This window comes from Dermochelys coriacea, chromosome 5, assembly GCF_009764565.3.
Source record: "Dermochelys coriacea isolate rDerCor1 chromosome 5, rDerCor1.pri.v4, whole genome shotgun sequence".
NCBI classification, from domain to species: domain Eukaryota; kingdom Metazoa; phylum Chordata; order Testudines; family Dermochelyidae; genus Dermochelys; species Dermochelys coriacea.
The window spans coordinates 99,324,632-99,392,013 of NC_050072.1; the positions used below are offsets into that span (position 1 = coordinate 99,324,632).

Here is a 67,382-nt window from a genome sequence, read left to right on the forward strand (position 1 = left end):
CTGGTGAATCTTGCCCATATGCTCAGGGTTTAGCTGATTGCCATATTTGGGGTCGGGAAGGAAATTTCCTCCAGGGCAGATTGGAGAGGCCCTGGAGGTTTTTCGCCTTCCTCTGTAGCATGGGGCATGGTTGTCTTGAGGGAGGCTTCTCTGCTCCTTGAAGTCTTTGAACCATGATTTAAGGACTTCAATAGCTCAGACATGGGTGAGGTTTTTCATAGGAGGGGGTGGGTGAGATTCTGTGGCCTGCGCTATGCAGGAGGTTGGACTAGATGATCAGAATGGTCCCTTCTGACCTTAGTATCTATGAATCTATTAAGCAAAAAGACTACTGTTTTCATAGTTATAAAGCCCTGATATCAGGATTTAAATGGGACAGTTCTGTGTCTCAGGTTTCAGAGTAGCAGCAGTGTTAGTCTGTATTCACAAAAAGAAAAGGAGTACTTGTGGCACCTTAGAGACTAACAAATTTATTAGAGCATAAGCTTTCGTGAGCTACAGCTCACTTCATCGGATGCATTTGGTGGAAAAGACAGAGGAGAGATTTATATACACACACACACACAGAACATGAAACAATGGGTTTATCATACACACTGTAAAGGAGAGTGATCACTTAAGATAAGCCATCACCAACAGCAGGGGGGGGAGAGGAGGAAAACCTTTCATGGTGACAAGCACGTAGGCTAATTCCAGCAGTTAACAAGAATATCAGAGGAATACCATGGGGAAACTTACTCTCCCCGTGACACCGTATTGGGAAGAATCCTCATTTTCGTCCATATGCTTTTTCATTTTTAACCATATTTTATTGTAACTTAATCAAACTTTTCTTTTTATTCTTTTAACATTTGTTGGATCATAAAATCATCATAAAATACATGCTCAAAGTGCCTTGCTTGGAAATGTGATTAATATTTGAGAATGTGATTCATATATATATATATATATATATATATAAAGTCAATGTTACCATCAGAGCTCATTCATATCGATATAAATGGTAGTGTATAGCAGTAGAATTCCAAATATTCCCTTAAAGCAACTTTTGTGGTTTTCCCTCTTCCCATTTTTGCATGTCAAAGATTCCATGTATGGTACGCTTAAGCATACTGAAATTAGCCATTGCACTGTCCACAGCATTATATGCAGTGATTAAAATGGCCCATTAAAGGACAAAAGTGCAATATGCTATTGAGTTTTCTTAACTTTTTTCTTTTAGGAAAAGGTGTTTGTGTTCTCCTAAAAAGAAAAGGAGTACTTGTGGCACCTTAGAGACTAACAAATTTATTAAGAGCATAAGCTTTCGTGAGCTACAGCTCACTTCATCGGATGCATTTGGTGGAAAAAACAGAGGAGAGATTTATATACACACACACAGAGAACATGAAACAATGGGTTTATCATACACACTGTAAGGAGAGTGATCACTTAAGATAAGCCATCACCAGCAGCAGCGGGGGGGGGAAAGGAGGAAAACCTTCCATGGTGACAAGCAGGTAGGCTAATTCCAGCAGTTAACAAGAATATCAGAGGAATAGTGGGGGGTGGGGTGGGGGGGAGAAATACCATGGGGAAATAGTTTTACTTTGTGTAATGACTCATCCATTCCCAGTCTCTATTCAAGCCTAAGTTAATTGTATCCAGTTTGCAAATTAATTCCAATTCAGCAGTCTCTCGTTGGAGTCTGTTTTTGAAGCTTTTTTGTTGAAGTATAGCCACTCTTAGGTCTGTGATCGAGTGACCAGAGAGATTGAAGTGTTCTCCAACTGGTTTTTGAATGTTATAATTCTTGACGTCTGATTTGTGTCCATTCATTCTTTTACGTAGAGACTGTCCAGTTTGGCCAATGTACATGGCAGAGGGGCATTGCTGGCACATGATGGCATATATCACATTGGTAGATGCGCAGGTGAACGAGCCTCTGATAGTGTGGCTGATGTGATTAGGCCCTATGATGGTATCCCCTGAATACATATGTGGACAGAGTTGGCAACGGGCTTTGTTGCAAGGATAGGTTCCTGGGTTAGTGGTTCTGTTGTGTGGTGTGTGGTTGCTGGTGAGTATTTGCTTCAGATTGGGGGGCTGTCTGTAAGCAAGGACTGGTCTATCTCCCAAGATCTGAGAGAGCGATGGCTCGTCCTTCAGGATAGGTTGTAGATCCTTGATGATGCGTTGGAGAGGTTTTAGTTGGGGTCTGAAGGTGATGGCTAGTGGCGTTCTGTTGTTTTCTTTGTTGGGCCTGTCCTGTAGTAGGTGACTTCTGGGTACTCTTCTGGCTCTGTCAATCTGTTTCTTCACTTCAGCAGGTGGGTATTGTAGTTGTAGGAATGCATGATAGAGATCTTGTAGGTGTTTGTCTCTGTCTGAGGGGTTGGAGCAAATGCGGTTATATCGTAGCGCTTGGCTGTAGACAATGGATCGAGTGGTATGATCTGGATGAAAGCTAGAGGCATGTAGGTAGGAATAGCGGTCAGTAGGTTTCCGATATAGGGTGGTGGTTATGTGACCATCGCTTATTAGCACCGTAGTGTCCAGGAAGTGGATCTCTTGTGTGGACTGGTCCAGGCTGAGGTTGATGGTGGGATGGAAATTGTTGAAATCATGGTGGAATTCCTCAAGAGCTTCTTTTCCATGGGTCCAGATGATGAAGATGTCATCAATGTAGCACAAGTAGAGTAGGGGCATTAGGGGACCGAGAGCTGAGGAAGCGTTGTTCTAAGTCAGCCATAAAAATGTTGGCATACTGTGGGGCCATGCGGGTACCCATAGCAGTGCCGCTGATTTGAAGGTATACATTGTCACCAAATGTGAAATAGTTATGGGTCAGGACAAAGTCACAAAGTTCTGCCACCAGGTTAGCCGTGACAGTATCGGGGATACTGTTCCTGACGGCTTGTAGTCCATCTTTGTGTGGAATGTTGGTGTAGAGCGCTTCTACATCCATAGTGGCTAGGATGGTGTTTTTAGGAAGATCACCAATGGACTGTAGTTTCCTCAGGAAATCGGTGGTGTCTCGAAGATAGCTGGGAGTGCTGGTAACGAAGGGCCTGAGGAGGGAGTCTACATAGCCAGACAATCCTGCTGTCAGGGTGCCAATGCCTGAGATGATGGGGCGTCCAGGATTTCCAGGTTTATGGATCTTGGGTAGCAGATAGAATACCCCAGGTCGGGGCTCCAGGGGTGTGTCTGTGCGGATTTGTTCTTGTGCTTTTTCAGGGAGTTTCTTGAGCAAATGCTGTAGTTTCTTTTGGTAACTCTCAGTGGGATCAGAGGGTAATGGCTTGTAGAAAGTGGTGTTGGAGAGCTGCCTAGTAGCCTCTTGTTCATACTCCGACCTATTCATGATGACGACAGCACCTCCTTTGTCAGCCTTTTTGATTATGATGTCAGAGTTGTTTCTGAGGCTGTGGATGGCACTGTGTTCTGCATGGCTGAGGTTATGGGGTAAGCGATGCTGCTTTTCCACAATTTCAGCTTGTGCACGTCGGCGGAAGCAGTCTATGTAGAAATCCAGGCTGCTGTTTCGACCTTCAGGAGGAGTCCACCCAGAATCCTTCTTTTTGTAGTGTTGGCAGGAAGGTCTCTGTGGGTTAATATGTTGGTCAGGAATTCCTCTGATATTCTTGTTAACTGCTGGAATTAGCCTACCTGCTTGTGACCATGAAAGGTTTTCCTCCTTCCCCCCCCTGCGGTTGGTGATGGCTTATCTTAAGTGATCACTCTCCTTACAGTGTGTATGATAAACCCATTGTTTCATGTTCTCTGTGTGTGTGTGTATATAAATCTCTCCTCTGTTTTTTCCACCAAATGCATCCGATGAAGTGAGCTGTAGCTCACGAAAGCTTATGCTCTAATAAATTTGTTAGTCTCTAAGGTACCACAAGTACTCCTTTTCTTTTTAGTTCTGTGTCTGTCACTTTGAGCATTGCAGGACCTTCCAGAAAGGGAATGTTTCCAATAAATGGGTCTGTACACTGTTAAATTCTTGGATACATGTTCAACTGCTGGTGGCAGGGCCAGGCTGAGGCTTTTGAAAACAGAATGTGCAGGAGCCTTATACATACTTCCATTTGTATTTTGGGGGTGGACAGTGGTGTACTTTGCACTAGTGAGTGGGTTTGGTGAGAGGTGGTTTACGGCACTATCCACTGGAGACAAGGTAGAAAGTGACTAGAGTCCAAATTCACCTTTCCAGTTAGGGTGGTGGCGGCTGTAGAACAGGAGGGTTAGGTCCCCTGCAAGGGGATGCTGAGAAGGTGTGGCCACAAATAGTTATCTTTTTGACTCTGAATACAAATCCATTCTGAATGAAGGAGCTGCTGCTGCTGAATCTTGTTCCAGTGCCACCTCTGGCTATCTAACTTGGGAAGCTATCTAAAAGATGACTGTACTTGCAATTAGCTACAAGGATGCAGTTGTGAATTCCTTATACATACGTTGCCCTTTCAAACAGAAGGCTTTCACAGAGGGAAAGAAGAGTGTGAGCACCATGCTTCTTGCATTATAATTGTGCCCTTTATTCACAAACTGTAAACCAATAAGCTAATTTATAAACGATGCAGACATTGGACCTAATCCAAAACTAACTGAAGTCTGTGAAAGTCTTTCCTTTCACGGCCTTGGGATGAGACCCATGAATAACATACTGGTAATACTTTCATCATGGTTATCTTTATTTTGGTTAAAATTCAACAGATAATTTTAAAAAATAGCTATTCCTAATTTTGTACTCATTTGTGTTCTTAAAATGGGCTTTTACATGACATCCGTATTGACTCACTGTAGTGAAAAATCTAGTTGTATCCCCAGATTTATTGGGCTACTTACCCAAAGGCTCTCAGGTCTGGTCTACTCATAGTTTTTACATAAGTAAAAGCACCTTACACGAGTCTAAGGCCTGGTCTACACAACAGCGTTAGGTCGACAGAAGGTGCCTTGTGTAAACCTGGCTGTGGAAGTGTCTTCACTTAAATTTGGCTCCCGACGACGTAAGTGCCTTTCTACACCAATTTAGTAACACCATGTCCCCAAGTGGTGTAGCGTCACAGTCGATGTAATTGGGTCAACACGGTGTCAGTTTAGACATTGCATTGTTTACATCAACTGTTTCTGGCTTTCAGGAGCCATTCCACAGTGCCCCACACTGACAATACAATTGATAAAAGTGCTCCTACTGAGGACATGCACCACCAACATCAGGACTCAAGTGTGTGCCCACACAAGTGATTTAATAACTGCAGTGGCTGTATGCTGATGTAAGATAGGTTGATATAATTTTGTAGTGTAGGCATGGCCTAACTGTGTCCACCACTTTAACTATACAAACAGTACAACTTTTGTATGTAGACAATCCTTTAGAAAAATCTTTACATAGCACCTCAAACAAACATTTAGCAAAACAGTTGTCACAGCTATTTTCCAAAATGAAGTGTTAAGTATTTACAGCAGCAGAATTCCTGTATTGCAACATTTAAATGGGCTTTTTCTATTAAGAATTGTGAAAAATAAAGCAGTTTAGTTTCAGTATTTTTCTGACCAGTTTGCATGACTTCTATTGACGAGCTACTTGATGGGGGGGAAAAAATTCATCTGCACATAACTTTGCATATTTTAGTGATCACTTGTGCACAATTCTCAAAACCTTGATACATAAGTCCTCAGTGTGTAATTAATAGTTCTCCTATGGGATTTTTGGTTTAAGGAAATCCACGTGTACTGTGCTTCATAACTGCTGAGATATGGAACTCTTATGTCTAAGCTTTGCAAAATTACAAAGCAGAGTAAAATATGTTAAAAAAAGTGATTCTTTTCTGCATTTGTGTACTTGCTGCTAAATGCGTGAAAGGCATTTCAGGATGGTCTATATAAGCACAAAATAATAAAAGTGTCAGTGAAGCAGTTATATTGATTTATCAGACCTATAAACGTGGTAATAAAGTCACATAAAGCACAAATAGCATTTTGATTCTAAAAAATATTGGTAGCTCCCATAAAACAAAGCTATACATACTAAGCAGGCTTTACAGATTGTCAGAGATCCACAGGGCAAAAGATAACTTCTGTGCAACTCACTAATACTTTGCACTGTACTATGATCCTCACCGTATATGTTTTATACAGTTAGCTGGCCAGGTTTATCAATCAAACACTGAATCAGATGGTGATTAATGTAAACACAAGCCCTCTTTATTTTGTTTCAGCAGTACATGGGTGTTCATTCAGCACAATCAGAAACAAGCAGAACAGTGCAAAAAGCAAATACCATTATTCCAAATACCCCCCTCCAAGATACACATAATTAGAATAGAAAGGAGGAACTGAACATTATTTCTGTTAGGTGTTTTCCTCAGAAACAGCTGGAAAGAGAGAACGAGGACCTACATACAACAGGAACCAGGCAGAAGGGACCATTGGCCAGTTTCAGCAAAACTGGCCCAAGGAGGTGTAAATTACATGTTGGGGAGGAAGGACAAGGTCTGTTCCCTAAGGAGAGCAGCCAGTATTGCTTCCATAATCCTCCCTTAAGTTGCACAAGACCTTCCCCACCACGACCCTGTGAGGGGATGTGCTGAATCAGAACGTTGCCCATACTGCCTAGCACTGCCTCTTGTATTGTCTGCGGCTCTGCAGACTAGCAGAGGTTGTATGACTGCTTTGCACAGCTGCAGCCTGGTCCCCTAGTGAATTTTCTAGTGTCAGTGACCTACACTAAGGTTTACATCAACACAGGTCATTGTCACTCTGGAATGAACCTAACCCACTAGCTTAGAACCTTACTGGACATGGAATGGGAACAAAGATAAAGGGGGATAGTCTTAGTGCAGATTCTCTGGGATAGGCATCCACCTCACAAAAGCCACCACCATTCCCTGGTGGCAGTCTCAGCAGACAAGCTGTTGAAGGCTCATCTTCATTAGAAAATGTTATTGTGTTTCAACATGACTGGGAACCATGGAGTTAGATGAGATGATGGTGACCATGACTTTGTGGTCAGTGTAGACTAGGACAAGCCATGTTAGGGCACTCGCCTAAGATGTAGGAGACCAAAGTTCAAGTCACTGCTCCAATGACTATTTATAACAAGTGAAACTACTTCAGCAAGAAAAAGTGAGAGCTACCCCAAGCTGCCCCATAGCCCAGTGGTCAGGGCCCTCTCCTGCACTGTGGGATACCCAAGTTCAAATCTCTTTTCCACATCAGGCACAGGAGAATTGAACCTGGGTCTTCCCCGTCCCAAGTGAGTACTCTAACCATTGAACTACAAGTTATAAGGAGGGCACCATCACCACCATCTTCTAACCCTGTCACCATCAGCATTTTGTGAATCTAGCCCTTTAAAAATATCTGAAACAAAACATTACCAAATCGATTTTTTTTTGACTTATCAACATTTTTTGAAGTTTCTGGGTTTGGGTTGACTGAAACCATATTCTTTTTATTTTTCAGAACTGCCAGGGAACTAAAAAAATCTGTTATTCACCTACTGCTAACTATAATTCTCTGGATATTTTTGATGTCTATATCAATGTCCAGTCCCCTTTTGAATCTTGTCAAATTCTTGGCGTCACTGACATCTGTGGCAATGAGTTTCACAATGTATGAAAAAGAATTACCTTCTGTCAGTTTTGAATGTCCCACATTTTAATTTCACTCAATGTCCCCTTGTTTTTTTGTTATGAGACAGCAACAAGTTTCTGATATACCTTCTCAACACTATTTATTATTTTATATTCTGGTTTCATGTTCCCTCATACCACCTTTCTATGGAAAATAATCCCACACTTTTCAGGCTCTCATCATATGAGAATTTTTCTAGGCCCTTGATCATTCTCGTTGGTCCTCCCCTCTAATTCTGCAATATCCTTTTGGAGATGGGGGTGACAGTGCTGCATATAGTATTCCAGATGAGGCTGTACCATTGATTTATATAAACACATTATAAAATTAAAAAGCTACACATCTTGTCATGCATTATTGACTACCTATAGGAACACTTAAAACTATACATGTTTTGAAGTCCTTGACTGATTATGCTGGTAATATCTTTGATTTTTGGAACTGAAATATTCTTTAAAAGAACTCCAATTTACTTTTGTCCATTTATGTTGCTTTTTGTTGTGCTTTGCTGTCCACACTACAGGCTAAATTTAAAAGCCTGTTTCCACAGAACTTTTCTTAATTCAATGAAAATATTTCTATTCATATCAGGTTTTATAAATCCATTAATCCATTGGACCCCTCCTCCGGTCCCCACAACCTATACTTGAGCATAAACTGCTTGATGGGGTTCATTTAACTCTTTCCTTACTAGCAGAAATTACACTCCAGCAATGAAAACATTCAGTACAAATGAACAAATACAGAATCTCTCTTTTCAGTCTACAATGCCTTCTGTTGGCAAAAATCACAGAATAACTATAAACATTGGCCAAGGCAACATTTTAAGTGCAGATCACCACTTGCTACACATGAATAATTCAAATAATGCTGCATAAAGCATAGGCAATATTTAGGAGCAATTTCATTAATAACTAAAAGCAGAAGTTTAACAAGTGACACAGTTAGATAGACATAAAATTTCAAATAGATTCCATTTATAATAAATAAAAAAAGTGCTGGTCTTAACATAGTGTACACTAAGCATATTGGTCCATCAAGCTAGCCTCCCAGCCCATCTTTTTTCTGAATTGCATGCTGCCATTGAACATAAATGAAAGACACAAATAACATCAAAGATTCCATCCAGAGAGTCTGGGTAGACAACTGGAAGCAGTTGGTTATATGTGCTTCAGAGGTTCTCTCGCCCATTTGTACTCTTTGGGCCAGATGTTCAGCTGAAGTTCATTGTGCTATGGCAAGTTACACCAGCTGAGGATCTGGCTTTGTCCTTAGTTCCATTTCGTATCTTCCCTTTATGCCTTGTGGCCAGCTCATATTTTGTTTGTGGTGTATTTTTTGAGGGGGGGAGGGGGGTTGTGCTTTGATTTGTCTTTATTTAGGCAATTTTGTGCAAATGAAGGGGGGGCAGAATTTCATAGAAAACCTTTGGGGGAGTAAAATTCCACAATGGGATCCTCAGTGACTTCCCCAAATTGTTCTGCTGTGTTTTGGCCCTATATCTTGCAGATTTTTAGGGATCCTCTGGCGCTGTAATGGGCAACCTGCAGGCCGCCGCTTCCCACAGCTCCCTTTGGCCGGGAATGGCGAACCGTGGCCACTGGCAGCTGCGGACGGCCGTGCAAATGTAAACAAAGGGTTTGGCGGTCCACCAGCAGATTACTCTGATGGGCCGCGTGTGGCCCACCGACCGCAGATTGCCCACCACTGACCTACGCCGATAGGAGGCTTCTCCCCTCAGGTAGGTACTCCACCTCCCCAAGAAGTAGTAGCTATGTCCACAGGAGAATTCTCCAGTTGACCGAGCGCTGTCTATGTTTGGGATTAGGTCTTCGCTCAGGGGTGTGGATTTTTCACACCCCTGAACAACATATAGTTATACTGACCTAATTGCCTAGTGTAGACCTGGCCTAGAGGAAAGGTCTCTGAGGGTATTTAAATTCAAGCGCATTTCCATTGTGTTACAAAGCAATCATGAAAAAGAGGCATTAGGCCAGCAAGAGGTAAACCGGCTGTCTAACCCCAGAAGCAAAATGCCAGAGCTAAAATGTAGGGAAATGTGCTCTTCAAGGGAAGAGTTTAATCACACAGACTTTTTCAAAAATTAAAAGGACATCTTTAAACTGGAAGCGAACCAGACTGGGATTATGCCTGCCTCTGTGCTCAAATACAGATAATAGTTCCTGACAAGCACTTGCAGGAATAAGTAAATTCTATAAATTTATACTTCTCTGGTTTTGCTATTAAAAATCTATCTCAGTTCAAAACTATATTCTACAGGAATTACAAATACTGTGAACACACAGGGAATATTTATGGATCCTCTGTTTTTAGCCACTCATTTCTCTCATAAAAAAGGAAAAGCTTTTTATACAAAGCTTCTTGATCATTTGGAAGTTATAACAGTTGGGGTGGGAGAACTTTCACTTTCTAGCCTTAAAAACTACAAATTTTCTTTACCAAACTTGGTTTATGCAGAAATCATGGGGCCCGAGTCTGATCTCTCACCAGTTTAAATCAGGAGTAATCCCACTGAAGTCCATTCAGTTAACTGGTATAAATTGCTGTGTGCAAAGAGAATCAGGCCCAGAACAGAACTAAAAACATGCAAGGTTTGAATTCCATTTGACTCTGGCAATCTGTGAGCTTCAGACAGCTGCATGGTATTCATCTGGAACCTCTGCTAGAGTAGGTATACCACACTAACTTTAATCTAGCTGTCCGTGCTTTCTCTTCCACCCACCCCCCCACTGCTCATGGATGTGAATTGTAAAGATGGACTTAAAAGCCTTTTTCCTTATACAAATGTGATCATCTTGCTAAGGTAAATTGCAATCTAACGATGCTCGTAATTATTTTGCAAATTCATAGCATTAAACAAAGAAAGTGAGGTGTCACTCTTGACAATGAGGCACTGCATTTAACCAATCCCTTCAAATTTAGATGCAGAATGATCCATAGAATGTTTTGCAGAAGGGAAATGAAATTAAACTGAACTTGAAAAAGGAACCACTTGCTTGCCTGCCACATATACTTCATTAATATTCCGATCATCACCTGAAACAATAAAGCCAAAAGATTTTTGCATAAATCTATATGTCTTATGCAACTAGTGTAAGTGACACAATACTCAGAATCAGGTGTGGAACTGATCACTTCCACAGACTGCAGCACACAGCCCCCTCGTAAACTGGGAAAGGGTTCATGTGGCATAGGCCTTCTATTAGGAAGATTTCCCTCCCCTCCCCTACATCTTAAAAGGACAAAACTGGCAGTGCTAGTCCTGTAGATCTAAAGGCTGGTCTACACTCAGTTTTTGCACTAATTAAAAAATTTGGTTATTCAAACAATTCCATTAAATTGATGCCAAAATTGAGTGTAGGCAAGCCCTTAGTACAGCCAGTCCCAAGTAAAGAGTGTGTATGTTTTCATGAGAAGTGACTTCCCATCTTTCTTTCTGAGAACAAAGGCATACTACATGAAAGGGCATTTTGGCTCTTTATAGACTGGGCAAGTGATTTGTGTTAGCAATAATACACTGTTAAACACCACTTAGCTTCCAGTGTAGACACAAATAGTCATGGTTAAAAATCTGCTAGCTGGTTGGGTTAACCTTAGCCTAGCAGATCATAGGATATTGTGTAAAACATATGTTGTGTAACCACATAACAGCAAAAATGCTGTACTTCTCAATTCTTATTTAAACATTTGTGATTTTAAAAAAAGAACAAGGAAAAGCAATCAATCTCTTTATTATGTCAGAAGATTATCTAGATAAGTATGAGATGAAAAGAATTTTTCTGTATAGTGAAGGTTGGGACATACCTAGATACAGGAACTTTTGGATAATATCCTGAAAACATAGAAAAAGCACAAATTTCAGAAAGCAGTTCCTCTCCTCCCAAAACACACCTGTATGAAACTAAAAGAAGACTGCAAAAACAAATTCACATAACACATGCTTTTTAACTGTAAAATCAAATTTTGATTTGTTTATTTGCTAGTAACTATGTACGTTTTAAATAAAGAGGCTATATCTCTTAGAAGAGCCCATATCAGAAAAATGTGGCACTATAAGTTAGATAACAGTTCAACAGGCATATTTTTGAAGTCATAACATTTCCCTCTCCCCACTCTTTTGTCTTCCCACTGATCAGCTAATAACCTTGTTTAATTCTGCCCATTAAAACCTTTGTTTTTTTCTCTTTACTAAATAAACTCAGCTAAAAGGTTATGCTAGCATTAAAAAACAAGTTTTATGTCACTGGAATCAACAGGTACAAATTCATGACACTAGACTTCAGTGGAAGAGTCCTAGGGATTAATCTGGCCTATTGTTTTTACCAGTGGTAATGGGATAATGCCAACATTCAGGAGCAACTGGTCATTAGGGACTAATGGGGCTAACCCTCATGCATATTGCCACTGAGTAGTGTGGCTGATATACTGTAGGGTGCAGTATCCTGGCTGTCACTTAGGTACTCCTGGAAGAACTGGTGCCGCTTTAGCCCCTGAATGCTACAGCATCCTGTCACCCTCCTGGATCTGCAGCTTGCTGTTTTCAGTAACTTTTGGGAGCATTTCAATAACTCAGTGCTTTGATTACCTCAAAAGTATCTGCAGCAAACAAGTCAAAAGGACTGTCTGAAGCCTTGGGGTTGATCAGCAGTGCATCAAATTCTTTGCCAACTTCAAAGTTTCCAATCACATCATCTAGTCCTAGGACTGTGAAACGAAATTAGTTAATAAACTAGCCTCTGGTCTTCTGCACATTCCACTTTCCACTTTGTACAAGTGTCTGGCAACTTGTTTGAGATCTATGTCCAGATTGAAACCTGCAGATGTTTAGACTACTATGACGAATCACTTTAAAATAGTGATATAACGTAACATCTGAATTATTAAGAGACTTTTTTTCATACAAAATGTCTTTCTTGGGATTAGAGAGAAACGATAGGCAAATGAGAATTAAATTTATAGCACCTTTTAAATTTTCATTAAATATCTTTTTGTTTTACCTTTTTTTACATCATCCTATATCTAGGTTCTACTGCGTCAAAAAGTGATTGATTATTCTAATTTCAAACACCTAGGATGAGCAATCTCTTACATTTGCAAAAGTCCTTTCATCCTGAAGAATCCAAAAGCAAAAGAATATAAAACTACATACTTATACCGAAATGCAGCCACTTATGGGGATAACATGGACATAATACTTGCCCACCTCGCAATGGGCAATGCCCCCCGCATCACCCCATTTTTTTTCTTTATTATTTTGAGCCTCAAACAGTAATATAAAATGACAGCCCTTTAGGTCTGATTTTCAGAGGTGCTAAGCATCCACATTCCTGCTGAAGTTAATGGGATTTGCTCAGCACTTCTAAAAATCAGGGCTTTTGTCATTCTAGTCTCTTTTGAAATGATCTAGGATAATTTTAAGTTTGTATGAATAATTTGTAATGAGAAATAAACTTTACAAATACTCCAAAATTGTTTTAGAAGGCATTGGGATTGCATAGGGTGTAATATCGATGCACAATTTGCTCTTTTGGGTTTTTAGATGGTTAATGGATGGCAATGGAATTTCAGTCTCTGAAGAAATTTGAGAGCTACAGACATTTCACAGCATTCTAGAGACGTTTTAAAAAAATATCAGAAATGATACAATGTTAGCTTTGTGGAATATTAGTTTTGAATGAAACTGAACACCAAAGGCATGTCTAGACAGCTACTAGACAACTGTGGCTGGCCCAGGCTAGCCAACTCAGGTTCTCAGGGCTTGGGTTGCAGGGCTGTTTAACTGCAGTGTAGGTGCCCAGGCTTCAGATTGTAGGCCAGGATCTAGGACACTGCAAAGTGGGAGGGTCCCAGAGCTTTAGCTGCAGCTGGAGCCTGGAAGTCTACGCTGCAATGAAACAGCCCTGCAGCCCGAGTCAGCTGTCATAGGCTAGCCGCGGGTTTTTCTTTGTAGTGTGGACATATCCCTCGTTCCCCTGAAATGGTATAGTGAGATTTTTCTCTAGTGTGCTTAGTGCAGTTTCTATGTTAAACACAAGAGGGTGTTAAAAGATCAGTAGTCTCAGCAGTCAAATCTAATAAGAGAGAGTAACACATGTCAACAAAAAGAAATCTATATAATCCGCAGTTTCCTAAACTGCAGAGGTCTAAGGGAGATAGGGGAATGTGTAAATAACTAATTTAGAAAAAGGAGATTCAATAAAATTAAAATAGTTTTAAAAATCAATATATGACATAAGCCAGGGGTCTCAAACACGCGGCCCCTGGAGTTATTTCCTTGGCCCATCATAGCTCCCCTCATCCCCCGCCTCCACCCCCCAAGCGTGCCACGTCCCTGCTCCTCCGCCTACCTCCCAACGTTTCCCACTGCCAAACAGCTGTTTGGCAGCACTTAGGACTTTCCAGGAAGGAGGGGGGAGGAGCGGGGACGCGGCACACTCAGGGGAGGAGGCGGAGATGAGGCAGGGCTGGGGCGGGGATAATTGGGGAAGGGGTTGGAATAGGGGCAGGGAAGTGGCAGAGTTGGGGTGGGGACTTTGGGGAAGGGGTGGGAAGAGGTGGGGCAGGGGCGAGGCCTCATGGAAGGGGTGGAGTGGGGGCAGGGCCGGGGGAAGAGGGAGGGGCTTTTGTATGAAAAGGTGTCAGTGATGAGGCCCTCAGGCCAATATACTCATCCTCATGTGGCCATCGTGGTGATTTGAGTTTGAGATCCCTGACATAAGCTCTATAATGGTGTGTCTCTTTAAAGACACCATATTGCTGGAACCTGAGAACTTCAGTTAGTGGCAAATGTAGACTAATGCAAAATGTGACTGAGGACAATGCCTCTGCTAGTTAAACAGTATTAAATCTCTCCCCGTGCTTGGATTTGCTTTCCACTGAACAGTAGAAAGTACATTAAAAACCTTATTGCAGAAAACATGAAGTGTAGGTATTCATTCAAAACATATCATTAACTGGAACACTGAATGTGCTGGCTATATTACTATAGGTTAAGGATGCTACTGAGTCTCACAAAAAACATGTTGTATATGTTGTTTATACTTTCTTGGAGCTCAAGTCTGGTTGAGAAGTGATTTGGCAAGAAGGACTGCATTCATCGAATGCATCCGATGAAGTGAGCTGTAGCTCACGAAAGCTTATGCTCTAATAAATTTGTTAGTCTCTAAGGTGCCACAAGTACTCCTTTTCTTTTTGCGAATACAGACTAACACGGCTGCTACTCTGAAACCCACCAGTTTTAGGTTCAGTGTTAGGTTTCATGCAGAAAATCTTATCCTTCTCTGCATAACAGACGTGATTGTAAAAGTAAGAGCCAAAAAAATTTGACCAAACTGAAAGCAAGGCCATTGTCAAATAACTCCATGTTGGTGCCAAAAGTTTTACAATGGAGGGATCCTAAAATCTGGCCCCACTTTAAGGATGGAGGACAGTATACTGCAAAGCTGTAATCAAAGCATCACATACTCTAGAGAAAAAAAGTTTCTTTACCTTGGCTCCCTCCAAGAGTTGCTAGTCTGAAAGCTTCTTTAAGAGTTAAGCCTGTCTCGTTCACTTTATTAATTTGACAGATATTAGATGCAGAAATCGATCTCCTGATAGCATCAAGCATGGAAGCTGAATACCCACCAGCAACATCTACAATAGATCAAAATCTTTAAAAATTAGCTTTTGGGGATAATGGTCTGGGTGGAAATTGTAGGAATTTTCATTTAATATTACATAATGGCAGACAAGATAAAAAGAAAAAGATTCATTATTATGCCATCTTCAATGAGTCTATTGCCTAATTCCTAAAGAAGGTTTAATTATCTGTGCATGAGCATCTCTGTAAGGGTAATAGAGATCACAAACAGAATAATATAGATTATCTTCCTACAATCTAGAAAATAATTCCAGACCCCACTCCAGTTCTTTTTTGACTAGTAGAACAAAACTATCTTCATTCACTTTCAAAACATTTCTCTAAAATTTTTGTTGACCTGTTCTAGATGCAAAGCAATAGAAAATCAGGTCCGCTGGTTGGGAGCATGTTAGTGCTTTAACGTGAAAATGTGACTAGCCATCTGTGCACTAAATAGGCTCTAAATAAATGATTCTACAGTAAATTACTAACCTGTGCCAAGACCAATCTTCACATTGTGCTTCTGAACATTTTGTATGTTTAAAATGCCACTGCACAACCTGGATTGGAAAGAAACAGATCCTCCATGACAAATACAGAACAAGACTTAAGGCTCATTCTTGCATTCAAGTAGTACGTAGGGGGGAGGGAGGGGTTTCCAGTGACAACAGAAAAAGAGGGCCCTAAAACAGTTCCATGGCAATGTCTCTTCAGTATACTAAGCTCTTCCCAAAATGTATGTAGTGGATGATGCCTACGCAATAGACATAAACAATTTGCATTTATAAACCTGAATTATAAAACCTTGATGATTAAAAGGATAAAGTAAAATTAAAATAAAAACTCACTATGCTACTTTTGTAGTCTTGTATTCACTGAGTGCCTCACTTACTGAAAATCAGGGCCTTAATATATTCAGGAAAGAAGATGGCAAAGAAGGCCAAAAATCAAAAGCAAAGATGAAGATATGTAAATTACAAACTGGCCACGTGTAACTTAATGCCATAAATGAATCAACTGAGCAGGAAGGGAAGGTTCCATGGGAGTTGGAAGGTGGTTGATGGGGTTACTGGGCGTCAGGTGCATTGACACAATTGCTTGGATACTTGGCATGTCACCAGGGACCGTTTTGGGGCTGAGATTGGAGAGCTGTGGTCACCAGAGACCCCATGAAGGGACAACAGTTACATTACACAAGAGGGTAGGAGCTAGAGGAGAGTAAGTGGTGGGAGAAGCAGCTGAGGAGGCTATGAGTTAAGGCAAGGAGGGGGGCTAAATTCCCTGCTTCTTTAATTTACATGTCTTCCAGCCTTTGGCATGAAAATAATACCAGTAAAATAAGACTTCTTTAGGGCCTGAGTTTGATCTTGCTTACACCAGTGTAAATCAGGAGTAAATACACTGAAGTCAACAGAAACGGTTGAGTGCTTTTGAAAAATCACATCACTTATTTAGGTGCCTAAATAAAGACTAAGAGCTTAGCTGTAGGCTTCCATTTTTAATATCTTGGCCTTCTTTCATATATAATGTGATATGTTGATGTAGAAAGTCAAGATGGTTGATCTATAAATATGAAAAATAAAAACAAAATCCATTTTATGATAAAATCTGTTTCGGGAGAACAGTTTAAACAAATCTGTTTAACAATCTGTAAACAAATTTCTTTAAACTGTTCTCCCGAAACAGATTTTATTCCAATTAATTGAGGCTATTGGGTTGCAGGGCTTGTCTAGTTCTAGGGAAATTATGCAACGCTCTAATGTAAAACCATTCCACTAAAGCAAAATGGGGCTTGCCCCAGTGTGACTTATCTTGGTAACTTGCAGTGACAGGTTTCAGAGTAGCAGCCATGTTAGTCTGTATCCGCAAAAAGAAAAGGAGGACTTGTGGCACCTTAGAGACTAACAAATTTGTTAGTCTCTAAGGTGCCACAAGTCCTCCTTTTCTTTATGCAGTGACAGTGTTCCCAGGGTAAGTCACACCTGTGCAAACCCTAATGTAAACAAGCATGGAATTAGAGCTGTGCAAGAACTGGAATTTCTGTTTCATGGGCAATTCTATGATTTTGAAATAATCAGAATACAATCAGAAAACTGAAAAATTTCCTGAAAAGTATTTTTGTTTTGAAGTCAAATGTTTAGTTTAAATGTTGATATTTTTATATTATAATATAAAATAATTTTGAAACAAAAGGTTGTTTTGAAATGAGAAATTATAATCCATTCCAATGAGAACATTGTCAGAATGCTTTGTTTTGCTTTTTTAAAATAAAATTTAATCAAAATCAACACATTTCAGGAAGCTTCAATTTTGACAAAACAGCATTTTTCAAATGAAAACTGTTCCACTGGGAAATTTTTGATCAACTGTACATAACACAAACCTCACTAATCTGGACAACACCTCAGTATGCAACATTCTCCCCTTTATCTTCCCCAAACTGCTTGGCCATGTCAGCTGGGTGCTATTCAGTCCTACAAGGAATATGTGGAGAGAGTGAGGCAACCGTAGATGGGGATTTCCTGTAAACCAGAGGTGAGAGTGGGGGTTCCCTGCTAAATCTGTAATGTGCTTCAACAAGGGCAATGTACTAAAAGGGGAGATATCCCAGTTCTTACAGTTCAATGTATGACCAAAGAGCTCTGTCAGCACACAGCAGTTCCTATTCCACATCATGCAGCAATGGAACATGAGCGAATATTCCTCACTCTAGTGCAGGGTAGTCAATAGGCAGACTGAGGGACAAATCTGGACTGCCAGATGCTTTTGAATGGACCCCCAAATATTTTTATTTACTTATAATCATGATTATTGGTGTTGTTTTATTATTTTATTTGGAGCCTGGACCTTGACTATACCTTGACCAATAAATTTGGACCTTGACCAAAAAAAGGTTGCCCATGGTCCTATAAATCATGACATCTAGTCACTACAGGTAGAAATGACGCCACTGAACTGCCTATTGTATCTCATTAGCTATTTCTTTACTTACATAAAGTTTGAATTGGGGCAATGGGCAATTGCAGCTCCTCGAAGACTAAAAAGTTTCAGCTCTTCATCAGAGAGATGACAGCCATGGGCCATCACAGTCTAGAGAGAAACAACATAACACAAAAATTATTTTTTTTTTGCCTGTGAATTTATTATTATTTTGTTTTTATTATTCACAATGCCATTTCCCATTGTCCGAGGTGAAGTGTGTATTAAGGACTTCATCCAAGAACTATTGAAGTCAGTGGAAATCTCCCATTAACATCAGTGAGCTGTGAATCAGGCCTTGAATGACTAATCACTTCCCTTGGCTTTCTCTCCTTGCTTTAGAGGAAAAATAGTGGAGCTGATTTTTGCCCTGGCTCTATAGCTGGTCACACAGGAGCCACAAGGGACTGGGCAAGAATTTCCCAGGTGCATGAGCAGTGTACGTCTGATTTAATCACCCTTATGCTGCACCCCTCACAGCCCTGAGATAGGGAATATGCTGGGATACACTGCGGACAAGAGGATAGTACTAAACACTGCAGAGATTCTAAGTTATTTTCTAGCAGCAACTTGTTTCCTGCAATCCTGGTTTATGTTTTGCACAAGTATATCGGCTCTGGAACGTTCTTAAATTAAAGTTTGGTGTGGCAATTAGGTTTTTTTTTTTTTCCTCTTTCTGTAACCTCCTACAATGTGGATTTAAAAAAAAAAACACAATTTATAACATACATATAACATTATATATATAAGATCCTATACCTATATGCTTTATGTTATTTAACATGGACATAAACCCAGTGCTTTCCAACCAGCAGTCTGACATTTCAAAATATAACAAGTATCTCTCCCTTGCCCCAAATAAATCTCAGTTATTTTTTTAAAGTATTTGGCGTCTTCTTTGGAATGATCAGATTTCTGGAGGAGCCAAAGGGCCATACTGTTCATTTCACTATTTTAGAACACAGTATGTTAGGGTGCCCAAAAGCTTAAAATTGCTTTTGTAATTTGGGTAAAGGGCTTGCAGCATTTTGGATCACAGTAGAAGTGTGTTGATGAAGTATTATCTGTCACACACTACTTTATGACTGAGGCATGCCACCTAGCCTGTGAAGGTGTCAGCATCTAGAAATATAGTAGAAGTTTTGGACAGTGATATTTTGCATAGTGAGCACTCAACGTTTACATGGGCTTCAACTCAGCAGAAAACTTAAGCATGTTCTTAACTTTAAACACTTGACTAGTTCCACTTGGGTAGTCCCATTGGAGTCATGGGCTGGATTCTCTATTCTGCGGAGTCTACCTTGCGCCATATAATTATGCCAGATGCCCCTTCCATACCTGGTGTAGGAGTAAGAGGGTCTATGGCAGAATGGAAGTCTGCTAGGCCCAATCCTGTGCTGACAAATAAGTTACAGCTGTTCCCTTAAAGCCCTAACTTGCACAAGGGCAATCTGGCTCAGGACTCCCTAAATTCAGACTCAGTCAAAAATGGGACTGGTCACGTTTAAAGTTAAGCACATGCATAAAGTTATCCGCTGAATCAGGTCTTAGAGAAGAAAAACCCTTTATCTCCAAACCTGCAAATGTGGATTTTGAAATGTTGGCATTACTTGTTAAAAAGTAAAACACAACAACATGTTGTTTTAGAAATTTATTTCTCTTTAATTATGATTAGTTTTAAAGGAACAATTTATAGAGCAAGGAGTCTTGCGTCAGAAAGCTCTGTTTGGTTCCTAGATTTTCCATAGGAATGTTCAGTGCTTTACATAACAGTACAACAGGGCAGGGATATGTACTTTAATAAGTCCTGTTTTATCATCAGTCAGCCTTGATCTGTGGTATTGGCAGGTGCATAACAGCTTATTGTCCATAGACTTTATCATTGTATGATAAGGGACGTTAATACTGCATTATAAACTAGTAATTTTATATTTATTTGTCTAATAAAAATGCTATGTAGATGTGTACACTTGGAGGAGACTTCCCAAGGCACAAAGTTCAGTGCTTCATTCCCAATGTCTTTCCAACTGCGCTTTGTGCCTTGGAAAATCTCCCCCTAACATTTTAAATGTTTGACAATTTTAAGAAACGTATGCATATTTTTGCCCCAAATTTACATATTAATATAAACCTAATAGTAACACTAAACACAACTGTATCTACTGATAAAGCAAAAGTTGACATTGCACCCTTAAAATATAGTCTGGAAAAACATCACACACTCAAGATGTGTGTGGAAAAACTGGAAATTTATATTGCCACTAGTTCAAACACACACATAGATAAATGAGTTTTCATGCAACTTATTAGGAATTTGTAAACGCCATTTGAAATATCTTGAAATTGCATGTCTACTAAGCGGGGAAAAAAGTGCAGATAGGACAGAAGCTAGTAATAAAAATTAAAAATGTGCAATTCATATTATTTTAAAATGAAGTGGCTCATACACGAGTCAATAGGCCAAACCCTCAGGCAGCAGAAAGGAGTAGGAAAACTACAGTAGCAGGGTAGCTGGAGATTTCTCTGGGGAAATCCCCAAATGCTGCATAGACAGTTCTAAACCATCTGCTCCTGTCCCTTCTCCACCCCACTTCTCTAGGGGGCCATTACAAACCAGATTGGGAGCACAAATTGTCTTTATCTTTCTCCTCTCCTAAAGAGTGCTGAGCATAGCTCTGTCACACCTGACTATTTAAAGCTATTATCCTGATCAGTAACTATCTATAATAAATCATAGTTACATTATCTTCTCTCAGATTTCATTGCATCTCCTTGGATATACTGCAATGCAACTCAGTCAAGCCTGAGGGAATAAAGTTCATCAGTATATTGTCCATATTGATAAATCTCATAACCTATACTATAGAGTGTTCCATAACACTACCTTGCTTGTAAGTAGCTTGTTTTTATCATATAAATCAGTATAATTTTTATAGGCAGGAAACATTTGCTTCACAAGTTTGATTTCTCCATCATTCTCGCTTATATGACTCTGTAAGGGGGGAAAAAACAGTAATCAGTATTTGCTTTTTTTATTTAGATTTAAACAATAAAAACTGACCATACAAATACTCTTGGTGGCCTAACAGTTAACTAGACTTGCAACTGTGATGCTGGCAGATCAGGTGTTGGCTCATGCCAAAGCCCCAAGCCTCAATGAACACTGACAAAGAGAGAGCTGGAAACCAGTCTGGCTTACTTGTGCATTAGCATTGTTAAGATAAATATTAGAGTTGTAAGAATGTGTTTGGTGTCTAGGTCTTATGAATAGTGCAGGATGCTGCATGTATTGATCTCACTCCTAACCTCTGTAGTACATCCTTTGCATTGTAAACGTCTGTAATTGTGTAACTCACCGAACAGGAAAGAAGCATTAATTAGTGTAAAGTGCTGGTCATGCAGACAAGAGGACCTTTGAAACCAAATGAGCCATTGTAAGACATCACAATGCCAAAGACTTTGTTTCAGAGTAGAAAGACTTTGTTGATTGGCCCCTGATTCCTCTTTATATGAATGCGGAAGGCAACACTTGTTCTATCAATTTGGACTCTGGGGAAAAGAGGGTGAAAATCCCTGAAAAGGAGAAACTGGATCTTTATGCTATCTGGAGTCTGAGGAGCAAAGATTCCTAAACATAAGCAAGAGATCCCCATGCTGTTTGGCATGGGTCAGCCTTTGTCAAGGTTCCTTCCCCACTCTGAACTCTAGGGTACAGATGTGGGGATCTGCATGAAAACCTCCTAAGCTTACTTTTACCAGCTTAGGTTAAAACTTCCCCAAGGTACAAACTATTTTACCCTTTGCCCTTGGACTTCCACTGCCACCACCAAACGTCTGGGTTTATTTTTGAGAAAGCGTTGTTTGGAAACATCTTTCCCCCCAAAATCCTCACCAAAACCTTGCACCCCGTGCTTGGGGAAGGTTTGATAAAAATTCTCACCAATTTGCATAGGTGACCACAGACCCAAACCCTTGGATCTTAAGAACAATGAAAAAACATTCAATTTCTTACAAGAAGAATTTTAATATAAGAAAAGGTAAAAAGAATCACCTCTGTAAAATCAGGATGGTAAATACCTTACAGGGTAATTAGATTCAAAACATAGAGAATCCCTCTAGGCAAAACCTTAAGTTACAAGAAAGACACAAAGACAAGAATATTCATTCTATTCAGCACAGTCTAATTTCTCAGCCATGTAAAGAAATCAGAATCTAAACGCATATCTAGCTAGATTACTTACTAAGTTCTAAGATTCCATTCCTGTTCTGTCCCCAGCAAAAGCATCACACAGACAGACCCTTTGTTTCTCCCTCCCTCCAGCCTTGAAAGTATCTTGTCTCCTTATTGGTCATTGTGGTCAGGTGCCAGCGAGATTATCCTAGCTTCTTAACCCTTTCCAGGTGAAAGGATTTTTCCTCTAGCCAGGATATTTATGACAGCCTTAAAGGACATATAGAGCTGCTCATTACAGAAGCTCATATTACCTTTTTAAATCTAAGGCTGGTACTCATTTTGGGTGCATTTGTTTCCTATTTTAACCTTGTAAATAACTCATTTCTTTTCTTAACTAATAAATCTTTAGTTAGTTCATTACAGGATAAGTTACAAGCATTCTTATTGGTGTGAGATCTAAGGTGCAAAATTGACCTGGGCTAAGTGACTGGTCCTTTGGGACTGGAAGTAACCTGAATATTTTTTGTCTTTGGTGTAAAAAGTGACGATCTGTCACAGAGACAAGCTTGCCTGGATGGCAAGAGAGATCAGAATGCACAAGGATACCGTCTGTGACCTCACGTTAAGGCTGTATAGTGCCTTAGGAGTTTACATTAGTTACTGGGTGGATGAAATCTAAGTATAGAACATGCAACCATTTGGGATTTCTGTCCTTTTTTGAGGGTCTGCACTGACGTTGGCACTCATGGTCATGGGCCACTCCAGACAGCATGACAACAATCACAGAACGATGGCTAGACACTTTGTGCTGCTCTACTAGAGCAAAGCAATTCTAAACCTGTGGACTCTGTCACTGGAAGGTCTCCCCACCACAGGAGAAATCCTCAGATAACACAGCACCAGCATAGCAGCTCCTACACTTCTCTTTTCCTAAACCTGGCATGCGTGGGACCAGGAAAAGGGGGTATGGCTGGGGTATCCAAACACCAGGAGCGCAAGTACGATGGTACCCTCCAGTACCCCAAGAGATTTCTATTCAGTATGGGGTACTGGAAAGATGTGGGGCTGCCAGATGGCCCCCGCCGACAGCTCTGAGCCTTCCCCCACTCCCCCAGATCTGTATAGCCCAGCTGGAGGTCATGTCTGGGGTGGGCGGGGCTGCATTCTGCTCCTTTCCCCGCTGTGCAGCAGGGAAAGGAGCAGAACGCAGCTATGGTATTCATTGTTAACAGCATAATACATATGCTAACAAACTTAAACCAAGGCTTTGTTTAAAGTTTGTTAGCATATGTATTGCTGTTTTACGTTGGTCAGGACCAAGTCAATGGCACAGGAGTTGGTCATTCGTGTCCTCCACCCACAAACAGTGCTATTAAGAAGCTGACTGAAATCAGTATGGGCACAGAACTAAAGGACTTAAGTGGCCTGGTTGACTGGATAAATGAAAGATGCACTTTTGGGCAGCAGCTCTTGTGGTTTTGCAGGCTGAGCAGCCTCTGTCCCGCCATATCTGGCTACATGCCTTTGGGATTTGTTTTCTATTCCACACGTGACACCTCCGCTGCTATTGTTTCCAGATGTGACCTTCATGTTCTGGAAAAATGTCTGATGATGAACCTGGCATTACAAGATGAATCTAATACCAAACAATAAAATAGCGAAAAGATGTAGGTCTCTGTCTAGAATAAAATACAAGGGAGTTCAATCTAATTATGCAACAAGAAAACTTAGCTAACCTGTAGTGAAATACATACATTTCCCCTTGTAACACTTGGAGCTATGTTAGACCAAATATAGGGCTGAAACACTGGGAGAATTATTATTTATAAGCCACTATCTAGAAACAATGCACTATACCTGGCTAAAAGAGAGAACTCAAAGATCAAGAAAGATTCTCCGAATAAATCTTTCTTCCTTACATTTCCTCTCCTTTTCTTCATTCATATCTTCCTTCTCTCTCTGCTCCTTCCCTTTTCTGTATCCTTGTGTGCAGTAGATGTGACAGTTTTGTGTGTATTGTATCTTTCGATTTCTAGGAATTTTTCACATCTGCAGAGCTCATTGCCTGTTGTGTTCCCATAGGTGCTCAGTGTTCGTAAACGAGGAGACTTTGTTCTCCCATGAAGATTTTATTTTTCTTGTTTTCCTTTGTCAAAAGTAAAACTCATTTGAGGTTGAAAAAATTTATGCTTTATTCTTTGTATATGGAATCATAGTATCCCCTTTTATAGTGGAGTGAGATTTGAACAAAGATCCAACAGATGGAAAATGAGTTGCATTTTACAGCTGGCCTCAGTGTGTTTAAGCATTAACCTGAATGCGTGCCAGTATGCCTTCACTAACTACGTTCAAAGGGGCAGTCACACCTGAACAGCTAAAAATTAACCTTGCCTTTTTAGGCTAAACGCAGTCATGTCACTGGCTCCATCTCTGTTGTTACATAAGAAATACCAAAACTCCAGTGGGGCATGGTGCTGGCACATAGGATCTCAGGTACGTGGTGTGATATTTTTCAGAATCACTTTTGGGAATAGTCATGTACATGAAATAGCTGGTACTTATCATTATGCTATTTCTATGCATGTATGTTCATCTTGGTATCTGAAGTTATGAATATTAGCTATGTTTACTACATGTTTGCTCCTGTGCTAATGCCCACAAGGTATTTAGCCAGCACATGAAGGGACAAGTCAAGTTGAATGACCCATTAAGGAATACTTAGCTCAAAATGGACCCTGGAAAACACCTGTCTACATTTAATGGTCTTTTCCTGTGAACGTTGTAACTACAATATGGGTGGGGGTGATGGACATGTAACTTGCCCATGTGACTCCAAACACCATCTTTCACAGTGAGAACAGATTTGCCTTCACTTGGCAGAAGCTAAAAGGTCCTGAAAACATCTCCATTTTGCCTCTTTCCTGCTCAAGCCTCTGGACTATGAAATATACTAATGGGCACATTCTAACCAAGGGACCGAGGTCCTTCCGATGATTTGGAAGCAACCAGAGACTTGACTTAAGCCAGCAGTTTATTCCATCACTGCTACAAATCTGATCCAAGAACTGTGCAATCATTTTGTGCTTAATTCCTTTAACCAGAGCCGTCCCTAGGGTTGCCAAGACAGCTCCTTTCAGCTGGCTAAATTCACAACCTCAGCAGCCGGACTTGAACTCTCAGCCTCGCTCCGGAAAGGTAAAGCAGTTGCATTTCCACTAGGCAGCTTTGCTTTCCTAGTGTCTGGTGGAGAGCAATACTTAGATAAAGGCAAGCTGGCAGAAGCTTAGTTTGGACATAAAGGAGGCACTGATAGTGTGTTAAGGGAAAGTGGGGTGATTGTCCTTCCTATCCTTCTTTCATTTAAGCAGTTTTCAATATGGGGTGCTGCTGGATCCTCAATGACACCTGGAAGTACAGGCAGCACCAGGGGCCCAAAGCATTATTTTACAACTGCATCTGTTTAACAGATGCAGTTGTAAAATTTTAGGCAGGTATGGGAGGTGTCAGAGGGGGCAGGAAGAGCGTGGGGGCCACAGGCTGGGGGTGGGAAGGAATCACATGGAGCGTCATGTGGGGAGGTCATGTGCCCCCTCCCCACATATCCCTCCCATGAGTGCAGTAATGGCAAGAAATGATTTCTACTTGCACCACTGCCCAGCACAGCAATCCCAGATGCCACAATAGCCCCTCAAGGTCACTGGTGGTTGGCAAATGTTAAAGCAGCACTTTGGACCAGTGGGATAAGGAGAGAAATGCCAGACCAACACAGACTAGATCCAGGTTCAGGGCAGCACAAAGGAGACCTTTGCCCCCACTTCCTCTGATCTGCTGTGTACTCCTCTGATGTGGCTGAGAATCTCATCCATTCTGTGCTGTCTCTGGAACATATGTTTCCAATATTTACAAATATCCCTTCTTGGAATGTTAAATAACCCAAAAGTAGTTTGAGTATAGTATGTAATTAAGACTATGTAACCAAAAAGTGTCTGCAGCTTTAACACAGTTGTAAGCTTTAAAAAGCACTTTAATTCTAAGTGGATTGCAGGAACTTAATGACACAGTAAAGTGCACTTCTCTTTTAACAATGTTAAATTAAGATGCTTTGAATACAAAGGTTCATTCTTTTCTATACTGAGATCTGCTTTATGCAGGAGAAATGAAGAGCTGTTGGTTATAGTTCTCCAGGATGATCTCACCTATGCCAGAGCTGGCACAGAGATATAGCAGCAACATTAAACAAACAATTGGTTATGGTCCCCAAAGACCATGCACCAGCTGGCATTGCTGAAGCACACAGTGGTCCAGCTATGACCCCCCTGCCCACTTTCTGTGTTGGAGAGTGCAGGGGGGCTGACAACTTCAGTGGAATTTAAAGACAGGCTCAAAGTTAAGTATCAAAATTAAGTGTTTTGCTCAACTGGGCAGTATGACAGATATGGCAATTTCCTGCAATATCTTTGGGAGATCTTATTGAATTAAGTTTATGTATCTTTGAAGTCCATTGTGTTAAATGCAAAGGTTATGTATATAAGGGCCTCAGTGATCAACAAACTACATTGAACAATGTGGCAGACAAGAATGAACTTTTGAGAAAATGCATGTGAAGTGGATTTCCTGGGAAATATCTAGGGGGAAGTTAATGAAAATCCCCACCCCTGCCTCTGGTTATGCAAAATCCCAGCCCTGTGAAGCTATGCCCTGAGGAAAGAGAGACTGTCTGCCTATTACCTGTTCACAGGGTCCCAAGCTCAAAGGCCCAAACTGTATAAAGAAGTGACTCACATATTTATAGCTGTGCTTGTTCTGAGCTAACAGCTGAAAACCCTTGGTGGGATTTGAAGGACTGACCACTGGCCAGACCCTGTGTTGGAGAAGGGGGGTGATCTTCAGTAAGCTTATCAGCAGGCGTGTATGTTCCTTTATTGTTTTAATATGTTTTCCCTGTAATGCTTTTACCTTAAGAATAAACGTGCTTGCTTAGAAAGGGCGATTGGTAACTTCTAACTGTGGGCAATTACACTGTATATAGCCTTGGAGGAGAAATCAAAGCAGGCCTCGTTAGGCAATCTGACTTGCTAGAGAATTCACAGAGTAGGCAGGGAACTGCACAGCCTGGTAAAACCCCAGTCAGGAGAGACAGACACACATGTATCCACCCGAGACAGGTGAGATGAGGATCTGGGAGTCTAGTGTGGGTGCCCTTGCTGGGCCGTGAGGAGGAATACAGCTGTAGTTGCCCTGAACTATAACAGGCAATATCAGATAAACAGTAAAGCTTTTGAAACTGATTTCTCGTGAATATTTACTGATCTGTGAGTTTTCTCCCAGTGAAAAAAGTTATTTAGACAGCTCACAAATCTTACCTGCACGTGAATATCATGAGCCTTCGCAAAGTCACCAAGTCTACTCAGCAACTCCTCAGTGCAGGAAGGTCCAAAACGAGGCGTCACTATGGGTTGTACCTTTTGATACTAAAAATATTCAAATTGCATACTTGAGATTGCAAATAAGAATCTGTATATCAGGGCCAAGAGTGCACTGACCCTCTAGCTTATATGATAATGAAAAAGGAGTGGGCTTTATTTTGTATTGTTTTCTTTTCCTACTGCATCCATTGCTCATATGAATGAATCTCTATACAGCAATATTCTGATTTTTATTAGAACTATTGTCACAGAAATAGAGAATCAAAGTTTTTTCAGTAAGTCATTTTAGTGGACTATGAAGACTTTTCTATAAGCAACCTTCCCTGAAATCACTGAGATTTTAACTGGACTGGAAGAATATATTCATGTCCATTGTCAAAAGGCAGCCATGCATTGGCCAGTAAGGGTTGAATTAGGTAATTTAATAGGCCTTTCCCATCTCTGATTTCTATGATCCAGATTGTGCCACTAAGCATATGTCTACACTACAATAAAATACCCAGCATGTGGCCACTCGGGCTCGTGAAGCTTGGGCTGTGGGGCTATAAAATAATAGTACAGACATTTGGGCTCAGGTAGTGGGGTCTCGGAGCCCGGGCTCCAGCCCAAGCCTGAATGTCTATACTGCTATTTCTAGTCAGGCAGCTTAAGCTCTGTGAGTGCAAGCCAGCTGACCCAGGCTCTTGGACTTGGTGCCACAGGTTTTTTATCACCGTGTAGACATGACTTAAGACACAGCTTGAAGTAGGGGTTGATGCAGGCTGCAGGTAGTTCCAGGAAGCACCGGATTTCCTGTGCCTTCCTCTTGTTCCAGTTTCTCCACTCTATGCAGGTGCATTGGCTACAGTCTGGCTCCTGGTTTCCATAGACAGGAAGATTACAGAGATGACCAGACATAATAAGCAAGGAAGGCATTTGTGACCTATAATATACAGGAGGTCAGACTATAATATGATCTACTGGTCCCTTCTGGCCTTAAACTCTAGGTCTCTAAGATAACTGTACTCAACAAAGTAGAATTAGCCATTAAATTTAAGCATGGCATTTTGGGTTGAAGATTGCCAACAGAATAGAAAATAGCATAACATTCAGATAACAGTCAAACTGCAGCTGGGCAAGTGCCTGGCAACTACTGTTCTCCCTGATGGCCCTCACGTGCAGCATGTCAGCCTGTCACTGTGCATGTGACACCACTAGAGAAACTGCCAGATGTTTTGGCCTGCAGTCTCTTCAACTCAGCTCCCAGCTGCAGTTTGAAAATCAGGTCACTTATTTAGGTAAGTAAATATGGATTTAGGTGCCTAACTTTAGGCATCAAGCTTGAAATCTTGGCAACAAGTGTCATACAAATGAAACCACTGAAAAAAGAAATGTAACAAGGAAAAGCTGTAACATTCCTTGACTATAGTAACAGTGCCATAAAATATATCTGCAGTTTTTCTTTAGAATCTTCTTCACACACGTGACCGAATGTACTGATCCAAAAAACTAATGTGGAAAAGGATTATTAATTGCACTGTGAAGTTGTGGCACCATACTGCCATTATCTTAAAACACAACTATTTTTTCTGAGTTAAACAAAGATTTCTCTTCATAGCATGGTTTATAAACAGTGAAATGATTTATTAGCTTATTTCTTCCTATGACCATAGAATTGTTCTTTGTAGGAAGCTAAGCAGTTTTTAAGAAAATAAAAATTATTTTTCAAAGTATAGTATTCTACAGTGCTCTGAACAAACAATATTGAATGTATGGTGTCACACTGACATTTGCCAACTCAAACCCACAGCTCCCAAACAAGTTTGTGCAGATTCAGGATTTAATTGGTCATTAAATCTATCTTTACTGATTTGTCACTAGCATTAACAATTTTATTCATTCAAACTGGATCGTTTTCTTCCAAATCTTCATTTTATTTCCATAGAAAAAAACGGAATGCAAAAGTGAATATAAAGAAAGGAGAAGTGAATTTTTGCCATTTCATACAGAGCAAATAGGGGAAAAAAGTACATGACAGTATGTGAGTTATGCTGCTGATAAAAAAAGCAACTCTACTTACTTTCTTTTCTAGTAGTTCTCTAACAAACCTGAAGGGGAAAAAAGTAACCAGTATTATAAATTAAGAAATCTAGGAAAAATATTTACCTTTAGTGTTTTATTAAGTGTTTCACATGTGAATCAATTTTATGTAGAAAGTTGAAAATGGTAAGGGCCAGTTTCTGAGCTAGTGTAAATCAGCATAGATCTATTGAAGTCAGTGGAACTACACCAATTTTCACCAGCTGAGAATCCAGCTAAATATGCAGAAGTTTTATCACTTGTAGTAATTAACCCCAGACATGTGGTAATTACTCTGTGGTCTCACTGGAAACCAAATACATGTTATACTAAAACAATGGAAAGCATTAAAAAAAAAAAAAAGACATCTTAATTTTGGCTGCACAAGAATTTAAATCAGAGCATAGAATCTATTCTATTATTTAAAATCCTATTTTTAGAACATTGCAATTTTTTATGCTTCATTTACAGTAGTTACATATATTGAGATTTAAACTGATAGACGGTTTAGCCTTCTTTCACTTAACATGCCCAGAAGGGTATCCTTTTATTTTCCAGGGAGCATTTATGTACATTTTAGAGTATGCAATATTTACACATTTGAAAACATAATGTGGATTTATTTGTTCCATTCAAAACAATAGAGTAGAGCAAACGTGTCTACAAATTTATTTATATTTATTATATATATATATATATATATATATATATATATATATATATATAAAAAAAAATCAGGTCAGGACATTAGAGATGAGCTAAAGCTGGCCCCCAGATCATACCATGTCCCCACATTTTGGAAGGTGGCAGTATTCTGAGGGCCTGTGATACAGGGAAACAGGATTCTAATGTTCCTGGGGGCTACCAATGGGTGTCAGCAGAAAAGGTCCTTGATGTCTAGAGGTTCACCAGGGACAGAGGTTCTTGCAAATCTTGGACAGTTCAGGGGTTTACACTGAAAACTGAAACCAATCAGTTTCATCTACTATAGTTTCAGGTTTAAATACAGGGTTGTTTTTTTTTAATCAAGACTTCAGACTTTCCCACCTACTTTCCTCCCAGTTCTGCCCACTTACTACTTTCTCTCCACACTTTTTGGTACAAGATAAATGCAAGGTATTTATATATCACCTCCATATATATGATCTAAACAATTCGCTGTAAGTTATTGGAATCTATGTGATAAATTATGGGACTATGTGTTAAACCACATTTATTTCATTCTTTTGACTTCCTAACCTATCTATGCTCACGAATTTACCGCTAATATTCTAAAACTTTGAGCAGTTCTCAAATCGTGACCATATCTTTAAAAAAAATTAAGTTTATTATGCCAAAAAAGTTTCCTTTTTTAATAGAAAGGAAGAGTTTTTTCCCCCCACAGTTCATGGCTGAAGTCCAGGTCACACAAAAGCAAACCTTCCAGGCTGGACACAGCTATCTTATCCATGAAAGTTGGAATTCCTCTTTTCCAAAATTATAGAGCATCCATTCTTGTTATAGTCTTGAGATACTGAATCTCAAACATGACAGGAATGTACAGAAAAGCTGTTTTAGATCATTCTGATGTTTTAAACAAGAACCAGAACTAAAGGTCCTCTCTCTCTAATGTAGCAGTTCTCAACCTGTGGCCCAATTAGCACACAGCTGTGGCACAGCTCAGCTGGGTGCTCAAGGCAAGCCCGCATGGCGGAGTCCGGGTTCCTGGCTGCCCAGCACAGTGGGGTCCAGGCTGCCCTGCCGCCCAGCGTGGCGGGGTCGGGGTCAGGTCGGGGCTGACAGCCCGCCCCACATGGCGGGAGTCCAGGGTTGAGGCTGCTAGCTGACCCCATGGGGTCGGGGGTCTGGGGCAGCCGTGGGGTTGGGGGTCTGGAGCAGCCAGCTGGCCCCACGTGGTGGGGGATCCAGGATCTGAGGCAGGTAGTCTCCCGCTCTACACAGCAGGGGTTGGGATCCAGGCTACCGTTGACCTACCACTCAGCTCAGGTAACACAGTGTGGGACACATATGCAGCTCACAATGATAAATAAGTTGAGAACCACTGCTCTAATGCCTATACTTCTGCAGTTGGTACTGAGGAAACCTGGGTGAACAGCCAAGGGAAAAAAACATTAGTACAATACTAATACCAGTTTTTAAAACCTTTTTTTAAAAAAAAAAATCTCTCTTCTTTAAATATATGCCATTAAAAAAAATCCATGAAAATTTGTAGTGGTAAAAAGATTTTACCAGCATTCACCTGGGATAACCTACGTAAGTAATGTGGGAATTCCAAACTCACTCCACAAAAAAATTTAGATTGCTGTATGTTACATTATCCTGTATTCCCAATATGGTCCTGATCCTGCAAACACTTAAGCATGTGTGTGACTACTCATATGAGTAAAATTACACATATGCTCAAATACTTGCAGGGTAGTGACTTATACATTCACAAAACGGCTCCCAGATCAGATCATCCATATACCAATCTAATTCATTATTGTATCAGGTCGTTCATGTTAAACCTCAGCCTTTTCAGAAGAGTCATTAAAAGAAGCATGTGTACTCATGAATTCATATATGTACACTGTATGGATCAGATTCTTCTCCCATTGACACTGTTGTAAACTAGGAGCAATTCCACTGTCGCAGATTTGTTGCATTAGTGGAAAACTGGTATGAGAGGAGAATCGGATGTTTGTTTTTGTTGTTTTTTTAAAGGATGAATAAAAGTTACTTCCTACACCTTAAAGTTTTAGGATTAATTCTTAACTAGCCTTCCTTCCTTTCTCACTTTTATTAAAAATACAATTTTTAAAGATAATGCTATCAGTATAATCATTTTACCTTTCTGTCTCCTTGACAGATTCATCAGTGCTTTCCTTGTATTCTGGAACAAATTCATTGCGATCCATGCAAACTTTGCCAACAAATGCTCGCTGACCAAATTTATCTGTGAAATGTATAACAGAATAAAACTCAAAATCAGTTGTTTTCCAAACAAACCACTAGCAAGATCTGCACTTAAAACCAGAGTAACAAATTCTGGCCCAGATAACTTCATTTAAGAGTGAACAGTGCCCATGTTCTTTTCTTCATCTTTAGACTGAGATTTTTTAGCCTAAAAGGAAAATATTTTGAGAAAGTAATGAGCAACAGAGATTTAAATGGAAACTCTGAACATTACCCTAGTACTTGCTACTGAAAACATTAGAAATAAGGGCTAGATCGTGCCAGTTACACATAGTCCAAAGTACAAAACTGCTGAAGGAAGAGCACTGGCAGGCAGACTGCCTCGCAGAATTCCCCAACCCACACAGGGATCATGCATGCCACCACACCCTTTTGTGGCTTTCAGCCTGCTCCTTCCTGTATGTCATCTGACTGCACAGGTCAGTTGGAGGTCACAGCCTACCTTCCTGTCCCTTTTGGGCAGTGCTTAATTTGTAATGAAAGAGAAGCTGGGGCTCAAGCAATTAGGTGCCGGGGCTCAAGCAATTTGTTTACATTCATAACTGGTGCAGCAAGCCCAGAGGTTCCAGGGCTAGGAATTGCCAGCCTAGAGGTGCCAGGGCTCAGCCTTGGCAAAAATTAAGCACTGCTTTTGGGGCACTGTGCATCCATTAGGTACTGGGGAATGACTGCAATTCTGCCTGGATTTTCCATGGGCCACACCAGGGTGGTTGAAAGAGGAGTCTTTGTCTTCCCTGCACTGCTGCACACCTCCAAAAGAGCCAGGCAGAATCTAGTCATTAGTGAATACACTGTTGCTGTCTTCATAGGCATGTGGCAATTCTCCAGAGAGGGCCATATTACTGGAAGTTAACGTACCCCGCCATCCATATTACATATCGTTTGAAGCTTATTTTATGTACATTTAGAAGAGGTATAATGTGGAACTGTCCAGCTGTGCTGTAGGCCTGTGGGTGAAGTGAAACAATGGTACCCAGAATGAGAGCGTGACATTTTTGCAGTTCCAGAAACAATGCAGCATGACTATGACTACAGTTTTTCTGTTTAAATTAAACACCAGATTAAGGTGTTAAAATAGGTCAAAGATACCAAATGACAATACAAAGATCTTTTTGGGTTTTTGCATGGGCAAGCATTGTTGTCGGGTTTTTTTTGCCAGAAATGATGAAGTTGTTTGGCATCTGCAATATGCAATTTTGCAATATACTAATACAGTGGTTCTCAAGTTATTTATTACTGGGGGCTGGGCACTCAGATCCCACCATGCAGGCTGGCCTGTAGCACACAGCTGAGCTGGGTCAGCCCACGGGTTGAGAACCTCTGTATTAGCATGAAATGTTTTCACATCGTATATTCTTAATTGTTAATTATAAGTCACAGTGATTATAATAGTTTTTTATATTTTCAGTTGATATTTTCTGACCAGATCAGTCTCATACTGAAGGTTGTGTACCCAGAGCAGTAGATTGTGCTCCCACAGTTTGTACTGCATAGTTGATAGATATAGATGTATGTGAATTACTAATGCAATGCTTCTATTTGTACGCTTTTGTACATACAATGTAGCATCTAGTCTGCTGGTAGAAGGTTTTACACTGTAATTGCTTAGGCATACAAGACTAGCCTTTGAAATATTCTAAAAAATTAGCTTTTTAGTTCAATGACACTTATGCACAGTTCAGTATTTGTATTAGAGATGACAATACACAGCTTCAATCAAAGTGCTCACTAATCAAAAATGACCATTTTGATACTGACATAAATATATAAGAATGGCCACACTGGGTCAAACTAATGGTCCATGTACCCGGTCTTTCGACAGTGTCAAATATCAGACACTTTAGAGGGAATCAATAGAACAGAGCAATTATCAAATGATCCACGTACCTTGTTATCCAGTCCCAGCATCTGGCTATCAGAGGCTTAGGAACACTGACAGCATGGGGCTGCATCTCTGACCATGATGGGTAATAGGCACTGATGTACTGTATCCTCAATTAACTTATCTAAATCTTTTTTGAATACAGTTATAGTTTTGGACTTTACAACATCCTCCAGCAATGAGTTCCACAGATTGACTGTGCATTGTGTGAAGAAGTATTTCCTTGTGTTTGTTTTAAACCTGCTACCTGTTAATTTCATTAGGTGATCCCTGGTTCCCGTATTATGTGAAGGGGTAAATAACGCTTCCTTATTCACTTTTTCCACATCATTAATGATTTTATAGACCTCTATCATGTTCCCCCTTTGTCAACTCTTTCCCAAGCTGAACAGTCCCAGTCTTTTTCATCTCTCCTCATACAGAAGCTGTTCCATATCCTTAATCATTTTTGTTGCCCTTCTTTGTAACTTTTCGATTTCTAATACATCTTTTTTTGAGATGGACTGACCAGATCTGCACACAATATTTAAGGTGTGGGCATAACATGAATTTATATAGTATCATTATGATATGTTCTGTCTTATTATCTATCCCTTTCCTAATGGTTCCTAACATTGTTAGCTTTTTTGTCTGCTGCTGCATATTGAGCAGATGTTTTCAGAGAACTATCCACAAGGATTCCAAGATCTTTCTTCAGTGGTAACAGCCAATTTTGACCCAATTATGTATGTATAGTTGTGATTATATTTTCCAATGTGCATTACTTTGCATTTATCAACATTGAATTTCATCTGCCATTTTGTTGCCCCTGTCACCCAGTGTAGAGGAGATCCCTTTGTAGTCAGCTTTGGATTTAACTATTTTGACTAATTTTGTATCATCTGCAAATTTTGCCACCTCACTGTTGACCCTTTTTTTCCAGATCATTTGTGAGCAGCACTGGTCCCGGTACAGACCCCTGGGGGACATCACCATTTACCTCTCTCCATTCTGAAAACTGACCATTTATTCCTATCCTTTTGGTTCTTATCTTTTAACTAATTTCTGACCGAGGACAAGATCATCCCTCTTATCCCTTGACAGCTTAGTTTGCTTAAGGGCCTTTGGTGAGGGACCTTGTCAAAGGCTTTCTGAATCACCTTTGCCCACGTGTTTTTGACCCTCTCAAAGAATTCTAGCAGATTTGTAGAGGGAAAATCATGCCTCACCAAAGCCATGTTGACTCTTTGCCAACAAATCATGTTTACTGATGTCTGATAATTCTGTTCTTTATTATGGTTTCAACTAATTTGCCTAGTACTGAAGTTAGGTTTACTAGCCTGTAATTGCCAGGATCACCTCTGGAGCCTTTTTCAAAAATTGGCATCACATTAGTGATCCTCCAGTCATCTGGCACAGAAGCTGATTTAAATGATAGATTATATATCACACTTAGTAGTTATGCAATTTCACATTTGAGTTCTATAGCGAGGAGGTGTGGCCTCCCTCACAGGCAGGAGTGGAGGGGACACCAAAAGCCACCTGGTGGGTGGAACTATGAGGGCCACACCCTACATGCTACAAGCAGAGCGGTGGTACAGAAAGGGGAAATATAAAAGGCCAGCCCAGCCCAGCAACTCAGTCTGGAGGGATCTGCCAAAGGAGACAGATGTGTCTTCCCCGCTGCTGGAGTCGGAAGTCAGGGAAAACTGCTACTGCCATGAGGACCAGTCTGACCTTCCAGAGAGCCCTGTCACTCCCAATGCTGACCAGCTACTATCACTACCCTTGACAGAATATCCTGAGGAGACCAAGGGGGAGAATAGAAAGCAGCCCAGGGGAGCCAGATTACCATCTGGCTATGGTGATGCCTGAAACACGGTCAGCGTGTTTCAGGTGGATTCCCCACTGACCCAGTTGCAGACCACTCTTCCACTGTTAGGACCCTGGGCTGGGATGCGGTGGAGTTGGGTGGGCCCGTGTCCCCCCTGCCACCCCACCCTTAGGGTGGCAGTACTCACCCTCCTTAGCCCACGAGGCCTGTGCTCCTCGAACGTCCCTCCTGGACCCCCAGCGATTGTGCTTGCCCCTGTACTTGAGCCCCACAGATTGTGTTTGGTGCTCACTCCTGCTGGAGCCCTGCTTAAAGGCGGGGTGAATAAACTGCTACAGCTCTGCCTGACTGCAGGCCACAGCCCAGCCTGTTTACAGCCCTGCCCTGCTTGAAGGCCAGGCCCCTTGAAAAATCAGTAATTCTCACCTTTTTTTTCTTTGCTTGAAAAAGACTCTAGCAGACTAAGGAGGAGACATGGCCTCTGTCAGAGGCAGAAGCGGAGGGGCAGCCACACCATCTTACAAGTTCCTTCAGAACTCTTGGTTAAATACCATCTGTTCACGGTGACTTGTTACTGTAAATCAATTTGTTCCAAAAAATCCTCAATTGACACCTCAGTCTGGGACAATTTCCCACACCTGAGCCATTATTTTTTAGGTGACAAATCTGAGAATCTCCTTCACATCCTCTGCAGTAAAGACTGATGCAAAGAATTCATTTAGTTTCTCCTCAAAAGCCTTGTGTTCCTTGAGTGCTCCTTTAGCACCTTGATCATCCAATAGCCCCAGTGATGGTTTGGCAGGCTTCCTGCTTCTGCTGTACTTAAAATTATTTTTGCTGTTCGTTTTTAATCTTTCGCTAGTTGCTGTTCAAATTCTTTTTTTGGCCTGTCTAATTATCTCTTTTACACTTGACTTGCCAGAGTTTATGCTCCTTTTCCTATTTCCTCAGTAGGATTTGACTTCCAATTTTTAAAGGACGCCTTTTTGCCTCTGGCTGCCTCTCTTACTCTGTTTACCCATAGTGGCATTGTTTTGGTTCTCTATTTTTTAATTTAATTAGACCCTCTATTATGGTGTTTTTAAAGTTTCTATGCAGCTTGCAGGCATTTCACTCTTGTGACTGTTCCTTTTAATTTCCATTTAACTAGCTTCCTCATTTTGGTATAGTTCCCCTTTCTGAAATTAAATGCTATCGTGGAGGGTTTCTTTGGTTTTTCCCCCCCTCCTCAAAGATGTTACATTTAATTATTGTATGGTGTATTATTGTGGCTATATTCTCCTCTGAACCAGATCCTGTGCTGCTCGTAGGACTAAATCAAGAACTGCCTCTCCCCTCGTGTGTTCCACCACTATTGCTCCAAGAAGCAGTCATAATGGGGTCTGGAAACTTTGTTTCTGCGTCATAACATGAGGTGACGTGTGCAGTCAATAGAAGGATAGTTGAAATCCCCCTTATTGAGTTTTGCATTTTTATAGCCACTTATCTCCCAAGCATTTCACCATCACCATCCTGGTCAGATGGTCTGCAGTATATTCCTACTACTATACTCTTATTATTTAAGCTTGGGATTTCTAACCATAGAGATTCTATGGTATAGTTTGATTCATATAGATCTAACTTGTATCTAATTTAGCACATCTCTATGCTTGTATAAAAAGAAAAATGGTGGTGGTGATGGTAATGGTAATGCTACCAATATACGTTGGGAATTCTACCTCTACAAGGAATTACAGTATATGAAGACACACCAGATACAAGCCCCTTAAAAGCTTAGATCAAAGAGAAAAGACTCCCCTTAAACTCTGGAAAAATGTTTTTTTTCAAGAAAATCAAAACAATGAAAAAGCCACCAGTGCTGGATAGAATTCTGACAACAGAAACCAGGAGACATGAATTGTATTGGCGGCTACTGAATGAGTTTTCTAGTTTAGATGCTACATCACCAAGACTTTGCCACAGGGGCTGCTTTCAGAAATACACAAGCAATTTGTATTTGGCCCATGTCAGAATTGAACCGCTAGTGGGAGAGAGACAGATAGAAACAGACTGAGTCTGATCAGAGAGCATCCCGTTCATCTGCTTCTATAGCCACCAGAGCAAGCACATCCTCCAGCAATTGATCCTGTTGCATTGTTTGCTTAAGAAAAACAGACAAACTCCATAAAATTGAAACAGCTGAGAGAGCAATCTAACGGAGGCAGCACTTCAAAGAGGAGATGATATGTTCTGCAGAATATCTGTAGAAGACATGCTTGCTAAGGATGCAGTTTCACTCAGTTTTCTTCCTACTTAAGTAAAATGAATCTTAAAGCAAAATCATCTAATTACACTGCAATAATCACCTTATGGCACTAAATTTATCAGCTAATGGGAGAGATGTACATAAGATCACTGTCTAATTATAAGGTGGTTCTTCTGTCTATGCTACTACAAAGATATAAAGCCCTACTTTCCTCAAACAGTAACTCAGTGAAAACAGCAGAGGGAGACAGTGCCAGTCAGGATCTAAGTCTGGATATAAGAAGTAACAGGTGAATGGTAGATGCCCTGTGCTGCTATGGAAAAAGTTTCTAAACATGGCATCTAACAAGCAGTCACTTATAAAATTCCTCTGTGAATATTTAGTTCAAAAATGCACCCAAGAGTGTAGGAGCACACCCAACCCAAACACTTCTCTTTGTTGGCGGCTTTTCCAATGGTAAAGTAGCAAAGTCCATCACTACTAGAGGTGCTGAAGAAGCCCAAGATTTGTACAGTACTCAACAGGCAGTAAACACGAGGATGCTTCTGCATGCTATATGTTCCAATATGGCTTTTGGGTCTCTTGGTGTCAAAGGGACCATAGTGATTATTAGGTCACCTGACACAGACGTTTTAGGGCTTCCAGGTCACTGCTTTCCAAAAATGGAACACATAGGTAACATGTGTATTGAACCAGGCACCATTACCAAGCATCAATTCATACTTGTGCATGCAATTTGACACACATTCACTCCTGACTTCTGCAACAGACTTCCTAGAGTATACTTCTCCGTCATCTCTATTTGGCATTGAGGGGACGAGGGGGGGAAATAGTTTTTAATGTCAAAACGAAAGGAGCTTACTGCTTTCCGAGATCTTCCAAATCAGGGCAGAGTGATGGACAAGCTGCACTTTCTGTAACGAGGAAATAGGTAGTGGTGCTGTATGACTACAGCAAGAAAGAAAAGGAGATCTACAGTGACCTGAATTGCTTGCGCCTCAACGTAGCTGCCAAAAAGGACAAGTCACTGGCCAAATTCCCACCACATGAGGACAAAAAATTATCTTGGCAAAAGAAGATTTGGATGTCTTTGCACAAAGGTAAACCAGATATTGGGTCACCAATGGAACATGGATAGAAAAAACTTAGATCATGAACTACTTTCTATATTCTTCTAAGGCCCAATGACTTTTGAGCCTGTATAAGACCTTATTTGTGCCTTTACCAGTAGGGGCTGCTGCACAGTCAACCATGTCTGGAGTCTGAACAATCCTCTCTGCGCAGAACTCTGTACTTGCCACGGCAATGAAGACTGTGGTAACCCACATACTCTCACAAGAGATCATAGTGATGAACAAGATGATGATAATGATTACTAGAAATGTCCTAAGTGCTATTACGCTTAAGTGATACCTGTACATTATTGACTAAATTGGTGTTATCTGCTATTCACCTATGATGTCACTTAAAAGTGAATAGCCAAATACAGTAGCCACAGTTCTGGTTCTGTCCTTTTGTATTTGCAGTGTGTTTTTGCAGCCATGATCACTATTAAAGCAGCTCTTGTTCAATCCCAACCCAAATGGCCCTTCCTAACCATTAAAAAACTCACGACTTCCATGGGGCAGATGGCTAAGGGCTCGTCTATACTTGAAATACTACAGCAGCACCACTATAGTGCCTCACTGTAGACACTACCTACACTGAGAGGAGAGATTCTCCCCTCCATGCAAGTAATCATCTCCTGAAGAGGCAGTAGCTAGGTTGACAGAATTCTTTCATCAATCTCACACCATCTACACTTGGGGTTAGATCAGCTTACCTACGCTACTCAGGGGTGTGGATTTTTCATGTCCCTGACTGATACAGTAAAGTCAACTTAATTGTCTAGTGTAGATCAGACCTAAGTCAGCAAAATCATCTTGGTCTGCCACTGGTCTGTTTCCATCGTCTTTGCCTATTTAGACCCCAGTTCAGGAAAGGATTTAAACATGTGCGTAAGTCCATCCCTATTCAGCATAGCACTTAATCAAAGACTAAACTTCAGGCAGCTGCTTAAGTCTCCTGAAGTCAATGGAAGGTAATCATGTGCCTAAATGTATCATGTGCTTAAATGCTGTGCTGAATAGGGATGGCCTGATCTCTGTTGAATTAGGGCCTTAGATTGTAAACTCTTAAACACGTCTTTTGCTTCTGTGTGTCTTGTACAGCACTGAAAACTGTGTTGGTGCTTATCAAGTAATAATGAAATCAAGCAAACTCTCTACAGCGTTGTCATTTTGAGCACTTACATTTTCACAGAGTAATACCATACAAATCCTATATTTGGTTTAATATATAGTTTGTCTGTGACGTAAAAGTAAATGTAGCATCTGCATCCTCAAACAAGACAGTATTTAAACATCTCTGAAAAGGTCAGCTATAACAGAGCACATGGCTTGTTACATACCCAAGTCATTTTCAATTAAAAATGAAACAAGAGAGTTCATAACTGGGTTGAAGTCTATGCCCCTTTTTTGAGGGGCACTCAAACTTAAGATTTCACAAAATAATGAATAATCAGATAAGACTGTGGGCCACACGAGTCTCTTGTTTTACTCCACTGGCTTATCTTTGATATTGCTCCTGGAAAGTTATATTAATCCTTTAATCAAGGCCAAATAGCTACACATATTGAGAAAGGGAAGTTGATATGCAAAAATGAGCGTACAACTGTGTGCTGATATTTGCATATGCAATTACCATAAATGCACATATAAACAGGGCATTTGTACAGATGACTCGCCAGTTAGGGCCTGATTCACCAAAGTTTAACATATACACAGTTTCACACTTGGTTACCAAAATTTTGTTGGCTCACATTATTTTGCTCCATTTGCATGGGATCTCTACTATATGCAAAATTAATGGTAATGGCCCCTTTCACTCATTTCACTAGGAATATGTTCATCAAGGTCACAAAAGTTCACATGCTTAATGTTCCTAGGTGTTAAGGAAAAAGAGCCAAGAGTATATTCCACAATTATTGCATGCAAACTATATCAGAACAAATTCATCATGCTGTCTAAAGTGTTCAATTCATACAAAGTCATTACTCTGATTTGTTTTGAATTGGAACTGAGGCCGAATTTTGTCCTTGTGAAAAAAGAAGACTAACACCACCACAGGATTTGCACATGTCAGTTGAACATTTGGATGCAGTAATCATATGGGCAAGTGTTATATAAAAGTATCTGCCCAAAGACATTTCAGTCGTGGGCCTTCAGAGCACAGAGAATCAATTCTACGTTTGGTTTGCACATTCACATAACATTTGCAAATGCAAACCAGTTTAGATTTTGTTTGCACGTGCAAAAGCACAGCTGTAACTTCAGAAGTCAGCCTGAGGGCACATTGAAAATGTGCTTCTGCACAATAAGCCACCTCACAGGGAAAAATATGAACACATTACAAAGACAAGGAAGTAAAATATTTATTCAGACCATTGGAATTTGTAAACTTGTATTTCAATAACTGCAGTCAGGTAAATAGTTCTCCTTTGCCCCAGCTTAGCTTTCCCCAACACTGAGCATCCTGGTGGCAGACATATGCCCTGACCAGTGCCTCCTGTGCATGGGAGCTCCTTAGCCAAGAAGCTAAGTACACCAAGAGACATAACTGACCATTCTCACTTGGTGGAGGAGGGAGTGAAGATCCCAGCAAAGCCCCTCTCCCCGCTAAGCCAAGGGACAGAATCAAGATCCTGCCTCAGCTCCCCTTCCCCAGGCCTAGTTGCAGGGGAGGGGAAAATCCTTGTGCACTCTCACTTACCCCCTTTCTCAGGATTGATGACCCCAACCATTCAAAAATCATGAGTACAGTCTAAACCCGCCCACGAGATTGAGTTAAAAATATTGACTAGCTTTAAAACAATGAGACAAACAAATATTCGGTTCTTTTTTTCTGTCTTCAGGTTTCTTAGCCTTCAGAGTTTATTCGCATCCAGTTTTCTCCAGAAGCAGAAGGGCTAGAAACTTACTTTTTAAAAATGAAAGCCAAGATTCTCACAAAAATCACTTGATTTTGGAAACTGAGGATTTAAGAAAGATTCCAAGTTATCGTAAGCCAGGCAACAACATAGTGGGAGTTGACAACATTGCTTTCTCTGTGGATTGGAGAGAAGAGCTTGGTGCAGCTCCCTCTCTCCAGACTTGAGGGGCGAGTGAAGACCTTGGCACTGACCCCCACCCCAATGCCTGAGTGGGATAGAGAGCAAACATATTGACTATTTCTCTTGCCGTTTAGGCATAGGCTCTTCCGGTATCCAAGGAGCAACAGAGACACATAAAGAGATGAGTGATGTACTAGTTGATTTGGGAGCTACAATTGTTTACTGGGACATGGGGTGGCAGTGGTGGTAATTAATGGAGCAGAGGGTAAATGGGAGTCAATGAGTGGGAGAGGGATTGAACAATTGAGCAAGGATAGCTGGATTTCAGGGAGAGAATAAATAGAGGGCAGATTCTTAACTGGTGTAAAATCAGCATAGCTGCATTGATTTGAGCAAACTCACTCTTACGTTCTTACCTATAATTTCAGCAAGTAGCAAAGAAGCAGCTGTGTGAATTGTTGCAAAGTAGCATGCTGTAGTCGTGCCATTCTTTAGTGTTCTTCTCTATAAAAAGAATTCAGTTTTGAGCTGTATGAAAAAAGCGTGTCACATTGCCAAAAATGACAGAACATGCAATCAGTGGTTTTAATCCACAAGATGGCTCTACAGAATTTTGCACTGACTTGGACTGAAAGAAGTGAGGAGCAAAAAAATACTAATTTTATAGACAATTCTTATTAATGTTTTTAAAGGGAAAACTATGGCTGATATACTTATCTGTTCAAAACTGTAACAGTTCCCTTCATCCCACAACGTGTCCTTTGGATTCATGTCCTCCCTCGATGGTGAACTGCAAGGAGACTATAAACATCTGCTTCAGGGAGTAGGCATCGCTTAAGGAAGCTGCAGTGAGGTGAGGCCTCTACTCAAGAAACCAATGTGTGATGCTGACAATACACTACCTAATCTTTCATCTTTGGGTCAGATCACAGAGAAACCTTATCCAGGTATAGTCTCCCTGAAGTAGATGTTGATAGTCTCCTTTGGCTTGGGGTTGTGCAGCAGTCACCGGCTTTACTTGTGTTGATTGCATTTTAAGTATTGGCAAAGGTGCCTGGAGCCTAGGATAGGTGATATATATGTTAATTGCTGCCTATCATGTGATAAAATGAGTTCTGATGTAAGCAACTAGGCAAAAAGACACATACACATTATGGATAATTTGAATGAATTTATACTTAGTCTTAACTGAGACGTTCACAACTATTTCATATTAATTTTATGGACTTTTACAACTGCTGAAGTAGAAACTATCTTGGTGATGCACATTATAATAAAGGGCTATCTAGATTCTTATATTGGTCCCCATCACAGTAGTATCTTACTTTTTAGCAAAGTACACATTTAATAAAGGTGACACAACATCGTCAAATGCTGTTTCACTGAGAAACACATACTGACAAAGTCCATAAAGCTGGTATTTTCAAGAAACAGACTTATGCAATAAGTTACTTTTTCATTCATATTACAATTTTAGTGGAACTACATCATAGTTATTATACTTGTACTAGATTGCTAAACTTGAACCAACTTTGCAAGCCACTAAAACTTTAAAAAACAGAAGCTAAGAATACCTTGAACTTCGCTGAGTTCACACAGCCCTAATCACACTCCTAGACATCAGAATTAGAAAGGGATAATCTTGAACAATGACAATATTCCCAATTTATTTAGTTCGTATTTTTCATAATATAAATTTTAATATACTTCCCTTTTTTTTTTAAGTTGTGCTGTCAGCTTCTGAAAGCTGATATAGTTCATTAATGCACACTTTACCTTATAATAGTATGCAGAAGACATTTGCTGTACTTACTACAACTCTGGTGTATACTTCTTCAGCAAAATCATTATCTTTGTATTTGACTTCTGTTGGAAATGTATATGTGTTTAACCATTCCAAAAGAGGTAGATCTATTCTTGATCCAGCAAATGCATACTGAGGTGCATGGATATGAGTATCAACCATTCCTGGCATGAAGAATTCACTGTTTAAAAAAAAAAATCATAGTAGTTTGGATTTTTAAATAAATTGCTCTTAAAGAATAACTTATGTTTTTGTTTCATACAACATGCTTGTGTGATGAAGTGGTCTGCAGGGTTTGAACCCCAGATCTTCAGCGTCCAAAGTACAGACATCTACTAAGGAAGTAAATCCTTTCACTGTGTGCAGCATCAGGTATTCTAGGACGCAGCCTTGTGTCACGACAACTGCCCCTCTGAGTGGATTTCCAGCACCAGAAGCCCTGGGTCATGGGCTCCGCCAGGAATTAAAAGTAAATATGATGTCAAATATTTTTTAAATCATAGAAAAATAAAATTTCCCCCTCTTGTAGTATCACAAAACTCTTATTCTCATACTCTGAAGTTATTTTCTTGGAAACTAATTTCTATGGCTATAAATATTTCTTCCAAATGTGATGAGATATCTAAAAAATGCATTTGGCAATGGAACTGAGTGAATCGTCCATAATGATGTATTTGCTGAATTTCACTTTTTTCTGTTTATGAAATGATAAACCATGAAAGTCTCAGACGTATTTGTTCAAAATTATTCACAAATTTCTTCATTAGTTTTCCTGTATGAAGTTTTTGCATTGTTAATTAAGAACATTTTATATTAAAACTTTTGAAATTTGCTCTATGTTAATTTGTTCCATAAGTCACATGCTACAGTTTCTGCCCCCTGATTGGGTGACATGTAACTAACCTACACAGCATATATTTTGAATATTACAATTGAGTATACAACTCAAAATTCACATTTACCAAATATTCAGGCATTTTTATTTCAAATTTTCTTGTTATTACTATTTTGATAATAAATATTGACAATTTGAATGTTCTGAAAGCACAAAGACAAGAATTGTAAGTATGGTTGAATCAAAATTCATTTTTGAATTTGGATGAATATTGGCAGAATTTTGTTTGTATGTGTTATTTGCTCAACTGCTCAATAGTGTGAAATGTACAAATGTGTCATATTTTGAAATCTATGCCTCAGTCTTATCAGACAGGTAGGTAACGCAAACAGACATCATGCTAACTGACAGCTGAGACAGTATTTTAAAGAGAAGTGCTACCCCAACTTATTAACTCAGCCGTGGAATTTTCCACCTGCTGCCAACAAAATGGACAACAGAATGTAAATTTACACCACTAAAAAAGATAGAGAATATTGTTTACAGTTATGCAAAAAGAATAGGTTATTTGTCAAACCTAAATAAGGCTTTACAATCAGAGTTATGAATCAGGTAGCACAATTCACAGATTGTGAAACTCCCAACTCATGGAATGAAAAAAGTATATTCACTATCCACATTTAGGGCCCAATCCAAAATGCCTTGCACAGGCAAAACCACAAAGGACAGAATGGAGTCTGGATCCATAAGTGCAAATACATATTTAATACTTCAGTCATCCAGGGAACAAATTGAAACCAAAATGACTAAATGAATTTAAATACAATACCTACTGATTACTAAGCTCTCTTATATCAGATGCTTTGAAGCCCCACTTCTTAGCTAGTTGCTCTTGCTGATCTGCTTGCTCCAAAAACACAATCTAAGGAGAAAAACAAAACAGTTAAATGTTTTAATATTGCAAATATATACACACAACATTATCACATGATGACAAAATAGTAATCATTTTACAACATCTGATTTCAAGTGCATACTTCTTTACAGCAGAAATGGGCTTGTAATAAAACCCGTTCTACCTCATTTCCCAGGTCTGACTTTGAAATGCTTACTCATGGTCCTAAGCAAACCAACCCACCTTGTACCTGTAACTTCTTATGGGAAGTGAATCCAGGCACTATATACACTCAGTAACAAGTCCACCACTATGTGATTGGCATAGTTCCAGCATCTACCTTCACACTTCATAACAGCTGGTGTACAACAATTCTGCTAGTAGTACTGGGTTTCCCAGCTTACAGCTCTATGGATCTGTTTTAGCGCCTGCACTGTTCAATCTCTATATCAGCAACACTGCAGTCACATCGTCCTGTAAATTCATCTAGGCACATTATATTGTGCTAGCAACGCAAGCATCCTCTCTGAAGGCCACACAGAAGGTTACAAAAAATGACTTCCAGACACTTGAGATGTATTTCAAAGCTTGGCAACTGAAACCCTTTGAAAAACACTCATCTCTGCCTTCCACTTGAACAACCACGAGGCCAACATGCTGTTGAAAGTGGACTTTTGTAGTCTGCCTTTATTGCATGACCACAATCCATGGTACCCTGGAGTTACCATCGATACCGAGCCATTGCCAATACCTTGACACCACCAAAAAGAAGGGTTAACGTCATTCAGAAGCTTGCTAACACATCCTGGGGATGTGATGCCTGTGTTGGGATCGTGCCAAATTGGTATGGCCATACTGAATGAATGGTTTGAGTATCACTTGGCATGATTTAAACATGGGTGAATGGCTGCAGAGGATCCTGGGAGCAGGTTCCCTTTAAGCAGAAGCAAATTTGATAAAGAACTGGCAAAGTCTGCATGTACGATCGATATTAAATCTATTGGTTGGCAAATATGGGCCCATGCAAAAGTAAATATCACATGTATAAAGTTCCAGCATGGAGCGCAGGTCAACCTCGTTATGACGACCATACAGCAAGGACACCATGCAGAGAGTCAGAGTGAATGATTGCTAAGTGTGTAAATGCGGGGTGATCTTCATTCGGTACCACCCTCCCCAGCCCCTTCTAAAACACTAATTAGGTAAACTTCGTAACAATACGCCCACGGAGCACGCTTTTAAGACATGAAACTCCTTTGAGGAAAAAGGAGTACAAGAATCAAGCAAAGTAAATTACTGTGGTTGGGATTCCTTAATTGACACTTGAAGAAGCAACGCTGCTAGACAGAGTAGTCAAAACTCTATTCCATGGACTTGAGTAGGACCGTGAACCAGAGGGGTCTCAAGACAAGCAAGGCCTTGCTTCGAGGGAATCCGAGACAGACCAGATGGCTGAGAAGAACAGACCAGGAGGGAAGAAGCCATCTATGAAATTGGTAATCACCTTCTCTGTTTGCCAAGCAGGAACTGCGTGATGCTAGCGCAGAGCCCATTTCTGTGTGTTTGTGAAAGAGAGACTTGTTAAGAGAAATGTATTGCTCTTAATGTCTAGCTCTTAATGTCTAACATAGGAGTTATGTGCTTCATATAACAACCCTTTACTGCTCGTGTAATTCCTTCTCAATAAACTGCTGTGTATTGAAGATAATTACTGTGGACCTTTTTCACTGGTATGACAGTAATCTGCTCCACCGGCAGCCCGTAAAGATCCATTTCAGGGGTAGTAGCGCCCTCTGTTGTCAACAGCATGCAGACTTCGAATGTCAGTACAAGCCCTTCTTTTGTCACCGGTGGAGTATTGCGCACCAGTTTGGTGCAACAGCTCCCCCACCATTCTCGTTAACACTGAAATCAATGCCATGCTCAGGATTGTTAGCAGCTCTCTCAAATCAACGCCAACACCATGTCTCCCAGTTATGGCAGGCATCATGCCTGCCAACATCAGGCAAGATGCTGCTGTGGTCCAGGAACACAATAAGATCCTGGCCGCTTGGGATCTGCCGATACAACAAGATCTCAATTTGCTGCTACTCTCCCAATCCAAATCCAGGAAGCCTTTCTGGATCCATGCATCACCACTACAGGCCAACCAAAAGGATGCCAGCACTCACTGGCTTGAATTGTGGGCCATTTGTGATGTCCCAAACAAAGACTTGGTTGAAGATCCAACAAAAGAAGTCGCAGGATTCTGCCTTCCCTGTAGGAAGGGGCCTGCACTAAACTGCATTCGGACAATGCAGGGAAGGTGTGGATATTTCCTCCACAAATACACAAAAATCCAAAAACCACCAAATTGTAACTGTGGTGAAGTACAAACCATGCAAACACATCACAGACAACCGCCTCTTTCACACTTACAGTGGTGGTACAAAGGGGATCCCCCTAGCTACCCCAGAAGCATTAGAATGGCTTTCAAATCTTAAAATTCAATTATAATCCCAGGCCATTGCTTTTCAAATGCCATACGAAAGAAGAGGCAGCTCTATGGTGGCCTTACTGGAACTCACATTTACAGTATCCAGCAACATAAGGGTCAAAAAAATTGCCTTTCATAAATACAAGGGAATAAGCTATAATGCTATAAGCAACTTTATACTGGCATAATTGCATCCATACTAAAGCGGTGTAAATATTAACTATTCTAATTTCTAAAACACAGTTATAGTGGTACAAAAACTGTACATTGATCAGTCCTTAGACAAGATTTAACAACCGATGTAACACACAATAAGATGGAGCAGGGAAAGGAAGGACAACAAAACAGCAAAAAACCCACCCATGGTTTAACATGGACCAGCTAGGTACCTGGATACATGGTGATTATAAGTTAGTTTTATTTAATGAAAAGATATAAATAAGGGTCTCCGTGAAGAAAATCTAAGAATTTGTAAACAATAATGATGAAGACTTTAACTGAAAGAGCTGATTATTTTTTTTCAGAATGCTGCATATTTTTGAATAGTGTGTGATTGCAGATTTTTCACTAAATTCCTCTGGAACCTTAGGACACTATAATAAAATAAATATTTAACAATAATCACAGAAGTGTAATAATCCATTGACACTTCACATAAGGCAACATCTCTCTCTCTTTTTTGAAAGTGTGTTTGGTGTGTTCAGTCAGTTGAACACCTACAGGTGTTTTATAATCCAGACCTACTGGAATTTGTGATTGAACAGTAAAGAAAATATCACAGAGATACTGAAGTAAAAATGGGTGGGGAATGACTAACGCTAGCTACTGAACAAAGTAAGTAAGAGAGAGACAAACGTGAACTACCAGATGGCAAATGCTGGAAAAAAGACTTGTTGCCATGGAACGGGAGTGGGTATTTTATTCATAGCAAACCATTACTCAAGATGTTTTGAAATGATTCAGTTCTGGAACAACAGAAAGCCTTACTGTAATCAGTCATGCAGAATTCATCCTAACAGAAATATACAGTCCCTAAAGACAGAAAAATTAAGCAACAACATAGGGCTGTGTGAAAGATTAGTCTAGAACCATGAATGAAATTAAACCAGAATAAGGGTGGGTTTTAGTACTTCCTCTGAAAATCAACCTAGGTCAATGAACATTGATAAACATGGGCTCATGCTGTTCACACCAACGTAGGTTCCCCACAAGGCGTCACATACACAGCCTTCAAGTATCTTTGCTTTTGAGTTTTGTGTGCCGGTGTATAACAACTGACACCTAATTAATAATTATTGCTGGGTCATATTTTTCATTACTCTGGAGTCAATGACATCAATGGAAAGTGGATGCAAAATACTGCCATATCAAAATGGTAATGTATTGCACTCTTCTTGCACTGGTGCAAACAATTACACTGGAAGATCAGGGCCTCTGTGTCCGAGAAAGAACTAGAGAACAACCAGGGACTTTATGATGCAAGAAAAATTTTTAAATTACTTCCTAACCATTCACACAGGTGACTGCACCATGGAAATTAATTCAAACTATGTTATTTACAAAGGAATCAGATAAAATCCCTTTTCCCACCCAACTACAGTTACATGATCTGGAACTAGTTCTCCCATATGACCAGGGTGGATTGGTTGTACCAATGACAGAATACTAAACAGGAACTGGTGCCCAGTTTCCATCTAGTGCACTGTAATAGCAAGAAATGGAATCTTCAGATTAACCCAGATACCAATGGTACTTCTGATCGGTACTGAGAAGAGATTGCCAGTACTCGTGAGTACCTTTTGTCTTTCTGAAGTTTATTAAAAATGTGGAATGAGTTTATACAATTCTGTACAATTCAAAATAGAATTGAAGTTTTCCACATCAATCACTCACCCATAATTCCTCGTAGCCTAAAGCACTTGTGACCCAACTTTTGCAGTGTGGGAAACTAAGAGAGAAAATTGCTTTACAGGTTTGTTTGTAGGTGAAGCTTTTATTTCATGGAAGCAGCAAGTTGACATCCCACACACTTCTACCTTTTTCACTACCTACTACTTCATATGTAAAATACAAATCAGAACAGAAACGTGCCCAGACTTCATTTGATTATATTGAAGTACAGTATTAACTGACTCTCCACTGCTGAATAGAGGTGATAAGTCATTTTTTCTCCTTAGTGAATAAACCTTTCTAAATAAGCTATGTCACCAATGAGAGATGAATTTAAACATGATTTCTTTCAGATCATAACTAGTCTGAAATTTGCAGTCATGTTCCAACTCATTTCAGTATCGTCATTAGTATTTTTATTTACTGTGTTTAATTTATGTAGCATCCAAAACCAGGCTTGGCATTTCACGGATGAGGTTGCAAATCTGAGGTCCTAATCCTGCAAAGATTTGAATCCCATAGAAGTCAATTAGGACGATTCATATGCTTAAAGTTAAACACGTGTGTAAGTCTTTGCAAGATCGGAGCCTAATTTTAGACAGAAAGGGACAAACCAGTATAACACACAGAAGAGGTGGGATGGGAAAACGGTCAACAGCAATAAGATCACATGGTTATTCAACCAAAGCAAGTTCACTTCTAATGGTTTAATTAAATTACTATCAATTTATGGTATTATTTACAGAATCTGTTTTACCTCAACCAGGCTAAATTAACTTCATCTTGGCAGATGCACTTCGCACCAAATGTCATTAACCTATCTTTATATGGCTAGACTTTTCCCATCTTGGATTTTATATATTATAAATGTAAGTATATTTTGTTTTGTTAAAAGCCCATAAAATTGTTTTCTTCTTTCTTCCAAATGAATTTTTCCACAAAATTCTACTGGCCCAAGGCTCAATATGGATAATATTCAGTCTTGGTCCAGTGCATACATAAGTTCTATTATCTCACAAAACACGAGGACTAATATTTGGTCTTGAGACTCCATCCTTTCTCATGCTTCTATTTTTGTCGGATTATGAGATCATCAGACTTTAAAATTACAACATTAGAAACAATTATTTTAGAGCAAAATATAAAAACTATTTTTAATATCAAATTTTAAGTGATAATTTTTCTTGCCTTCCATGGGTCTATACAATTATATGAATGATAGTAAGAAAAAGTAGTTTCACAGGTTTCTAACCCTCAGCGGAGTGAAGTTCTGGAATAGCCTTCCACAGGGAACACTAGGGGCAAAAAACCTAACTAGCTTCAAGACTGAGCTTGATACATTTATCGGGGGGATGATATGATGAGACTGCCTACAGTGACAATCTGCGACTGCCAGCAACTAATATTTCCAACAGCCAGTGATGGGATGCTAGATTGGTAGGACTCTGAGTTACTACAAAGTGTCTGGCTGGTGGGTTTTGCCCAAATGCTCAAGATCTCACCGATCACCATATTTGGGGTCAGGAAGGAATTTTCTGTAGGTTAGATTGGCAGAGACTCTGGGAGTTTTTCGCCGTCGTCTGCAGCATAGGTCACTTGCCTCAGCGTAAATGGTGGATTCTCTGCAACTTGAAGTCTTTAAACCAGAATTTGAGGATTTCAGTAACTCAGCCAGAGGTTCGGAGTCTATTACAGGAGTAGATGGGCGAGGTTCTGTGGCCTGCAATGTGCAGGAGGTCAGACTAGAGGATCATGATGATCCTTTCTGACCTTAAAGTGTCTGAGGGCAGGGAGATGAAAAAATTAGGACCATTAAAAAAAACAACTCTAAAACCTCTGTAAAATATGAAACAAACTGCATATAGGATGGTATGGTAAGAAAGAAGTGGATTTCGTGGCACTTGTTTTGGATGACTTGTATAACTACTGCAAAGCAGTCATTCTAAATTCATGCTAGTAAAGCCATCATAAAACCCTACACTATCATGTTTAATTGCAATACACATTTGAAAATGTTCAACTGAGCATGCACAGTATTGCATGCCATTAAACTGTTAGCTGGCCACTTAAAGATCAACCTACTGCACATCTTTGGTTAGATAAAAGAAAAGGAGGACTTGTGGCACCTTAGAGACTAACCAATTTATTTGAGCATAAGCTTTCGTGAGCTACAGACTAAATTTGTTAGTCTCTAAGGTGCCACAAGTCCTCCTTTTCTTTTTGCGGATACAGACTAACACGGTTCCTACTCTGAAACCTGGTTAGATAAACATTTGCTGGCTCAACGAACTGATAAACTGAGATGGTCAAGCCAGCAGAGCTTATATGATACCCAAGACAAATAGCAGAAAACGGCACTCACAAGATTGTCTGGTGAAGACTAATGTCTGAACTACACAAGCCAATTATGGTCCACTTTTTATTATTTTTAATAAGCCATAGGAACTTAAATGCAAAAGAATGTTTACTGAAATATGAAGGCTGTCAGTAAACATTCAAAGGTTAAGAAATTAAAATTAAGTTTGCTCTAGCTATGCTAAAGTCAGCTATTAATATATTACTTTAACTCATTTTTATTATATATTTTGTGTATTTTAAAAGTTAATAGTAAATGTTGCTGGAGCAACCTTAGCAGTGGAGTTTCCAGAGCATGAGTGCTTTCAGTGTGCCTGATCTCGCAGCTCTGGGGCTTAGTTATGACTCTTATAAGTGTGCAGGGAAAGAGTGAGCTATAGGGCCTGCATGGCAGTAGCTGAAAGCCTTATGCTTGCATCGTGCAGAGACAGACAGGATAATACCTCCAGGAGGGAGGAGTTCAGCAATGACATGGCTAAAAAAAGATGAAGTATCTCCTCCCCTAACGTTGACTTCTGGGAATTGGCTGCATGTAGGAAGATTAGGACCCTGCCTATGACCCAAACCACCCAACCATCACCCCTCTGAGTGTGCAGTGTCACTGGCAAAGCTAGGCGTGTCCCCCATCGATGTAAAGGGCATGCAAATTGTCATTCTAGAGGGTTGCACACTTCACTGCTTATGGAGGCTGAGTTGCACACCCAAAGAGGGAGAGCAGCATCTTAAGCAGCTGCCTGCAATATGTGTAGGCCGCAGCAGGGCACCACAGATATTACCTTCACTCAGCACCAAAGGGCCTGATTTTCCTCTCACACCAGTGAAAAAAAAATCAATCTTTTACGGTTTTCTGGTTTTCACCAAAATCATTAGGGTTCTGTCTATTGGTGCCTTGAACATCCCTGGAAATTTTGATATTGATTGCACGCACAGTGCCACAACCCTTCAGGCTAAAGTTTGTAATTGCTTAGGAGCCACCAGAATTGTCTGTTGCAGTAGAGGGTGGGAGGGGCAGGAACTTACTCTCTATCCTGGAACCAAAATACTCTGTCCTCCCACAGCACCACCCAGCTGAAGATCTCAAAGAGCTTTACAGGCCTCAGGGAATTTCCCCTTCCCACCCCACCCAGGCCAACTGGATGCAAAGGAAAATAAGATTCATTGTCATCAGTTCGTGCTGCCTTGATCCCCTCCTTCTCTACTGATTTGTCCTAGACCTCCCCAGCACACAACCTACATGATGCCCACACCCAAGCTGCCATTGAATACTCTGGTCTTCTATTCCTTCCCCACCCGCTACTCCCTTCTTAAGTCATCTCTCCCCTTGACTCCTGCAACCGCCTTGTCTCCGACCCAGCTGAAACGTGCTCCCACTTGGCTCAGCCAAAGTGCTGCTGCTAAAATCACCTTTCATATCACTCACTTCTTCAGAGTCTCCAATGTCCTCCTCCTGCTTCCTGAATCCAGGTCAGACTTCTCCTCCCGTCTAAGACCCTACCCAGCTCCTACCCTCCTGCTTCCATCTTGCTCAGCCCAAGCCCTCTCTCTCACTACCCCTTTGTAACTTTCTCGCCATCATTTTTCTACAGTCTTCCACGCCTTCCCTCTGCATGGGAGCCTCTTCCTCTTCCCATGGGTCATATGACTTCCAGCTTCTCCTTTACATCCCTTCCCAGGGCTCACTCCTTCCTGCAGTGACCTCTATGAGATTCCTGCACATGACCCCTGATATGTTCTGAGAGTCTGAACTGTCCCATTTTAGAGAGTCTTATATTTTAATTCCTCAACAAAAATATTGAAATATTTCCCGAATATATAGAACATATCTGAATAAGGCTAATCAAGTTTCTAATCTTGCAGTCTTTACACAATCAAATTCTCACTGATTCTAATGGGAGCTCTGCATGAATTAAAACTACAGAATCAGGCATTATGTGTGGGGAAAATACAGTGATTCAGTGGACACTGCAATAATAAAGTATAACAGTAGAAGTTTAAAGTATTGAACTCACTAACCTTGAAATATATTAAGCAAACTCTTTAACCATTCACTCAACTATATTGTCTTTGGTTGGCAGCCACCCCGATGTATAAAAATTTAACTTTTTAGCCAGAGACCTTTCAAGTTAATAAGTGTCTTTCCATTGATCGCAGTGGGTTTTACACCAAGCCTTAATGAGACATAAGAAGGCTCCCACAATGAAAGAGGAAGTTAGGTCCTAATCCTGTAATCAAATCTGCATTTGATGAAAACCCAGTCAGATCAAAGTGCAAAATTCAGGTAATAGTGAAAGTAAGAAGGGGGGAAGAGGGAGTGTGTTTTTAAGGGCTTCAAAGTCTGCTAGTCATGCCTGTCAAATTTCATGCAAGCCAGACATAAATTGCTGCATTCCTCCTTATAACAAAAAGGGGAAATGGTGATGAAAATGATCTTTCTATAATTTATCTACACACGAAGCTACATTGAAGTCAGTGGGATTCCACAAGGCTCAAGGATCTACCTGTGCAGAGCTCATTGTAGGATTGAGGCCAACATTTAGTATTGTTAGGGCAATAACATAGCTTCCCCGTCATATTTGATCTTGCACAATTAATAAAAATAATTTTCTTTTTTTGAAAATTGGCTCACATAACTGAATCAGTAATCCATCAGTTATATTAATAATTCTAATTTTAGAGAGTACTTTTTATTTTCAAAGCTCTGTATAATCATCAGTCAATTATTACTCTGTATGTACATTTTTGTTTCTAACAAGAGAAAATGCCTAGGGGCAGGGGTGCCCAACCTGAGCCAGAGAAGGAGCCAGAATTTAGCAATGTACATTGCCAAAGAGCCACAGTAATACGTCAGCACCCCACCTGCCATCAGCTCCCCCCACTCCTAGTGCCTCCCGCCCACCGGCAGCCCTCCCTCCCGCACCTCTCCCCCTCCCTCCCAATCAGCTGTTTCTTGGGCTGCAGGAGATTCTGGGGGGGAAGGGGAGGAGCGAGGGCATGGCAGGTTCAGGGGAGGGGACAGGAACGGGTGGAGTGGGGGCAGGGCCTGTGGCAGAGCCAGGGGTTGAGCAGTGAGCACCCCCTCGGCACATTGGAAAGTTGGCGCATATATTTCCAGCCCCGGAGTCGATGCCTATACCAGGAGCTGCATATTAACTTCTGAAAAGCCGCATGTGGCTCCGGAGCTACAGGTTGGCCACCCCTAGTCTAGGGAGACTATTCAACACGACACAAAAAGTCATGTGCTATTCTAGAAATAATTTTAAAAGATATTATTCTGAATTTTATTTTTACTGAGAATGGAAAATCAAAATTAAAAACTGGAGGAAACATTTATGGTTAACTGCTGTTTTGAAAACAGGGAAAACAAAGTAATTATACATCATGGGCAGGTTCCTCCAAAGATGCCAAGTGATTTATCCTGTCTATGAAGCTAAGGCTTTGAATTACCAGTTACCTCTAGCTAACGCCTACCGAGCATAAAACATCTGCTCCTATTGCTTCCCCCTATTTACTTTGTTTCCTTAAATATTTTCAACCTCTTCCTAAAGATTTGCAGCAGAAATGAGGGTGACCATGTTTCCCCCCCTCCCTTTGCAGAAAACTGACTCAAATTACAATTTCAAGCCACAAGTGAGAGCCAACTAAGACATCTGTGCAGCTGGAAATGAAATGCCCCAGCATTTCAAATCTTCTTAAAGAAAGGCGGGGGACGTGCCAAAAATTCATCCACATCATTTAATGTCTGGTTTTTGACAGCTCTTCAGGCCACTCGGCTTCACGCCCTCCTCGGCTAAAAACCTCACCGCAAGGTGAGAGGTTTGCTCCAAACCACCCCCTGCACGCGCCCACGTTGACCACACACCGGTTAACCTGCCACGTGGCAGGCACGGGCACATGCCCCCACTACAACACACAGATGCAACGCCACAGAAAGCCCATCTCGCCTCCCCCCCCCCACCATGGTACCACATGCAAAGCCCCCCAACGCTGCACCCTCCCACTACGATGCACCCCAGTATGACATGCCGCCGCTCCCACTCAGTGCAATACCGTACACCCCTCCTCGCACGCCTCCACATTCCCGAGCCCCTCCACGCCCGCCAACAGAACACACAGCCGCCGCCCCCCCCCCGCATTACCGCCCCCGTCCCCCGCCACGCCCCGCACTCACTCTCCCGTCCTCGTCCACGCCCAGCAGGTGGCCCTGCAGCACGGTCATGGGCGAGGAGCGGCTGGCGTGCACGAAGGTCCCTTTGAAGAGGTGAGCGAGGGGCGGCTTCTGGGGGGAGCCCATGGCGGTGCCCGGAAGGAGGCGGCCGGTGGCGCTCAGACTTGCCCGGGGCGGGCGGCGGCGGCGGCGGCTCGGGCCCGCGGCTCGCTCTGCCTGGCTGCCTCCGGCTCCCGGGAGCTGGTGTCTGTTCCCTGCGTCCCAGTCGCAGCTCCCCCTGCACCGTCTCTCCGCCCCCCAATGACTTTCCCTTTGGGGCGTGGTTACTGGCGCTGGAAGGCTCCTTCCTTCGCCCCGTTGCTGCCTTGAACGCTGCAGGTTGCCGGGCTCCTCCGGCCTGCACCGAGCACAGTCCGCTTACTCGCTGGGCTGGGAGTAGCATCTTTTGCTAATTAGGAGGAGTGGGAGCTGGTTATGATCCACCCTGGGGCGGCAAAGGCATCCCCCCCCACACACCCACCCCCACTCCCCCGCCCACACACACACCTGCCACTCTGGTAGCAGCGCTCGGCGACAAACAAAACCACGTGCGCAAGCTGCCTTGGCTACATGCAGGGATGAGCTGCCAAAATCTTAACAACTGGTTCCCTCCTCGCCTCGTTGCCTACCCCCACCCCCGTTCCTTGATTCTCCCCCCCCCTTCCCCTGACTGCCCCCCAGAACCGGGCAGGTCTCGTGGGCCACCGTAGGGGGTGCCCACCCCGCCCCTGAGAGCCAGAGGCACCTGCCAGGAGGTGAGGTGGGGAGTCCCGGCGGTGCTTACCTGGGGCAGCTCCCAGGAAGCATCCAGCAGGTCCCTCTGGCTCCTAGAGGTGTGGGAGCATAGCTGGGGGGGAGCAGCTGCTCCCCCCCCCCACTGATTACATCAAAAGTGGCGCCTTAGGCCAAGGCTGGAGCACCCACAGGGAAAATTTGGTGGGTGCAGAGCCCCCACCGGCAGCTCCGCACCCGGCCCCAGCTCACCTCACCTCTGCCTCCTCCCTTGAACGCGCCGCCCCGCTCTGCTTCTCTGCACCCCCCCCCCCTTCCCACGAATCAGCTGTTTGGCGGGAAGCCTGGGAGGGCTGAGAAGCAGGCGGTGGCTTCCCACTCAGGCCGAGGGTGGCGGAGGTGAGCTGGGGAGAGGAGCGGTTCCCCTGCGCGCCTCCACCCCGGGTTACCTGCTGCAGCGCAGGAGACCCTCCTCGTGCCTCCCGCCCCAGCTCACCTCCGCCTCCCTGGGCCTGAGTGCGAAGCCATGGCCTGCTTCTCAGCCCGCCCAGGCTTCTCGCATGAACAGCTGATTCACGGGAAGCCGGGGGGGGGACGTTCAGGGGAGGAGACGGAGCGGAGGTGGGCTGGGGGTGGGGCGGGGAGCTGCTAGTGGGTGCTCTCTACCCCCCAAAATTTCCCCACCCAAAGGGAAAGCACCCACGGAGTCGGCGTTTAAGGTGCCACTTTTGGCCCGTTAAATTTAGAAGCCCTTTTAGAACCGGTTGTCCTAAAAGGGCTTCTAAATTTAACAACTGGTTCTAGCAAACCAGTGCAAACTGGCTCCAGCTCACCACTGGCTACATGTCTTAAAACAAAAACAACCCAAAAAGGAAAGGGACAGATCTGGAGCCCAACGCCTGATAAAGTTCAGCTGCAACTAAAATGGGACTGCCCTCTCCTATGTAGGGTGACCAAATAGGTGTGAAAAATCAGGACACTTGCTGGGGGGGAGGATAGTTGCCTATATAAGACAAACCTCCTAATATTGGGATGGTCCCAATAATATCAGAACGTCTGGTCACCCTACTTCTATCCCAGTTAGCCAGGCTACCAATCTCTCCCCTCCTAGACTCTCCTTTCTTTCCAAAGTACCCACATAAAGTGAATTTTTCATTATTTAAAAAGAAAAAGTTGAAATGATCCCAACTTCTGGACTCCCCATGAATCCATCCTTCTGTGGACTGGATCCTTGGCAGCTAAGATACCTTCAGGGCAGAGGGCAGGCAAGGGTGAGGTGAGAGGGACAAAGATGTTTCTAAGACACCAGGAACCCCAAAGTATCGATTTAAGGGTTCCAATAAAAAAAGTATCTGAATTTGTATCAACCCTGCTTTTGCTTTATCAGCATGAAAACTCAGCCAACAAGATAGTAAAGAGGAAATCAATAACTGCTGCTGACTTCCGTTTCCTGTGCTATTTTCATTTTGCCTATGTGTCTTAATGTTTTCAACTTCTGCTAGCAATTCAATGCACACTAAAAGTTTGATAGATGTCTAAAGAGAAACTATGAAAACGGACATTACTATCAAACTTTCCAGTCTGTTATTTTGGTTGTGTGGGAGTTATGAATATGAGAAAAAAGGGTTAGAAGGAAAGCTTGAAACAGATTTCATTATAGTGGTTCATACTGGCATGACCAATAAATGAGTAAATAAAATAATTAATTAATAGGCAAAAATCTGCTCTCTCTATTCCTTATATTGCATGTAAGTTTTATAAGTGCATGGGATCATGTACCTTGCAGCTGCTGCTTGATCCTGGTCTTGCTCATCCTTAATGGTTCATTTGCAAATGAAACCATTTTCTGTTTTATGCAGAAAACAGTAAATATTGCTACTTGCCTCGCCAGATCATATTGGCAGCCTATGATTGGCTGACGTTGGTGGCTCATGACTAGGAAGTCTCGTGAACGTAGCACTCCAGCATGCTGAGGGTTTCTTGAACTAAATTCTTCAGAATTAATTTGTGCTTTATGAGCTGTACTGAAAATGTCTGAACTTCATGTGTAACTGCACAGTACCAACACCCAAATCCTCTTGCTATGTGCTGCTTAACAAGTGGCATATCTCACCCCAGAGGCAGCTGCCTGTCAGTGGTGAGCAAAGTGATTCTATATATGTAATTTATACTAACTGTTGGTAAAATCGTTGTAAAATGTTTTAGGATCAGTTTGGATGAAGTCTACTTTAAATACAAGAACATTATCATTGTAAGTGTTTCTTTGTCCCAGGAGGTACAAAGAATACTCATTACCAAGATTTAAGAAAAATCTGAACAATTAGTTGAATTCCAGTGGTATTGCTGGACATATAAACAGGAATAAATAGTTAACTATAGTGAGTCTTGCTCTCATGTACACGATTGAACTGATTACAGATTGGAGACAAGAAGGAATTTTTCCTATGCCTTATTGGCAGCAGGCTTGTTTTCTCATCTGGAGCAGTGTTTCTCAACCTTTTCAGCTTGGCAGCGCCTTACTCAAAGTTAAAAATTTTCATGCCCCCCTTACATTTGCTATAAAAGTAAGAATAAAAAATATATTGATTATAAGACTATATAATTTGTGTGTGTGTTTTGAAAGGTTGACAGGTCAATCTTGACCTGTAAAGATAAAGATACATGGAGAGTAGGGGAGAACCACATATTTTTCACTTTAGATTGTCAATACCTCTTGACCCTCCTGATTGCTTTTCCTGACTCCCCACCCCTCCTAGGGTAAGCAATCCACTGGTTGAGAAATGCTGATCTAGAACATTGATCATGCATCATCTGACAGCATCGTGAGGGTATATCAAAAACATGGTGGATTTCTTGTAATTGCAAAAGGGAGGGCACTGGTGGACCTAGGTCTTTCCTGTGTCGTTTTTCTTATTTCTAGTTATTTGTTTGCCATTTGTTTGTTTTTCCTAGTGTTGCTATTTTCATCTTGCTTGTTGAATGCTCAGGCATTCAGTGATAGTCCTGAGAAGGATCATTGGGCACCATTGATCTATGCAGTGTTGGAACACACTGTAGATTATTAAACTATTTCTGAGGTATGTGGAGGCCATTCCTTATCTACTGAGATAAAAATAACAATAATACTTTGCACTTTTATATAGTGCTTTCTATCTGTAGTTCTCAAAGTGATAGTCATGTGAGACTAATATATGGTAGGTGCTGCTGCTGAAGCCTCTAGGAGAGTAGGCTGATGGAGTTTACTGAAGGAAGAGAAGGCATGTTTCAAAGTCAGTGCCACAGGCTAAGTATCCCTGTTTACTTTGCTGGAAACACCACCAGCGAAGGTGCCCAGACACCATTGTGGCAGATGCACTATAAATGCATAGGTAGGTAGAAGGCTGTCAGAATGGTGGCATTGGAGAAGTATTCTTCGCAGCTGAGTATTGTCTTGTACTACCAAGGACAATGTTTCCTTGTGTGGTGACTGCTTTGTTGTTTTTTCCTTCATCTTTGTTTTTCAGTTAGAGTGGTAACTAACTGCTTTCTTTCATGTGTTATTTCAGTTCCAATTTTATCTGGCATCTATTTATATTACAGCTTTTCTGCAGATTGTGTTGGATTCCGCTTTAGGTGTGCTTCCAGAGTTGTTTGATATTTCAGAAAAGTGTCATTGGAGCATTTAGGGTTCATATAATGTCTTCCTCTGATGCTCTTAGAACCTTACTAAGAATGCTAAACTTCACCTTTAGAGGAGCTTTACTTTTCAGTTTACTAGAATGATGACATTTAGAAATGTCATCAATGGTTCCCACTTTAAGCTAAAACACACCCTCCGCAGGGGGCTTGCAGTGCTCTGACTAATAGGCATGTCTGTGCAGTTCCCTCATACATACAGCTAGAGCAGTGCAAACAATTAAAAAAAGCAGGTGAGAACATTTGGGTTCAGCTCACTGTTACTGGGGTGGTCCTATTTGTTTTTTTGCCACTATTTGTATGACCACTGGTTCATTCATAACAACATCGACAGGTGGCAGAAGTTTTGAAAACTTTAATACAAATTAGATTTTGCCAGAAGTGTTATACCAGAAATTCTGCATTATAAAAAAAACCTTTGTTGATTAGAAGGTAGTAAAGAAATGAGGGGGTTTAGGAGCAGAAGAAGTGAAGCTTTAAAAAATAAGACTGCAGTGAGCAGCTGTGGCAAGAAAGTGGGTGAACTGTGCCATGCCACTACTTGTGTGTATCTGTCTATCTCCATCTAGGCTTTTGTACCACACCCATCACCTCACTAGCCGATTCACTGGGAATGGCAGTATCAAGGTGACTAGCCTGGCAGTATTTCAGAGCCCATATTTCCTGGATAATCTAGCCATCTGCATGGAATGGAGATTGGACCTCAGGAAGGGGAGTGATTTCTGTATCACATATGCACTCTGATAACACCTGGGAAAGGGGCAGCCAGAGGTGTATGCTATATAGCACCAGGATGGGCAACGCCTGCTCTGATCTCTAGGAAATGTTGGGCCAAACTCTCTGCTGCATCCAGCATCTCTGGGATCCAGCTCTGGGGCAAAGGGCATACTGTCAGGGATCTGAATATGGCTTCCTGATTCACTTCCAGACCCCAGGCACAGATTAGAAGAGTCATGGGGCTACTTTCACTTACACCAAGTGTCAATGGTCTCCAAAGGACCATCTATCAGCTGGGGATGGCTCCATGTCTAGCTGGCAGCCGGTATCAAGCGGAGTGCCCCAAGGGTCGGTCCTGGGGCCGGTTTTGTTCAATATCTTCATTAATGATCTGGAGGATGGCATGGATTGCACCCTTAGCAAGTTTGCTGATGACACTAAACTGGGAGGAGTGGTAGATACGCTGGAGGGTAGGGATAGGATACAGAGGGACCTAGACAAATTAGAGGATTGGGCCAAAAGAAATCTGATGAGGTTCAACAAGGACAAGTGCAGAGTCCTGCACTTAGGATGGAAGAATCCCATTCACCGCTACAGACTAGGGACCTAGTGGCTAGGCAGCAGTTCTGCAGAAAAGGACCTAGGGGTTACAGTGGATGAGAAGCTGGATATGAGTCAACAGTGTGCCCTTGTTGCCAAGAAGGCTCACAGCATTTTGGGCTGAATAAGTAGGAGCATTGCCAGGAGATAGAGGAACATGATCATTCCCCTCTGTTCGGCATTGGTGAGGTCTCATCTGGAGTACTGTGTCCAGTTTTGGGCCCCACACTACAAGAAGGATGTTGAAAAATTGGAAAGAGTCCAGCAGAGGGCAACAAAAATGATTAGTGGGCTGGAGCACATGATTTATGAGGAGAGGCTGAGGGAACTGGGATTATTTAGTCTGTAGAAGAGAAGAATGACGGGGGGATTTGATAGGTTTCAGAGTAGCAGCCGTGTTAGTCTGTATTCGCAAAAAAGAAAAGGAGTACTTGTGGCACCTTAGAGACTAACAAATTAATTTGAGCATAAGCTTTCGTGAGCTACAACTCACTTCATCGGATGCATTCGGTGGAAAATACAGTGGGAAGATTTATATACACACACAGAGAACATGAAACAATGGGTTTTATCATACACACTGTCAGGAGAGTGATCACTTAAGGTGAGCTATTACCAGCAGAAGGTGGGGGTAGGGAAGAAGGAAAACCTTTTATGGTGATAATCAAGGTGGGCCACTTCCAGCAGTTAACAAGAACGTCTGAGGAACAGTGGGGGGTGGGATGGGGGGAGAAGTAACATGGGGAAATAGTTTTACTTTGTGTAATGACCCATCCACTCCCAGTCTCTATTCAAGCCTAAGTTAATTGTATCCAGTTTGCAAATTAATTCCAATTCAGCAGTCTCTCGTTGGAGTCTGTTTTTGAAGTTTTTTTGATGAAGGATAGCCACTCTCAGGTCTGTAATCGTGTGACCGGAGAGATTGAAGTGTTCTCCGACTGGTTTTTGAATGTTATAATTCTTGACATCTGATTTGTGTCCATTTATTCTTTTATATAGAGGCTGTCCAGTTTGACCAATGTACATGGCACAGGAGCATTACTGGCACATGATGGCATATATCACATTGGTAGATGCGCAGGTGAACGAGCCTCTAATAGTGTGGCTGATGTGATTAGGCCCTATGATGGTGTCCCCTGAATAGATATGTGGACAGAGTTGGCAACGGGCTTTGTTGCAAGGATAGGTTCCTGGGTTAGTGGCTTTGGTGTGTGGTTTGTGGTTGCTGGTGAGTATTTGCTTCAGGTTGGGGGGCTATCTGTAAGCAAGGATTGGCCTGTCTCCCAAGATCTGTGAGAGTGATGGATCGTCCTTCAGGATAGGTTGTAGATCCTTGATGATGCATTGGAGAGGTTTTAGTTGGGGGCTGAAGGTGATGGCTAGTTGCGTTCTGTTATTTTCTTTGTTGGGCCTGTCCTGTAGTAGGTGACTTCTGGGTACTCTTCTGGCTCTGTCAATCTGTTTCTTCACTTCAACAGGTGGGTATTGTAGTTGTAAGAATGCATGATAGAGATCTTGTAGATGTTTGTCTCTGTCTGAGGGGTTGGAGCAAATGCGATTATATCATAGAGCTTGGCTGTAGACAATGGATCGTGTGGTGTGATCTGGATGAAAGCTAGAGGCATGTAGGTAGGAATAGCGGTCAGTAGGTTTCCGATATAGGGTGGTGTTTATGTGACCATCGCTTATTAGCACCGTAGTGTCCAGGAAGTGGATCTCTTGTGTGGACTGGTCCAGGCTGAGGTTGATGGTGGGATGGAAATTGTTGAAATCCTGGTGGAATTCCTCAAGGGCTTCTTTCCCATGGGTCCAGATGATGAAGATGTCATCAATATAGTGCAAGGAGAGTAGGGGCATTAGGGGACCGAGAGCTGAGGAAGCGTTGTTCTAAGTCAGCCATAATAATGTTGGCATACTGTGGGGCCATGCGGGTACCCATCGCAGTGCCGCTGATTTGAAGGTATACATTGTCCCCAAATGTGAAATAGTTATGGGTCAGGACAAAGTCACAAAGTTCAGCCACCAGGTTAGCCATGACATTATAGGGGATACTGTTCCTGATGGCTTGTAGTCCATCTTTGTGTGGAATGTTGGTGTAGAGGGCTTCTACATCCATAGTGGCTAGGATGGTGTTTTTAGGAAGATCATCGATGGATTGTAGTTTCTTCAGGAAGGCAGTGGTGTCTCGAAGATAGCTGGGAGTGCTGGTAGCGTAGGGCCTGAGGAGGGAGTCTACATAGCCAGAAAATCCTGCTGTCAGGGTGCCAATGCCTGAGATGATGGGGCTTCCAGGATTTCCAGGTTTATGGATCTTCGGTAGTAGATAGAATACCCCAGGTTGGGGTTCCAGGGGTGTGTCTGTGCGGATTTGTTCTTGTGCTTTTTCAGGGAGTTTCTTGAGCAAATGTTGTAGTTTCTTTTGGTAACCCTCAGTGGGATCAGAGGGTAATGGCTTATAGAAAGTGGTGTTGGAGAGCTGCCTAGTAGCCTCTTGTTCATGTTCCAACCTATTCATGATGACGACAGCACCTCCTTTGTCAGTCTTTTTGATTATGATGTCAGAGTTGTTTCTGAGGTTGTGGATGGCATTGTGTTCTGCACGGCTGAGGTTATGGAGCAAGTGATGCTGTTTTTCCACAATTTCAGCTCGTGCACATCGGCGGAAGCACTCTATGTAGAAGTCCAGTCTGTTATTTTGACCTTCAGGAGGAGTCCACCCAGAATCCTTCTTTTTGTAGTGTTGGTAGGACGGTCCCTATGGGTTAATATGTTGGTTAGAGGTGTGTTGGAAATATTCCTTGAGTCGGAGATTTGATAGCTGCTTTCAATTACCTGAAAGGGGGTTCCAAAGAGGATGGAGCTAGGCTATTCTCAGTGGTGGCAGATGACAGAACAAGAAGTAATGGTCTCAACTTGTGGTGGGGGAGGTTTAGGTTGGATATTAGGAAAAACTTTTTCACTAGTAGGGTGGTGAAGCACTGGAATGTGTTACCTAGGGAGGTGGTGGAATCTCCTTCCTAGAGGTTTTTAAGGCCCAGATTGTCAAAGCCCTGGCTGGGATGATTTAGTTGAGGATTGGTCCTGCTTTGAGCAGGGGGCTGGACTAGATGACCTCCTGATATTCTATGATTCTTAGATACTAAGGTCAGAAAGGACCATTCTGATCATCTAGTCCGACCTCCTGCACAACGCAGGCCAAAGAATCTCACCCACCCACTCCTACGAAAAACCTCACCTATGTCTGAGCTATTGAAGTCCTCAAATCATGGTTTAAAGAGTTCAAGGAGCAGAGAATCCTCCCTCAAATGACCCGTGCCCCATGCTACAGAGGAAGGCGAAAAACCTCCAGGGCCTCTTCCAATCTGCCCTGGAGGAAAATTCCTTCCCGACCCCAAATATGGCAATCAGCTAAACCCTGAGCATATGGGCAAAATTCACCAGCCAGATACTACAGAAAACTCTTTCCTGGGTAACTCAGATCCCACCCATTTAATATCCCATCTCAGGGGATTAGGCCTATTTACCCTGAATATTTAAAGATCAATTACTTACCAAAATCACATTATCTCATCATACCATCTCCTCCATAAACTTATCAAGTAGAATCTTAAAGCCAGATTGATCTTTTGCCCCCACTGCTTCCCTTGGAAGGCTATTCCAAAACTTCACTCCTCTGATGGTTAAAAACCTTCGTCTAATTTCAAGTCTAAACTTCCTGGTGGCCAGTTTATACCCATTTGTTCTTATGTCCACATTGGTGTTGAGCTTAAATAATTCCTCTCCCTCTCCTGTATTTATCCCTCTGATATATTTATAGAGAGCAATCATATCTCCCCTCAACCTTCTTTTAGTTAGGCTAAACAAGCCAAGCTCCTTGAGTCTCCTTTCATAAGACAAGTTTTCCATTCCTCGGATCATCCTAGTAGCCCTTCTCTGTACCTGTTCCAGTTTGAATTCATCCTTTTTAAACATGGGAGACCAGAACTGCACACAGTATTCCAGGTGAGGTCTCACCAGTGCCTTGTATAATGGTACTAAAAATCTCCTTATCCCTACTGGAAATGCCTCTCCTGATGCATCCCAAAACCGCATTAGCTTTTTTCACAGCCATATCACATTGGCAGCTCATAGTCATCCTATGATCAACCAATACTCCAAGGTCCTTCTCCTCTTCCATTACTTCTAATTGATGCGTCCCCAGCTTATAACTAAACTTCTTGTTATTAATCCCTAAATGCATAACCTTACACTTCTC

General features: G+C 41.5%; 1 protein-coding gene across 3 annotated transcripts; it reads right to left on the minus strand.

The window, feature by feature from the left end:
* Positions 1 to 6,167: 6,167 nt before the first annotated feature.
* Positions 6,168 to 57,766, minus strand: GDA (guanine deaminase). Of its 3 annotated transcripts, XM_038402279.2 has the most exons (14): positions 57,368 to 57,760; positions 46,417 to 46,505; positions 44,758 to 44,929; positions 43,361 to 43,448; positions 32,729 to 32,834; positions 29,901 to 29,928; positions 27,779 to 27,886; positions 21,126 to 21,233; positions 18,255 to 18,352; positions 15,755 to 15,822; positions 15,130 to 15,276; positions 12,227 to 12,345; positions 11,446 to 11,473; positions 6,168 to 10,677 (listed from the first exon to the last, which is right to left on the minus strand). In XM_038402279.2, the coding sequence occupies exons 1-14, from the start codon at positions 57,488 to 57,490 to the stop codon at positions 10,607 to 10,609; spliced, it is 1,353 nt and encodes a 450-aa protein (XP_038258207.1). In that variant the 5' UTR covers positions 57,491 to 57,760; the 3' UTR covers positions 6,168 to 10,606. The 3 variants fall into 3 exon arrangements, with proteins under 3 accessions (XP_038258207.1, XP_043370600.1, XP_038258208.1); XM_043514665.1 differs by lacking the exon at positions 27,779 to 27,886 and having other exon boundaries at positions 57,368 to 57,766; XM_038402280.2 differs by lacking the exon at positions 21,126 to 21,233 and having other exon boundaries at positions 57,368 to 57,764.
* Between the last annotated feature and the right edge of the window lie 9,616 nt (positions 57,767 to 67,382).

What these genes read in the sequence shown, in the direction of transcription:
- GDA (XM_038402279.2), bottom strand. Translation starts at nt 57,490, where the DNA reads ATGGGCTCCCCCCAGAAGCCGCCCCTCGCTCACCTCTTCAAAGGGACC. An exon ending in TCTGTCAAGGAGACAGAAAG is followed by an intron (nt 29,929 to 32,728) that starts GTAAAATGATTA and finishes TTTCCCCTTCAG; the next exon opens with GTTTGTTAGAGAACTACTAG. An exon ending in ACAAGCTACTTACAAGCAAG is followed by an intron (nt 18,353 to 21,125) that starts GTAGTGTTATGG and finishes GTTTCTCTCTAG; the next exon opens with ACTGTGATGGCCCATGGCTG.